The sequence below is a fragment of the Zingiber officinale genome, chromosome 1A (genome assembly GCF_018446385.1).
Source record: "Zingiber officinale cultivar Zhangliang chromosome 1A, Zo_v1.1, whole genome shotgun sequence".
NCBI classification, from domain to species: domain Eukaryota; kingdom Viridiplantae; phylum Streptophyta; class Magnoliopsida; order Zingiberales; family Zingiberaceae; genus Zingiber; species Zingiber officinale.
The window spans coordinates 175227959-175300047 of NC_055987.1; the positions used below are offsets into that span (position 1 = coordinate 175227959).

Here is a 72089-nt window from a genome sequence, read left to right on the forward strand (position 1 = left end):
GGGTGAATATTATCCGAGCCACAGGCTCGATGTCCAAGACCCCGTGTCGTTCGACCGAGTGAATATTATCCGAGCCACAGGCTCGATGTCCAAGACCCCGTGTCGTTCGGCCAGGTGAATATTATCCGAGCCACAGGCTCGATGTCGAAGACCTCGTGCCCGTTCGGCCGGGTGTATATTATCCGACCCACAGGCTCGATGTCGAAGACCCCGTGCCGTTCAGCCGGGCGTATATTATCCGAGCCACATGCTCGATGTCGAAGAGCCCGTGTCGTTCAGCCGGGCGTATATTATCCAAGCTATAAGCTCATTGTTGAAGACCGTCGAGCAGCGACGTTAAATCTTAGAGTCGGACTAGCGACTATAAACCCCCCGGCCTGAAGACCGTCGAGCAGCGACGTTAAATCTTAGAGTCAAACCGACAACTATAAACCCTCCGGTCTGAAGACCGTCGAGCAGCGACGTTAAATCTTAAAGTCAGACCGGCGACTATAAACCCCCCGGCCTGAAGGCCATCGAGCAGCGACGTTAAATCTTAGAGTTCGAACCGGCGACTATAAACCCTCCGGCCTGAAGACCGTCGAGCATCGATATTAAATCTTAGAGTCGGACCGGCAAATATAAACCCCCCGGTCTGAAGATCGTCGAGCAGCGACATTAAATCTTAAAGTCGGACCGGCGACTATAAACCTCCCGGCCTGAAGACCGTCGAGTAGCGACGTTAAATCTTAGAGTCGGACCGGCGACTATAAATCCCCCGGCCTGAAGACCGTCGAGCAGCGACATTAAATCTTAGAGTCGAACCGGCGACTATAAACCCTCGGCCTGAAGACCGTCGAGCAGTGACGTTAAATCTTAGAGTCGAACCGGCGACTATAAACCCTCGGCCCGAAGACAATCTTAGAGTCTAACCGGCGACTATAAACCCTCCGGCCTGAAGACTGTCGAACAGCGACGTTAAATCTTAGAGTCGGACCGGCGACTATAAACCCCCCGGCTTGAAGACCGTCGAGCAGCGACGTTAAATCTTAGAGTCGAACCGGCGACTATAAACCCTCCGACCTGAAGACCGTCGAGCAGCGACGTTAAATCTTAGAGTCGGACCGGCGACTATAAACCCCCCGGCTTGAAGACCGTCGAGCGGCGACGTTAAACTCTGGAGTTAGACCGGCGACTATAAACCCCTGGCTTGAAGACCGTCGAGCAGCGACGTTAAATCTTAGAGTCGAACCGGCGACTATAAACCCTCCGGCCTGAAGATCGTCGAGCAGCGACGAGTCAAACCGGGGACTATAAACCCTTCGGCCTGAAGAAGATATAAAAAGGTCGACCTGTGAGTCGAGAGGCCGATTGACCAAGTTACCAAAGGTACTTCGCGAACATCTAACGGGAATCCCATTTAAAGAAGTGGGTGTGTTCAGATGAGCGGTCTAGTTAACGAGAAGGAAAGGTGCAGGACGCGAACGACGGTAGGTCGCGCTCCGATCGGAAGACACAGGCATTGGCGATTTAACGTAAAAAAAGGAGTAAGCTAAGAAAAGGACGGCATATCTTCATTAAAATTCAGGCCATTAAAGCCGGTTGGAAGGATTACGAAAACCACTATTCAAGGAAATCATAAACGGTCTTCGGGATGGAAGAAAGGAGCACCGCGTAGTCTTCGGCCGGGATGGTAGCGGAGTTGGGAAGCTGACCCTTGGACTTCAGATAGTCCATCGTGGCGGCAATGGCCAGCTCAAAGGCAGTATACATCCGCTCGCAGACCTTCTCAGAAAATTCATTCGAGCGGATGCGCTACAGCTTCAGGGCTGCAACCCGACCGGGCTCGACCTCTTGATACTCCTTGAAGGTAGCTCGGGAAGCTTCAAGAGCCTCCTGCAAGGTCTTCAGTTCGTCCTTGTGTTTGGTCGCCTCCCCCGAGTGGCCCGCCTTCTCACCGTCCAGCTGCTCCATCAACTCTTTAACTCGTTGCTCCAGGCCCCGCGCCTCGACGTTTTTCTTCTCCAGATCGGCGATGGTCGTCTTCTTCCGATCGGTGGCAAGGCTTATTTTTCGGTCAAGACTTTTGACCTATTTTTTGAGTTCGGCAAGAGTATAGGCCTGGTCGGCCGTCTTCTTTTGCTCAGCCTCCAACAAATCTTTGGTCTTCTTGAGCTCTTTCTGCAGCTCGGCATATGAGGGGCCCTGGGAGGACGGGCCGCCCGAACTCTTTAGCCTCTTTAGCTCTTCATCCACCATGGCCAGTCGATTGGAGACAACGATCTCCTCCACCCATCTCTGACATAAACAGGAGTATTGATAGCCGATCGGAAAGAGGGCGTAAAGGACTCCGGAAGAAAACACACTTACCCCAGTGGCCTGCTGCATATGACTGTTGGTCCATTTGCCGAGCGGAATCATCGCAACACGAGCCCGAGCATCGACCCACATCTCGGCGAGGGGCCCCTTCATGGTGATCATATGCTCGGGCGCGGTCGGCCGATCAGACTCGGGCAAAAGCTCCTCGGTGGGAAGGTGCAGGGTGGCCCTGATAGTGTAGCTCTGGCCGGGAGACGTGTGAGCAGATGCAGAGGGAGCAGAGGGGGGGGGGGGGCAGAGAACTTGGACAAAATAGCCGAGCGCTAGACCCGACGGGGGGCAGGTGGAAGAGTGCTGACCGGCACAGCCTCAATAAGGTTGGTCGGCAGGTGTAGTTGAGACAGAGTCCGATCGGAGAATAATGCCTCCACCATTAGAGTTTTCCCATGAGAATCGGATCCCGCCCGCTCGGATACACGAACAGCAGAAGTAGCCGATCGCAACGGTGTCTCCGTCCGACGCCTTTTTTGTCTGAGCGGGCGCTCGTCTTCCCGATCGGAGCCTTCTTCTTGGACGATCGTTTCCCTTTTGGACGTAGCGCCTCCCGTCACCTCCATGGGGGAGGCCTGAGCGGCCGACTCTTCCGCGTTTGTCTCGCTCTCACCCTCGTGAGAGCCGACCGGGGTGATGCCCAGTTGCTCCATCTCCTTGGCGGCTGCCGCCTCAAGCGCCTCAGCTTTCCTCTTCAAAATCTCGAGCATCACGGACTCCATGACGATATTCGCTGCAAAGGAAAAAGAAGAAAATTAGTTAGCACTCAAAGTACATGCGCAAGTGAAATTCTTACCGAAGCTGCTTGGGAGCGGAGTACGGCTCGGACTCAGGCCGAATATATATAGCACGCCTTCAAGCAGAAGCTTGTTGATATCGAGCTTTAGACCGGCAAGCATGTTCGCAGCCTCGAGATAGTCCGGTCGGGTCTTAAATCTTTTTAGCTCGGGAGAAGTAGGTGGTCCGACCTGCCATTTGGTTTGGAAGGTAGCCCGCTCGGGGAGACGAAAATAAAAGTAATACTTCTTCCAGTGTTTATTGGAAGAGGGAAGTTTATCAAAGAAGACTAGACCGGGCCGAGCCTGGAATAGATAGGGACCCAGCTCGGACTGCTTGGGATAATAAAAATAATAAAAAAAATTTGGGCGGAGAGGAATGCGGTGTATCTTGAACAGTACCACCACTCCACACAAAAGGCGAAAAGTGTTGGGAATTAATTGGACGAGCGGAAGACCAAAGAAATTGCAAACGTCGGCGAAGAAGGGGTGGAGAGGAAACCGCAGACCGGCTGTGAATTTGTCGCGGAAAAAACAGATAGCTCCGCTCGACGGTTTGTGAGGCCGAGCGGATGGTGAGGGTAGAATGAGTTCAAAGTCGGACGGAATATCATACCCATCAAGCAAGGCCTCGGCGTAGCGCCGATCGAAGCGAGACTCCATGGTGGTATACCAGGGGCCTAAAGTGAGGTATGCAGGTCGAGAAGAACTGGCCATTGTCCGACCGGGAAAGAAAGCAAAAGGCAAGAAAAAGACACACAGCAAAAGGAAGAAGATGATGAAGGGGACAGCGACCATAAGACAAGAACTTGACAAAAAACACGAGGGAACACAAAGAGGAAAGTCGGAGGAAGCTTACAAAGAAGCTGGGGATCGAAGGAAGGCGGCGGGGAATCGTCGGAAAACGGAGAATCGGAGTCGCCGGAACGCTGAAGCACCGAAGAAGGTTGCGGGACACCCGAAGGCAAAGGTGCAGCGGAGGAAGAAGGTGACGGCTTTATAAGGTCGGGTCCGATCGGCCTCGACCGTCGGATGCAGGTCACAGGAACCAAGGCCCACATCGGGCTGTTCATTTCAAATCGTCGATGTCCCATCGGACGCATCGCCGAGCCGTACGATGACGCCAACGGAGGCGCCACGTGGCACCATGGCATAAGGGCGCATTTAATGAGCGCCATTACGAAGCGCAGCGCGCATGCTTGGTCTTAATAGAGAGGATTTACACGAATCCCTAGGAGATTCGAAGGGCGTCAGCGTTGACCGTCGACACGGTAGCAAAGGCAACTGCAGTAAGAGGTCGAGCGGCCGTGAGGAGGAACATTTTAGGAAGTGGTAGGGCGGTATCAATCAGGCCGACTGGCTATCCAGTCAGTCGGACTTAGCGTCTCCTTCGACTAGACTTGAGGGGGAGACATGTGATCCGGTGGTAAGGACGAGGGATCCTCGTTGGCGGAAGGTCAACGACACGTGGAGGTCAAAGGTCAAGAGATTCAACCCTGAGACCCGACCGACCGGACGAAGCAGGCCGACGACCGGACGAATCATGCCGACCGGCCGTGAATCCCCCGCCGAATGAAAGACAACCCGACTAGGGGTCGGGTTTCCGATGCTCAAGGTAAAAAGGCAGGAGCAATCGCATCCGAGCATACGACCGGGAATCCTCCCGGTCGGATCGATACCTACAACCGGGCAGAAGGGATATGCCTGCCGAGCAGCCGAACTGCTCGGCCCTGGATCAGACAGGAAGCACAAGAGGACAGGGGATAACATCATCCTCGAGACGTCTACAGCCAACAGGTAGCAGAGTTGGCGGCCGAGCCGTACACAGGATCATACGGCGGAAGCTTCCACCGTCACATCCGGGATATGCTCGGACGATTGTGGAATGACGTCAGAGCTACTTTTCTGACACGGGCTCGTTAAGGTATGTTTGGGAAAGCGTGCATGCATTGAGAAGCGTGCCCGCGCCTCCCGGGGTCCTATATAAGGACCCCCAGACGTCGATGAAGGTATGCGCGATCTCACTGTAGCCACAGTTACGCTGCCTCTCTCACTTCTCGTTGCCTGACTTGAGCGTCGGAGGGCCGTCGCCGGAAAACCCCTCCCGGCTCGGCTTCTTTGCAGGTTCACCAGAGATCTACGCCACCAGTCTGATCAGCAGCGGAGCGTGCCACGTCCCCAGCGGCCATCGACTCAGCGCTTGGACAGGATCACTAGTCATTCAAAATGCCCTTCTGAACAGAAGAAAGTTGCCCATTCTATAGAGACTGGATGCATTTTTACTTACCAGAATCCAGATTTCATGTCAAACTTGGAATACCATTCAAAATGTCCTTCTGATCCTTGTCTGAGATTTTATAATCATCTTCTTGACAGTTATCATTAAGTCATTTATAATTGAAAATCATTCAGGATTGTCCTCTCTTTTGTTCAGCTCCTTTGTTTACTACGAAAGTAGGACTCTCATGTCTAGAGGTAGAACGTTGAATATCTCCAAGTTTTAGTAGTTGTTGAATGTGAGTTTTACATTCCTGAGTTTCCTAGTTTGTATATTGCAAATCCTGTACTTTTATGGTTAAGTCTGGGTTTATTATTGATAAGTGACAGTATATTTTATCTCTATCCCAATATTTAGTGGGTTGTCTCCTATAATTTCTAGTTTTTCTAGTTTAGAAATTATATTATCTAGATTTTCTTGCTTTGAGATAAATTAGAGTAATGTTGTTGGTGCTAAAAAGTCTTTTGGTATTTCTAGAGAACTAAAGAGATCTTCATTTGTTCAATAAGTTATCAAAAAGGATATTTTCATGAAATTCTTAAAAAGCTAAGTTATTGAAAATGGACTGTCAATATATTAGGCAAGAGCCTTTACAAGTAGTTTGATCTTTGCAGTGGCAGTTTGTTTCCTGCGCTAGAGAAGGACTATGTATCTTGGGTAGTACTACTTTAGGTGGAGGTAATGCTGATGGGGCAAGAATATTTTAAGGGGCAACACCATGTTTTTGTACCGACGTTGAATAATCAGAGATAATAGGAGATACAATAGGAGTAGAGAGAAAAAGAACATAATCCTTAGTCAACAGAAGGGCATGGTCTGGTTGGACAAGAAAATTAAGTCTGGGTATTAAGTGAATATCTAAGTGTAGCAAAAGTTTTATCCAGAGTTTAGATAGTGATAGGGGTGGACTGAAACTGTCACAGTTATTATAAATATGAAGGTGTATGTTTGTAACAAACTTTGTACTGGTTAGGATTTGACCATCAAACTGAGTACTCACCATTGGATGAGTAGCAATTTTGATGAATGTAGGAGGTAAAATTGCTAGAAGGGTTTTTTCGTCTATTGTGGAGTTAGTAGCTCCACTATCCAAAAAGGCATGAAGGGTAAATTCATAATCATGGGTATTGGCTAGACAACAAACACGAATGTCCATGGTGCGCTCAGTATTACAAACACTAGGTGTTTTAATAAAAATCATGTCTAAGTTTTGTTGAGGTCCAGTGACGACTATTTCTTTACCTTTATCAACTTGGTGAGGCTTATGTGTCTAGGTCATTGGTTTCTTTACCTTCTAGGTTGTTAAGTCTAATTTCTAAAATTGTAATTCTTGCTTCAAGAAGTAGGTTTCTTGGGGGTCTTAAAATTATAGACATTGGTATGAAAATACCTAAATTTTGTTCTAGGCAAAGTGTACAACATTGTTGTCTGCATAAGATACACCTTCCTCTTTTGTCAATAGAAGGGTAGTAACCATAGATAAAACAAGACACATTAGTGGTTCCCAATTTTAAAGTCCACTAATGTGGGCATTCGGCGTATGTATCCAAGGTAGGTGATAACACTTGTCGGAGCATCATATCAATTGGTTGATAAATATCTTACCATTGTTCTTCTAAGTCATTTAAATCTTCTTGTAATATATCTGTAGGGAAATCATATTTATCAATTTGCCTTGGTGGCTGTAAAAAGGAGTTTATTAATGTATAGTCTAAGGAAGATGGGACTTCTTCTAGGTCAATGGATACTATTGCGTATATTGACAATGTGTATAAAATGTCCGGTTGGATTTCTATTAAACCATGTTTGTACTATTTATTAGTTGGGCTTCTCTTGTGTAAAGGTTTTCTTTTGTAGGACAGGCCGAAGAAAGATGTCCTAGCTCATGGCAAGCGAAACATGTAATGGTGTTTGCATACGTTTTCTTAGGTTTATATATATTTCCTTACATGTTTATATTTGTTTAAGTAGGACTTCCTTTCCTTACTTTTTTCAGACAAAATATGTTTTCTTTGGTTTTCCCCTTTATCATGGTTGTATAATAAGTCTATGAGATTGTCTTCCTTTTTTTGTATTGTTTATATGGATTGGCTCCATATTGTTGTGGAGTATAAATTTGACTACAAAAATCGTAATGTTGGTTTTTAAGTTATTTTTTTATTTATATGTACGTACATTTTTCTTCAGTACTGCTATAATGTGTTGTATTATTATTCCTATGTTATCATATTGTGGGGGTACTTTCATGTCTACCCATGCTTTATGAATTTCTTTTTCTAAATTACCTGGTAATTTACTAAACAATCTTTCTCTTAATTCAGGGTTGCAATAATTTCCAGAGATTGTTGTTAGGGCTAAAAAGTCATTAGAAAATAGTTTGATCCAATTCCAACTTAGAAGCTGCAATTGCTCTGAGTCTCGCATTGCCTCTCGTTGTCTTAGGTCTAAGTCTATGTTAGCATCTTTGGTTGCATAGGCGATGTATAGTATAACAAAAATTTTGGATATTATTTTTTGGGTTGCTATTCTAGCAATGTCTTCTGGGAACTTTTGTTTATATACTTCCCATGTTGTTCTAGCTACATCTCTTAAGTAATTTTCTCCTATTCACATCATAGCTTCTCCCGATTCACTGTTAAGTTCATATTTGGCTTGATAGTCCCTTTGGACTGAAACAATTCATTATTCTAAATATGTAGCATACATTTGCGGATCATCACATTCTGCTATGTTTAATAGTACAGAGTTTTTCCCAAAATAAATAATTTATGGTGGTTGTCTTTTTCCTATTGTTCTAAGTAATAGATTGTTATTAGTATATGGAGCAATTCCAGTTCTCGGGGGATGCCCTTGGCCATAGTCTCTTGTTCCCATGGAACTTTTAGGATAATGTGTGGCTATTGGATATATGTTTAAGGGTATTAGTTCAGATGGTCTAGATGTTCTTGTTGATTCTGCTGGATTCATAAAATTTATTTGTGCGAGTTGTTTTCTAGCAATTATGTTTTGATCATCATCAAAATATAGTTTTTAATCCCATTCTAGTCTATGTAATTTTTTTTTCCATTTTGTTCGAATTCCAATAGTTCTTCTGTATTTATATAGGATGTTATTTCTGCTGGGCCATACATATATTTGTCTAAGTCATCATAAAAAGCCTGAAATTCTTGGTTCTGGTTTTCTTTAGGTAGGCTTTCAATGTTCATTAAATTAAAGTTGTCTTCCTCTTCTTCTTTTTCATTCTGAGAAGTGGAGGGTTGATAGTCGTTAAACTTGACTATTATTTTTCAATGCCTATTTTTGTATATAATCGATTGTTTTGGTCTTGGTGTTCTTTGTTGTGTATTGAGGTCTAGATTTAGGCTGCAATCTAGTCCTGCTAGGCTTTCAGAAGAGAAATCTTTTGGTTCCAAAAAGGATATACCTTTTGATGTTAAGGCTTTTATGATAGAGTTTATTTGAACTTTGTAACTATTATTAATTTGTGTTGTTCTCTTTCCCAAAAAACTATATCAATTTGGATGCTCTTCTTTAGAAAATTTTTGGCTTGGACATTTATTTTGATATGTTTAATAAAATCTTCAATAGTCATATTAAAATTCGGATAGAAATATGTAATTCCAAGGTTGTTATTCATATCTACTTCGATAAATCCAATAATTGCCTATTCTATTTTTGGAAAACAAGAATCGTAGAGGACTAGGAATACTTTAGCTCCTATTCTTTTTCTTATTAGTCCTCTAAGTCCTATTACCAATAGTCCTAAATGGATATAGTGATGTCTTCTTTGTGAGAGTGCTCTTGCAGAGTCTGTGGTCATGAGGACCAAGTGTTCTTCTCTTCCATCTAGTAGGTGTAGTAGTTGTATCTTATGGTGCCTATAAAGTGCTATTGAGAAGTTTAGTAATCCTTGATTATATATTTGTCTAGGATTTAAAGTTGTTAATTGTCTGTTTGAGAAAGTAATCATATTACTTTCAACATCTTTTAAGTCCTCTAATTGATATGTACTTATTGAGGTACTATTTCTTCCATGTGTTATGGTATTATCTAACTAGGAATCAGTATTTGTTTCAATTTGTCTTCTTATTGTTTGTGAGAGACCAGAAAAATGACACCTTTTTCATTATTTCCCAATTCTAATCCTATTTCATAATAATTACGAAATACTAGTCATTGCGCACCCACGTTATGTGTATAATATAATACATAACACATATAATTTAGAAGGACAAATCTTTTAATCCACTTTTTGTAAACCAAGAGAGGACCATTTACATGCATTAGTGCGAAGTTATAGCCCCACCTATTTTACAAGTGAGGGTCATGACTTCCCACCAATATATACAAGTGGCTCCTTCTCTGGTCCGTAAAAAGCGGACCAGAGGATCTGGGCTGGTAACTTATGACCCCATATCTATAAATTGAAATTGGTAAAGGGGTCTGACCTATAAATTGAACTTGATAAGGGTGCGCTAGGTCCATACAATAGTGCAACATAAGGGCGAACTTTAGAACCCAACAGTAAATTATTGTAATAGACTTTTCCTTATAAAAAAATTAATTTAATTTTTATATCAAATATTAAATTGATAAAAATAAATATTACACTTGATCTTAACCAAAAGGTAGAGAAATATTTTCTTTCTAATGTCGTTGGGCAAAGGTATTTATATAAACGTCTCTACTTGCGGTGTTGTCCATTTTAAGATATGAAACTAAAAATAATCATGACAATGCATATTTTATATAAAAAATAATTAAAAAAGATTACTAATAAATTTTAAAATTATTTTTAGTGTGAAAAGAAAAAAAAGATATTAATGTAATTTTATTTTGAGTTTCACCAACATTAGTTAGTAAAAAATACAAATTCCTATAAAAAAATAATTAGAGAAAATTATTAATAAAAATTAAAATTATATTTGTGTGAAAAAGATATTAATATAATTTTATTTTAGAGTTAATCAAAATTAATTAGTAAAATGTTTAGATTCTTATGTGAAAAAAGATGATTCATTCGCTCAACGCTCCCGTCAATTCGCTCCTAATCAAGACGGAGAAGTTAAATTATGAATAATTACTAGTTATTAATGTAGATAATAAAAGATAAAGGGAAACATGCTTAAACATATTGAGTTTTGATTTAAAATTTTACGTGATAACATCTTATATCTTACTCATATCATTATGAGGAGAAAAAAAAAACTATGTTTAGATTTTTAATAAAATAGTCGGATATATTAGACCAACAAATTTAAATGGCGAACACATTTTTATTTCTTTGTGCACCAATTAAATAAATGGCGAACACATTTTTATTTCTTTGTGCACCAATTAAATTTTTTTTTTTCTGTGTGCACCAATTATTTTTAAACAGGTGAAAAGAAATTTGCCGCCTTTGGCTCACGTGCGCATGCCACGTGTCATGTCTCATCCAGTCCTCAATGTACCTTCCGTCACCAACACGTGCCACCTTGCTTCTTCTCCTTAACAGGGACTTCCTTGTTCACCCGTTGTCTCACCATCTTCGATAAACCCGTAAAATGGTTGGGTAGATGATATGGGCCCTGCTTTGGACTCCACATTTACTCGAATAAGATGCAGGGTAACGTGTGAGTGAAATGTGCGGTGCGCTCCCAGTCCGCCGGTTGCTTTCAGCCGGCTAAATCCAATTTGATTCTCTGTTTGGCGTCGTGGTTTTTTACAGCCGCTGGCTTCTAGCTCCTTATTTGGATCCGATCAACTCCGTTTGCTACTTTCTTCTCCGATCTGCGGCGCTGGTAGATGGATTCCCGCCCATTGATTCGTGGATTGTTGGATTCGCCAGGAGAGGCCGAAGCAGCTACTTCGGTGGCCTCTTCTGTGCTCGAAGTGGCCGCAATCGCGCTCAATAGAGCCTCCAGCTGGTGGAATGGTGCGGAAACCCCCGTCCTGTTGCAGGATTGGATCTTCCGTACCCTTGCAGTCCTCTATGGCATCGTTGCCGCCGTTGCCCTTGTAATTTTCCAACCTTCTTGCATCTCGCTTTCACGAAGTTCGGCAGGAGTAGAACTAGGTTATATTTGATGGCTCAATTATCAAAGAATATTTTTTGCATTTTAGTTTTTAGGGAAAGTGGTGTTTCGTATGGTTTATTGTATTATTGAGTGGATGCTTGTTGGTGCAAAAAATTGAACCGAAAGATCAATTTTTGCAGATTCAGCTGATCAGAATAGAATGTAGAGTTCCGGATTTTGGCTGGACGACGCAAAAGGTCTTCCATTTCTTGAACTTCTTGGTAAATGGTGGTATGTAAATTTCCCTTTGATTGTTTCCTGCGGATCTGGTGGTATTACTAGAACACATACCAATAGTCTCTCCCTTACGGTGGTACGGTTTGATTTATTACTTGATTGCAGTGAGGTCGGTTGTCTTTGTCTTGAGGAGGGACGTCCAACATATAAGGCCAGAGGTATTTACTAGACTTGTTTTTTCCCCCTTTCCTCTGGACTCTAGTATAGTATCGCTAGCAAATTGTCACGCTTGCTGTCTGTCAGGTCTTTCAACATGTTGTTCTTGATTTGCCCAGCCTGGCTTTTTTCACTACTTATGCACTTCTGGTGCTGTTCTGGGCTGAGATATATTATCAGGTTTATTTTGATGAAGTTTCCTCAGTTCCCATATCGTCCAATCAGTCCAACGCTCAATTGCTTGTTATTTTTGTATCTTTGCATTGAAATGTCACCAGGCACGTGCAGTTTCGACTGATAGACTAAGGCCAACTTTCTACACAATTAATGCAGTGCTTTACACCATACAGGTATTTGATTACTTGTAGATCTGGATGATAGAATCCTTGAATTTGCATCTTTTGTTCTTGAGATGAGTAGTTTATTTTTAACAGAGAAATATCAACAGAAGTTGGAAAGCATAAGGAAGTTGGCCAAAGTTTTCCATGTGGATATATATTTGGAATTTATACCAATGTTTTTGGCTGTATTGTCTACACATATTGCTTGAGGACTACTTATTTACTATATATAAAGCTGAAAGACAAAAAAATTCTCTTTCTTCTCCATAGTTATATCTGTCACGGTATTACTAGCTATTCCTACTACTCAAACCTTCTAAAATGTAGCATACTGTTACGAAATTTCTTTGATGTTGGTTAACTCTTAAGTCTTATTTGACTCATTAACTATCCACTAGAAGCTAAGTATCTCAAAACATAGAAAACCAGTGAACTAAAGTTAATTTTGTAAATGGATGTTGTGAAATTATTAAGAAAATGCCAGCCATTTTTGGTTTCCTTTAGAAATTATGTTCAATAGTATGATATACCAAATGTGCGAGGTGGAAGTTAATTTGGCAAATGGACATTTTGAAATTGCAACCATAAAAGTGTTAGATCGAGAGATGCTAGAGGGAGGGGATGAATAGCCTTTCGCTCCAAATCAATTTCATCTTTGCAAAGAGTTAGTGTAGTGGAAAAACACAATTTAAAGCAAAAATAAACAAACAAACTGACACAAATGATTTTACATGGTTCGGTGGCCTTTGGCTCCTACTCCACAGCCTATGAACTTGGTGAATCACCTCTTAACGTTCCATTAATTTTTTTTCTTTCTGGGCAAGATTCTGATGGTGGAGAAACCTCTTACACTTCTAGAAATCAAGTACAAGGAAAGAAGAAAGGAAATGAAAATACTTGGAGAATGAGTAATGAACTTTAGATCACAAATGAGAGCAATTTTAATAACTATTCTAAAGCCTCTTACCCCTTATTTATAGCCTTAAGCCCTCAACTTCAGTTTTGTATTGGTTTTGCTTTTCTAGATCATAATAAGTTAACTGAAGCCTTTCATCAATGGATTGATAACTTGACTTTGTCATTTCATTAGTCAATTCTTTAAACAATAGCTAGTAAGAATTTAAGTATTTAACTATTGCAAGCAATTATTGTTAGATCAATGACTTTTTCTAATACAAATCAGTTGATTGGTACAAATCAGTCGATTGCTCTGGTCAGCTTTGGTCATCTAGTTAATTGATCAATTGATTAGCTCTTGAATAGAAACATTATGTTCATTTCTATTTGATGCTGAGTTGACTATCCAAGGAATCACTCCATTGATGCCTAGTCAACTAATATACAAATAGAATACCTTGTTCTGTTCATGCTTTGAAATTTAGGGTTTGGTGAAACAATTGCTTTAAAGTGTTAATCAACTACCTAGTAGACTATTACGTGAACAGAAAGTTACCATTCATTTTTTGTTGGGCTTTGAGTTGACTAACTAGTCGACTGAAGGAATCTTTCAGTCGATTGTTCTCCTAACTTCAACTATTTCTAAGGTCAAATCAGCTCCTAAGTCTAGTCCCACTTGTACCCTAAAATACAAGTGCACTCGTCTCTTCTCATAAGGAGCTTACCTTTGTGCATAAACTTATTAGCTTCTAGGTTTTCCATGCCTAGAGACTCTGTTACCTCCGGTATTGCATCATTTTGCGTATTACAAGCTACCTTTGATAACTCCTTGGCAAATTTTATTTGATGGACATGGATTTCCTCCTTAGTGTATTTGATTTGAAGTCCCTAGAAGAAATTCAGTTCTCCTACTAGACCCATCTCAACCATACTCTCCATATGAGCGATAAATTCATTGCAAACATCTTTATTTGTTGACTTAAAAGTAATATTATCCATGTACGCTTGGGCAACAAATATATCATTTCCATTAGATTTAATAAACAAGGTGGGATCTATTTATCTTCTCTCAAAGTTTTTGGAAATAAGAAAGGTTGAGATCCTTTCATATCAAACCTAAGATGCTTGTTTCAACCCATATAAAACTTGCTTAAGTTTGTATACATGATTTGGGAATTCTAAATTTTCAAAACCAAGTGATTGCTCTATATAGTCTTTTCCTTAATAAAATATTTAGGAATACTGATTTCACATCTATTTGAAATAATCTTAATCCTGCATGAGTGGCATATGCTAAAAGCATCTAGATGGATCTTAGACGAACTATGGGTACATGAGTTTCATCATAATCTAACCCTTTAACTTAGGTGAAACCTTGGGCTATAAGTCTAGCCACTGTTCCCTTGTTTTCCAACTTATTTCTAAAGACCCATTTAATATCAATAATTGTACTTTCTTGAGTTCTTTGAACCAAGTCTAAACTCAGCCAAGTTGTCTTGCATGGCTAACACATAATTTAGGTCGAGCAATGCATCATCTATAGTCTTGGATTCTATTTGAGATATTAATGTATGTAAGAACTAGTCCTCACCCCTTGAGAAATATGCCCCACAATTTGTTCAATGGGGCGATTAGAATAGATCTTAGGTATCCTAGATGGTCAAAGTGTGCCCGCCACACTTTCAAAAATATTTATTCTTTCTTTTTTCTTCCATCATCCGAATTTCCACTAGCTCCCCTGTAAACATTGTCTTCTAAGTTTAATTTCTCAAGATTTTCATGTTTAAGTCATCATCGATATCCTTATCAATGGGATATTGCTTTAGGTACAAGTTTGTTGTTTCATCAAAGACAATGTTGGAGCATTCCTCAACTCTAAGTGACCTCTTGTTGTATATCCTATAGGCCCTACTTGATGATCTAACAAGGATACCATTATCCACCTTGGAGGAAAATTTCCCTAAATAATCCTTAGTATTAAATATATAGACCTTACAAGCAAACACCCTAAGATTCTTAATTGCATACATTTTTCCAAACCAAAGCTCATAAGGTGTCTTTCATATAAACCTATACAAATAAATCCTATTTTGGATATGACAAGTGGCATTAATTGCCTTAGTTCAAAGGTAACTAGGTAGTGAATATTCATATGGACCTAGTTGCCTCTTGTAAGGCACTATTTTTTCTCTCTACTACGGCATTTTGTTGAGGTGTTTTAGGACAAGAAAACTCATGTGCATATCTTTGTTCTTTGTAAAATTTATTAAAATTGAAGTTCTCAAATTCTCCTTCTTAAATTTTAAGATTCTTCTCATTATCTATTATTTTACAAAAATTAATTAAAATTCTAAGGTATCATCATCCTTATATTTCATGAAATAAATCCAAGTAAATCTAGTGTAATCATCCACTATCACAAAATAATATCTATTATTATTCAAAGAGATTATTCCATGACTATCAATAAGCCCAAATACAAAAGTTCAAGAGGCATGGAAGTATTAACTAAAGTAATACATCTATGGTGGTTGCGGCTTGCTTACTCTTTTAGCATTCATTACACAATTTGACTGTGGTACCGAATCTTTGGCAAACCTTTCACTAAATTCCTTTTTGGCTACATTTACTATTTGCCTCATGTTATTGTGTCAATCTTCTATGTCACAGCTAAGTTTCCTCTTCCTTAGTTATGAGACACTTGGTAGAGATGTTAGTAATATAAGAAAAATTAATAGTATGTATATTGTCATTCCTGAAGGGGAGCCTTCGTGCAACGGTAAAGTTGTTGTCATGTAACTTAGAGGTCACGAGTTTGAGTATCGGAAATAGCCTCTTACAAAGCAAGGTAAGACAACATACAATAGACCATTCCCCGAGACCCCGCATTGTCGGGAGCTTCATTAACTGGGCTACCCTTTAAATATATTGTCTTTCCTATGTCCTACTAACATAGTAGTATCTAGCTCATTGTTGTTTCACAAGGCACTTGGTTGAGTGGAACTTGACATTGTATCTAACATCACATAATTGGCTAACACTTAGTAAATTGAACTTCAAGCCTTTTACCAACAACACTTTCTCAATAATGAAATTGGAGGTTCAATTTGTCTCCAACTTAAAGGATACATCAGTCAGCTGATGTATCTCTTTAAAGTTCAATTTGTCTTCAACCTAAAGGATACATCAGCCAACAACATCAGTCAAGTGCCTCCTGAATGCTTCCTGATTCTGTATGTTCTTATTCGGCCATGAGTTGACTCCCTAGTCAATTCTGAGTCCGCAGCTAAGTCTATTTCATTCGTTCCCAGAGTATATATACATTCAAACTCTTCCTCGTAGAGTTTTACATGCATGCCAAGAGGTTCTCTATACCTCCAGGACTTCATTGGGCCAAGAAGCTTTCTCGTTCTTGCCTCTAGCACTTTATGTCCTTGTCTAGAATCCGGCCTCCCTAACCTGTTGGGGCTTCATCTTGCCAAATATTTGATCCTCAACCTATTTTGATTTCCCTTGTTGCACTTGCAACACATGTAGTTTTTTTGTAGGCATACATGACACACATGTGAGATCAACAATTATCTTACTAACTTAAATTTTGCCCAAATAGCATAACCACATGCTTAGGGCGCTGATTTTGGAGATTTGATTATCATTGTTGGTGTTGCTTGTGGTATCTGGGGTATTTTGTCATTGCATTCCCATCCTCTTTTTCATCACTATATTCTATCAATTCCAGTACACACTTTCTTCTTTCCGCTCCCAACCTTCTCTCCTTCCCCCTTCGCTTCCTTTCTTCATCTCCTCTCCCTCCAATTGCAATCCTCTCAATTAACATAGCTTAAAAATCACAAATCCATCTTGATCTTCCAAAGCTTTTTGAAGTTACTAACGAGGCATTAAGTGTGGGTAGGCAGATAAGGCACCTTAAATCAAGGAGGATATTCAATTCTAGCAAATAGTGAAAAGTTAGTGCAATCACAAAATTACTCAACTTACATTAGTGAGTAAACTATGCAAGGTTTAAAATTTCGACTCGTGCCGAAGTTTTGGCCTCAGATTGGAACGATACGGTTTCGGTATCGTATCATGCCGTGCCGATACAGTTTCGGTATTTTTTATTTATCTATAGTAATTATAAGATAAATATGTTTATTGTATATATAAAAATAAGTTGTATATTGATTTATTATAAATTCTCAATTATTGAATAATTTAATATTGTTAGAAAAAATAATTAAAAATAATTTTATTTAAATAGAATTGATATATCAATAATTCAAATTAAAATGGAAGTATCTATAATAATAATAATAATAATAATAATAATAATAATAATAAGTATATAAATTAATACAAGATATTACTTTATATTAATAATAATTATATAAATTAACTATTTATTCATTTAATTAATTATTAATTAAATAATTATATTTTAAATAGTAAAAACTATCAAGTAATTTTTTTAAAAAAAATATCAGAATATAAATATAATTTATTAGAATTTTTTAAAATTTTTTTAGATTTTTTTAAAAATTAAAATGAAATTTAAAATAATAAAAAATATATTAGAATATAAATAAGAATTATTATATATTTTTTAAAATTTTTAAATAAAATTTAAAATATTATTTTTTCAGAATATTAATTAAAAAAATTTATTTAATTAATTTTAATTTTAAATATATTTTATTAGGATAATTTAATTAGGCTTTATAAAAGCCTCTTTGAAATATCACACATCCTCCTTAGGAATTGTTTAAATTAATTAAATAAAATAAATAATTATTAAAAAAGAAAAAAAATCACGTACCTGCGCCCGCGATGATTGTGGGCGATCCCGCGGGGGGCGTCCGGCGGCGCCGGAAGGGTCGCCGGAAGCGTCTGGCGACCTTGTCGGACGCTTTCGGTGTCGCAAAAGGCGTCACGCATGACGCCTTCAGTGTCGAAGGCGTCGTGGGACGCCGCCGGAGGCATCCCGCGTCTCCTCCGTGCCGCCGAGACGGGGACGCCTCCCGTGCCGATTTCGGCCGCCCGGTGGAACGGTAAAAATCGTCTGTGCCGGGCGGCATAGAACGACATTTCAAACCCTGAAACTATGATTGAGATATTGGAAATTTTACTTACTATGTAAAAATAAATGTGTTAAACTGATCATAAGGTTGTGTGGGCTTTATCCAATCACAAATAAGTTGAATGCTAAACATGCTATATATGTAAAGTTAATCCGATAATACATTTTTGTCCTTAAGCATCAACTTGAGGAAATCAAATTCACCATGCACGTTGTGTTAGAAACCAAACAATCTGTTGCCGGAGATTTTAGGGAACTTAGTTCAATTTAAAACTTACACGGAATTTAAATTCAACTTACAATCGAAATGACCTGAGCGGATAATCTCAGGCTGCCGGCAGGGGCTGGTTTCCGTAACGTAGCAGAGCTGAGCGACACGGCAGGTCTGCAGAGCGGAAGAGCAGGTCTGCAGAGTGGCAGACTAGAGCGGAAGACCAAGTCTGCAGAGCAGAAGACCAGGTCTGCAGAGACCAGAGCAGTCGAGCAAGTCTGCAGAGCGACAGACCAGAGTGGCAGAGCAGGTTTGCACTACAGAGTAGAAGACCAAGTCTACAGAGCGGCAGACCAGAGCAGTCGAGCAGGTCATTTCGACTGTAAGTTGAATTTAAATTTCGTGTAAGTTTTAAATTCAACTAAGTTCCCTAAAATCTCCGGCCACAGATTATTTGGTTTCTAACAATCTTGAAACGCTATCACGGGCGCTCTGCTGAGCAGGAATTGCGTGACAGAGGAGGGGAATAAGGTGGAGAGTCTTTGCTATGCTGTGTGTGTAACCCTTTTGCCTGTAGTCACAGTCTCCTTTTATAGAAGTTCAAATGAACGGCAAAATTAATGATCGATTAATGATCATTACTCACCAAGCAACGAAACGTCCTGCATTAATCTCGAATTTAATGCATCCGTTTCACAACAGCAAAAAGATCAACGTGGCAAAATGTTGGTTGTTCTACTTGGGCAAATTTTTGCCCCGACCGGTCCGGCATTCGTGTGCGCAGGTCGCGCTCGCACACGAGTCAACTTGTTTCAGTGCAAATCCGGACCCTGGATTTGCACCCCCCTTGCGCACCCACGCGTGAGAGAGAGCCTCTCCCCATGCATTTGTTCACAACCTCAATGTATGTGAATCAATATAAACCAACAAAAGTGCCTTGAAACTCCCAATGTGGGACTAAAGTCCCATTTACAATGGAGCTTCTTCTCTTCCACTTCTTTCTCCATTCACACTTATTCAACAATCCCCCACATGAATGGAGATAGGGTAAGTGATAACATTCAGCAGTTGAGTCAAGTATAGGATAGGTAGGTTTTATCCTTTGAACCTTCCCTTGTGAAGATTTGGTTGCTTACTGGCTGATAGTAGACACGATGTCCTTGAACTATACTGCCGTCTGTAAGCATGTGAAAATCTCACCCAAGACTCTCCCTGATACTAGTTCTCATGAGTGTGTTCGTTCTTAGCCATGAACACGTCTAGTGCCATGAACACATTGTGCCTCCAATTCTCTTCAAAGCGGCCCCACTTCTTTCTCACATAGGTGATCCCTCAAGAGTTGCCATCTACTCTTCTTGATCATTAAAAGCCCATCGGCTTACCCTAGTCTAGTTACTGTTTCATTGAGCTATCCCCCTACAGTGTGTCTAGTCAGTGCAGATTAGTTGTCCCTTTGAATCTAGTTCTTGGGATCTCCAGTCAGCATAGGTTGGGTATCCTCTGCACTGATCGCTGACAACGACATCAAGTCCATTCCTCTTGATGAGCTTGCAACTAACTCTCGATTTAACCCCTTGGTCAGCGGATCCGCTAGGTTATCTTTTGACTTCACATAGTAAACATTGATAACTCCCGTTGAGAGTAGTTGTCTAATGGTATTATGTCTGCGACGTATATGTCTAGACTTACCATTATACAGATGACTTTGTGCCCGACCGATTGCTGATTGACTATCGCAATGTATGCAAATCGTCGACACAGGTTTCGACCATCGTGGAATATCTTCTAAGAATTGTCGTAGTCATTCAGCCTCGTCACCACATTTGTCAAGAGCTACAAACTCATATTCCATCGTGGATCTGGTTATTACGGCCTGCTTAGAAGATTTCCAGGAAATGGCTGCACCTGCTGGAGTGAAGACATATCCACTCGTAGACTTAAAGTCTTTTATATCAGATATCCAACTCGCATCGCTGTATCCTTCGATCACAGCAGGATATCTTGTATAGTGCAGTCCATATTCACGAGTATACCTCAAGTTCCTCAGTACTCTTGTTATCCCTTTCCTGTGCTCAACACCGGGATTACTCGTGTATCTACTCAGTTTGCTTACTGCATAGGCCAAGTCTGGTCGTGTACAACTCATCAAGTATATCAGACTTCCAATTACTCGAGAGTACTCTATCTGAGAGATATTTTCACCTCGATTTTTCGATAGATGTTGACTCGTATCTATCCGCGTTCGTGCCAACGCAGTATCACCTTTGGTGAATTTCTCAAGAATCTTGTCCACATAATGAGACTGACTAAAACAAGTCCTTCTGTCGTTCTAAGAATTTTGATTCCTAGAATCACATTAGCTAGACCCATGTCTTTCATGTCAAATCTTGAATTTAACATATCTTTAGTGGATTTGATTATCTTATCATTACTCCCAATGATAAGTATGTCATTTACATATAGGCACAAGATGACGTATTCATTCTCTGTGACTTTCATGTAGACACATTTATCACATTCATTGATCTTGAATTCACATTCCTTCATGGCATTATCAAATTTCTCATGCCGCTGTTTTGGTGCTTGTTTCAAGCCATATAATGACTTCACTAGTCTACAAACCTTGTCATAGTTGTCAATAGCCCCAATAGCCCTTGCTATAGCGAATAGCGAGGCGAGGCGACGGCCTGGGGCGATGAGTGGCTACGCGCAACGATCTTGACGATAGCGATTGCTATTGGCGCTATCCTCGCTATAGTGAGGATGGCAATAGCGCCCGTAGCAGGGCTATTGCAAAATGTAGCAGATATTTAGTTTTTTAGCCCATTTGCCTAATTTTTTAGGCTTATTTTTTAAAGGCCCATTTTTTAAAAAACCTGGATCTGCTCTCAAACCCTCCTAAGAAACCCTACCAATTTTTATTTTTTTAAAATTGGATCGCTGAATCTGCGCAAGGGCCGGACGGCTGCTTCTCCTGATCTTGCTGCTCTCCTAAGAAACCTGCGCTTCTCCTCTGGTCTGCGCAAGGGACAACTGCTTCTCCTGATCTCGCTGCTCTCCTGCGCTTCTCCTCTGGTCTGCGCAAGGGATGTCTGCTTCTCCTGATCTCGTTGCTCTCCTGCGCTTCTCCTCTGGTCTGCGCAAGGGACGACTGCTTCTCTTGATCTCGTTGCTCTCCTAAGAAACCTGCGCTTCTCCTCTGGTCTGCGCAAGGGATGGCTACTTCTGCTGATCTCGCTGCTCTCCTAAGAAACCTACGCTTCTCCTCTGGTTTGCGCAAGGGACGGCTGCTTCTCCCGATCTCGTTGCTCTCCTAAGAAACCTACGCAAGGGACGACTGCTTCTCCTCTGGTCTCTGCCTCGCCTCGTCTTGCTCTCCTGCTTCTTCCACTCTACACAACCTTCTCCTCCTACTGGTTGTGTGCTTCGTTTCTGAATATTACAAGGTAATAAACACATCCAATTCCTCTCTATCTGCTCCTGTTTGATGAATGAGTGTGCACATCTTGAAATAAATGTTTCTGGATTCTAGAAACATTGATTAAAGTTTTGTTTTTTCTTTATTTTTCAGAGTTTAAAAGATGGAAAACTTACAAGAAGATATAAAAAAAAAGATATTGAATGGAATTATGGGAGGATGGTCAACCCAGACGAGGTTGTTGATGGAATAATATGCAACTTTTGCCAAAAAGTTACCAAGGGTGGGATAACAAGGCTCAAACAACATCTTGTTGGAGGATTTAAAAATACAAAACTTTGTCCAAAAGTCCCAGCAATAGTTAAGCAAGAAATGAAAGATCACTTCGAAGAAAAGTTAGCCCAAAAAACTGTCATGGATTCCATACCTCACTTTGATGATGTTTTTGACATACAAGAAGAGCAAGGAGATGATATTGACTCACATAGGGATCCCTCTAGTAGAAAGAGGTCGACATCTATTTCTTCCTCGGCCAACTCGTCAATATTACACAGCTCAAAAAACCTCGGCAATTGGGACCTATAAATGCTTTCTTTAAGCTGGAAGCCAAGAATCAAGGTGGCAAAGGACCCCAATTTAATGAAGTTAAAAAAAAACTCAGGTTAGATGCAGCTCAAAAATTTGCAAGGTGGATGTATGATGCTGGAATCGCATTCAATGCGGTCAAATATGATAGTTTCAAGCCAATGATTGAAGCAATTGGACAATATGGTCCTGGGATGAAACCACCTAGTTATCATGAGGTGAGAGAACCTCTTTTGAAAGAAGATATCAACCATACAATGTTGATTTTGAAACATAATGAAGAAGAGATGGCGAAGAATGGTTGTACTTTAATGGCTGATGGGTGGAGAGATAGAAAGGGGAGATCACTTATCAATTTCTTAGTGAATACCCCAAAAGGCAGCATGTTTATTGAATCAGTTGATGCATCTAGCTACTCTCATACAGGTGAGAAGATGTTTGAGTTGCTTGACAAGTTTGTGCAAAAAGTCGGGGTGCATAATATTATTCAAGTGGTCACCGACAGTGCATCGAATAATGTTTTTGCTGGTGAGAAAATCTAATATACTAACTTACATCATCTTTTCAATTTCATAAATTAGTTTGATTAACTAATCTATTATGCTCTTGTTCTTTACATGAAAGAAGTTGATGGATAAATATCCAAACTTGTATTGAACCCCGTGTGCAGCACATTGTTTGGATTTGATGTTTGAAGACATATTCAAAATGCCGGATTTGAAGAGGGCGCTTGAGCGGGCAATCATTGTTAACGGATATATTTACAATCGAACTATGTTGTTGAACATGATAAGAGAGTTCACCGGCCAAAGAGACCTTATAAGGCCAGCTAAAACTCGTTTTGCCATTGCTTTCTTGACTATGAGAAGCTTTCAGCAGCATAAGCAAAATTTGAGAAAGATGTTTACTTCAGAAAATTGGAGTAAAAGCAAATTCGCGAAGGAACAAACTGGTAAGCAAGCGCAGAAAATTATATTGATGCCTTCATTTTGGAATTCCATCATTTATGCTATGAAAGTTGGTGGGCCATTATTGGAGGTACTTCGGTTGGTGGATGGGGAGAAGAAGCCTGCCATGGGTTATATATATGAGGCAATGGATAGGGCTAAGGAGAAAATAGCAAAAGCCTTTGGTAATAATGAGGATAGGTACAAAGATGTTTTTGAGATAATTGACCATAGGTGGCAGTTGCAGCTCCATCAAGATTTGCATGCAGCAGGTTATTTCTTGAACCCCGAGTTCTTTTACTCAAATTCTGAGATAGAACAAGATGAAGAAGTAGTTATGGGGTTGTACAATTCAATCAGTAGGTTGACTGATGATCCCGAGTCAGAGGGAACAATACATACAGAGTTGTTAAAATACAAACAAGCTGAAGGTCTTTTTGGAAAGCAAATTGCAATCCAAATGAGAAAGGTTGTATCACCAGGTATGAAAATATATTTACTCCTTTTTTTTTTTGAAATAAATTCAATGAGAAATACTAATATAAGTATATAACTATTGTTATTAACTAGCTGCATGGTGGAACTCGTATGGAGCTTCGACACCAAAGTTGCAAAGACTTGCCCAGAAGATACTCAGTCTCACTTGTAGCTCTTCTGGTTGTGAGCGCAATTGGAGTGTGTTTGAACATGTAAGCCTTTATAATATTACACTTTTTATTTTTTATTACTGTGAAATTTTAAGAATTCGTCCGCATGTCTCGTGCGCAGCTTCATTCCAAAAAAGGAAATAGATTGGAGCAAAAACGCCTGAATGATTTGGTATTCATTAAGTACAACAGAGCTCTGAGGCGTAGATACGATAGTCGTGATGCCATCGACCCTATCATATTGAGTTAAGTAGATGATGGAAATGAATGGTTGGTAGGGAGACTGGAGGATGAAGAGCTTGACTTTGTTCATGATGGTGATGATTTGACTTGGCTAGATGTTGCAGATGCTGTTGGAGTAAATGAAGCTCCTTATACATTGAGAAAATCCAAAGGGGCCTCGAAAGCGACCCCTACATCTACGCGAGCCTCAAAGATGACCACATCTACACCTACAGGAAGTTCAAAGGCGTCCACATCTAAGTCTAGAGGGAAAAGGCCGATAGGAACATCTACTACACTTGATCTTGTAGATGAAGAGGATGAATTCGATTTTGATGAAGAAAGTGAAGAGGAGAATGATGCCGAACGTTCCAAATGAAGAAGATGGTCTCGATCTTGATGAAGAAGTTGAAGATGAAGATGAATTTTAGATTATGTTTTTTTTTTATTTTTAGAATTGAGGTTTTATATGCCTTGAACAGTTGAACCTATATATTTGTTATTTAAGTATGAACTATTGAATTGATGTTACTATATACTATATATTATATATTTATATACTTGTGGCGCTACACTTTCAAATAACCCTCGCTGCGCTATTCGCTATAGCCATGTGCGCCCTTTGCACTACAGGGCGCTACGCGCGATTGACAACTATGAACCTTGTTTTCCTGTCCTGGCACAAAAAACCCCTTAGTTTGGTCCATGTAGATTTTCTCTTTTAAATCACTTTTTAGAAAGGCTGTCTTTACATCCATTTGATGTATTTCGAGATTCCATAGAGCGGTAATAGTCAACAATACTCTAATGGAAGTTATTCTCGACACCGGAAAGTATGTATCGAAGTAATTAAGGCATTCTCGTTGTCGGTATCCTTTGATTACCAATTTGGCCTTGTATTTATCGATTGTGCCATCTGATTTCATTTTCTTCTTGAAGATCCACTTGTAACCTAGTGGGTTACTTCCCGGAGGAAGATTCACGAGTTCCCAAGTGTGATTTTGCAAGATTGATTCTATCTCAGATGCAATTGTCTCTCTCCAGTGAGGTCCATCAGACAAGCTTACTGCTTCTAAGTAACTCCGGGGCTCACTTTCCAGCATGAAAGTGATAAAATCCGATCCGTAGGATTTTTCTACTCGAGCTCTTTTACTCCGTCTAAGCTCAACCTCAACTGGTTCATCATCTTCTTCTTCGCCTTGTGTTTCATATGCCTGTTTTGAGGAGCTAGCATCCTCTCGGGTCTTATACGGAAACACATGCTCAAAGAATGAGTCATTTCTCGATTTGATTATCGAGTTCTTGTGTATCTCCGGTATGTGTGACTCATACACACAAAATCTATACGCAGTGCTGTTTTATGTATATCCAATAAATATGCAATCAACAGTCTTTGGTCCTATCTTAATCCTTTTCGGATCAGACACCAACACTTTGGCAAGACACCCCCACATTCGTAAATATTTGTAGGACGGTTGTCTTCCATTCCATAACTCATAAGGGCTCTTATCTATTTTCTTCCGGGGCACTTTATTTAAAAGGTAATTAACTATTAACAGAACTCAATAGAAAAGCATTTATCATCTCCTTAAGAGTTCGATTCTTTTGCTCAAGAACTCTTTTCTTGAGGAGTATAAGGAGTTGTTGTTTCGTGTCCGATCCCATAGCGAACGGTGACACATATTCACCGTCTCGGTCACTTGAATCTTTTAAGCTGGTTTTCAACCTCATTCTTATAGAGAGAATTTCTCTATAGCTTCATCCTTACTTTTGAGAAGATACACAAAATCTTGTGTTATCATCTACAAAAGTGATGAAGTATTCCCACCATGTGTTGGTGTACCTTTAAGGTCGCACATGTGTGGATTAGGTCAAGTGGTTCGTTACTTCTTTCAATATGTTGAAAGGATGACCTTGTCATTTCGCTTTAACACAAATCTCACACTTGTGTTTGGGTCAAGATGGAATGTAGATATGCTTTGCAGATGTTTATTATCTACGAATACATCATAGTTAACATGTCCTAGTCTACCACGCCACAAACACGAAGACTCAAGCATATAAGTGGAAGAGCTTTGGTTTATTTATCTTAGTCTAATCCATTACATTGAGCTTAAACGACCCATCGGACATGCCCTTCCTAAACATTCCATTCTTGGGCGACAAGACAAGACTCGAAAGACACACGAAAGTCATTTGATCCGGATACTAGATTCTTTGAATCTGAACATACAACACATTGTTGAGTGAGATCTTTGCGAGGTCATCTTCAAGACTACCTTCCTCGCCCGATGTCCAGGTCACGAGTTCCCCCAGTCGTCGGTGACTTCTTCAAAGTTGTGGGCGGCTCCTTATCGCAGCATGCGGTGGCTCGATCGATCCACCATCTCGATCGCCTGCTCGCTCTGCCTAGTCTTACGCTGTAGTGCACCCGCCACTGTGCGCCGCCTGCACCTACTCGACTTGGTCTTCCTGACCTCTCCAGCCCTTTCGGGCTTAGTCGCCCCCAAGCTTACGTGGTCCGTTAAAAATATTAGAGGCAGCTTAATCGCTTTATTCATGGGTTTGTCTCTGCCGGAGGATGTTGATACAACGGTCGACCGTGAACTTCACCAAGCACTGGTGGTCACGGCGAATTGAGTGGTACCCGAACGCTATCACGGGCGCTTTGCCGAGCAGAAATTGCGCGACAGAGGAGGGGAATAAGGTGGAGAGCCTTTGCTATGCTGTGTATGTAACCCTTTTGCCTGTAGTCACATTCTCCTTTTATAGAAGCTCAAATGAACGACAAAATTAATGATCGATTAATGATCATTACTCACCAAGCAACGAAACGTCCTACATTAATCTCGATCCGTTTCACAATAGCAAAAAGATCAACGTGGCAAAATGTTGGTTGTTCTACTTGGGCAAATTTTTGCTCCGACCGGTCCGACATTCGTGTGCGCAGGTCGCGCTCGCACACGAGTCAACTTGGCTCAGTGCAAATCCGGGCCCTGGATTTGCACCCCCCACGCGAGAGAGAGAGCCTCTCCCCATGTATTTGTTCACAACCTCAATGTATGTGAATCAATATAAACCAACAAAAGTGCCTTGAAACTCTCAATGTGGTCTAAAGTTTCATTCACAATGGAGCTTCTTCTCTTCTACTTCTTTCTCCATTCACACTTATTCAACACTTTGTAAGGCTGTTTACGGTTTACATAGAATGGACACTGCTAATAGGTTTTGATTACCTAAATGGTTTACTTCATTGCTTTTCATTAGTTTGGAATGATTTTTCTGGAGACACAAGATGTGTTCCATCATACATTCATACCTGGATACACTGTGCTCCATAATGATTGCCTATTTAAGGCCACATATTTTGGAATCACATGCAGATGATCTTGAGAGTCATTTTAGACAAAACATAGGAGAGTGTCATTTAGAAAAAGATAAGACTATAACACCACAACAACAACTAAGCCTTTTCTCACTAGGTGGGGTCGGCTGTATGAATCCTTTTACATTATTGAACCCTATCTCCTATTATATCATCATCTATATTTAAATAAATTTTATCTTGTTTTATTGTTGCTAACCAAGTCTTTTTTGGTCGTCCTCTTCCTCGTTTGATATGCATGTTTATCATAATTTCACATCGCCTAACTGGAGTATTTATTGGTTGTCTAAGTGCATGTCCGTACCATCTTAAACGTGTCTCTCGGAGTTTGTCCTCAATAGATGCAACTTCGACTTTCTCTCTAATGCTCTCATTCCTTATTTTGTCCATCTTCGAATGTCCACACATCCACCTTAACATCCTCATCTCTGCAACTCTCATCTTCTAACCACTCATTCAACTCTATATAACATAAGACCATCAGCTGGTTTTATAGAACTTACCTTTAGATAGCTTTAAGACATAAAACTCTCTAGTTCCAATGTCATGCGGCATCTCTACGATCACACCCCCACGACCTCGTGTAGATCTCTGTCGAAGACCTCCGCAACTCGTGAAGATCCACATTGACCTCCATGGGCACATTTTTTCTTTTTAATTTTTTTTTATATTTAGGTTGAAATTTTATCATAAGTTTTTTTTTTAAATCAATGAATACCATATGTAGATCTTATTTTTTCTCCCGATATTTTTCAATTAATTGTCTAAGAAGATGTATAACTTTTATTGTCAACCTTCCAGGTATAAACCCAAATTGATTTTCGATCATAGTGGCCTTCGTATGAAGTCTTTACTCTAGCCATTACATCCTCGTACATATCCTTAATTAGTTCAATATATGTTACGCTAATACCTCTCTTTTCTAGATTTCTCCATATAATTTCTTTAGGACTCTATTATAAGTTTTTTCTAAGTCAATAAATATCATGTATAGATTTTATTTTTGCTCCCGATATTTTTCAATTAATTGTCAAGAGCATTGACCAAAATTGATTTTCTGTCACTGTGGTCTCCTTAATCTTTTTTCTATTACTTTTTTCCAAAGTTTCATAGTATGACTCATTAGTTTAATACCCTTATAGTTTGCACAATTTTGTATGTCTCCCTTATTCTTATATAAGGGAACTAGAGTGCTTATCCTCCATTGATCAGACATTTTTTTCGTTTTTAATATCATGTTAAATAATTTTGTAAGTCATTCAATACCTTGTTTCCCTAAGCACTTCCATACCCCTAAGCACTTCCATACCCCTATCGGAATATCATCTGGTCCAACGACTTTTCCATTGTGCATCTCATTTAAAGTTTGTTTTACTTCTGAAGTTTGAATTCTACGATAAAAATTAAAATTTCTATGCTCATTTGACCTAATTAAATTACCTAAGTTAAGTTGGTCACCTAAACCTTCATTAAAAAGTTGATGAAAATACCTCTTCCACCGCTCTTTTATTTCTTCATCATTTACTAATACCCTATTATATTCATCTTTAATACATTTTATTTGGCTAAGATCTCTTGTTTTCCTTTCTCTCACTTTAGCTATTCTATAAATGTCTCTTTCCCTTTCTTTTGTATCCAATTTTTGATATAAGCGTTTAAACGTTTCATTTTTTTTTTCACTCACTACTTTCTTAGCTTCTTTCTTGGCTATTGTATATTTTTTTTAAGTTTTCCTCGTTCTTACAAATATATAATTCCTTATAAGCTATTCGTTTTTCCTTCATTTTCTCTTGTACTTTCTCATTCCACCACCAAGATTCTTTACTTAGTGGTGATATCATCTTATCCCATGTTGTATTAGAGTCATCGTATATTTCACCTAATGCTTGTACTTCTACCTTCTCCTTAAATATATTTTGTTTCCCATCCTTTAACTTCCACCACTTAATTCTAGGAATTGTATATATTTTCTTTCTATTGATACTATGTTTGAGACGTATATCCAACACTACTACCCTATGTTGGGTAGTTAAGCTTTCTTCAGGGATGACTTTGCAATCTTTACAAATCTTTCTATCCTTCTTCCTAACCATAAGAAAGTCAATTTGCGATTTATTATTCCCACTTTTGAATGTGACTAAGTGTTCTTCTCTTTTCTTAAAAAACGTATTAGCTAATATAAGGTCATATGCTATCGCAAAATCTAATATAGTTTTTTCTTCCTCATTTCATAACTCTCATGTACTCTCTCATATTCCTCATTTTTCACTCCGACATGCCCATTTAGATCACCTCCTATTAAAATCATTTCATTTGGTGGAATATTTTGTAATATTTCATCTAAGTCCTCCCAAAACCTTGATTTGGTAGTTTCATCTAATCATACTTGTGGTGCATATACGTTAATTATATTCATAGTTTCTTTCGCCACTATTATCTTAAGGGCTATAATTCTATCCCCTTTTCTAACTACTCCTAAACTTCATTCTTTAACAAACTATCTACAATGATACCCACTCCATTTCTTGCTTTACTCTTTTCAGTGTACCATAACTTAAAACCCGAATTCTCTATCATCTTTGCCTTCTCGCCTATCCATTTTGTCTCTTGTACACACAAAATACTAATTTTTCTCCTAATCATCATATCTACTACCTCTATTGATTTACCAGTGAGAGTTCCTATATTCCATGTTCCAAATCTTAAATTATTAGTTTTCCTATCATATTTGTTCTTATCTAACCTATGGTGTGAGAACTTTTGCCTATTTAACACTACACCCAAGTTCTCATGGAGATGTAGCGGTCCTTGCTGAGACGTTACAGTCGGACCTGTAACGTGAACTCTTGCATATTTATCACTACACCCGAGTTCTGGAGATGTAGCAGTCCTTGCCGAGATGTTACAGTCGGACCCTGCAACGCGTTCCTTCCGGGGAACAACCTAGTATTAGCACAATAGTTTAATGGATTCATTCATTGAATATTTGTCATAGTTTAACGCTGGTTGGCAACCTAACGCAACTCTCCTCCTTTATCCGGGCTTAGGACCGGCCATGACCGATCATCATGGGCGGAGTTAAATTCTATAACACCAATGGAAGATAAATTCTTTATCCATCCTTAAGGAGAGATGTTACGAAAAATGTGTTTCAATGTCTCACACATTAGATGACCATAGCCACCAAACAAAACGGCATGCTTTACAAACAATTACCTTTTCCTCCGAGGCTTAGAATACTTATCTGTGATTGTCCCTCCAAAATTGCCTAAGACTAAAGTGGCGATTTCATTCTAGTGTTCATGGATAGATTTTCCAAAAATGGCATACTTTCTTCCCTGTAGCAAAATCAATGGTACATCATCCATAGCGAAGATTGATTTTTAAAGGTATTATTAGGTTGCACATGTTATTTACATGTATTATGTCAGATATGGAGGTCAAGTTTGTAAACAGAAAATTCTATATATAATGTCCAGGATCTAGCTCAAGTTCTCATATGCACATCATTTACAAATTGATTGTTGAACTAAGGTTGTCAAACATTACTTAGCAAACTTGCATAGATGCCTAGTTGGTGTAAAAACTAGGTTTTAGGACACTGTCTCACTACTATTGTATCAACAAATATAATGATAAATTTTCAACTGACGATTTTATGGTTACCCAAGCCATCAACCTATTGATATGATTTCTTTGTCTATTTCTCCTCTCTATTTGAGTATTTATGAGTTTACTGAATGTGTGATAGAGATATTTTGATGTAGAAAAGAATTGCACTAGTAATAGCAATTATGCAGTAAATGTTGACGCACAGTGTAGGATAAAGTTGTACAGCTTAGGAGTTATTAATCTTATATGCATATGCTCAAGTTCTTTCCTAAGAACTCCAAGAGATTTCATGCCATGTTCCATAATATGCGAAAACTAGTTTTAATGCACATTGACCTACTAACCCATTTGAACATTAGTCAGTTTGATTTTCAACATAGAGGAGTTGCTAGCTCACTGAAGAACATTTAAGCCTCCATATTCATTTATCAATTTTCCCATGAGTTGTACTTCTTCAATTTCGGTAGCCTTGCTTCCCTCTATAAAACTTGATACACAAGTACTTGTCTCTTTCTGTAGAAGCTTATAGCAAACACAGGTCCACTCGAGAGGACTCTTAGATATGGATGAGTATCTAGAGATCTAGATTGTTGAAGACGTGCATGACATCAAACAAATTCTTTGAAGTTCAAAAATAAGTGCCGGAAGTGAATTCCCTGAGAACTTGAATGAGGCACAAACCCAATGAGATTACTGGCTGAATGCCACATATAAATCCCTGGTTACATTAACTCAATTACTAGTTAAAAAATATCCTTTCTTATAAATTTTACATTGTTCCTCTCACAGCAGGAAGACAGATCTTGTCAATCATTAGATAGTAGTTCCTTGAAATGATGCAATCTTCTCTTTAATTTTGGAAGGACTGGTGGAAAAAAAATATGGTGTTCTATCAACCATTTGGAATCCCGGTCATGTACAAAATATGTGATTTCCTTTGTCTGAATTGAGTTTTCTGTCTGAACTTCTTTTCCAATACATTTTTTTCCTTTAAACTAAGAAGTTTATACACAGGTGAGCTTACATCCACAATTCTGTTTAAACTCTTCAATTATTATCCTTTTCCAGTTTTTGTGGTCAGAGGACCATGCCTTACTGTTCATTTTCTTTCTTGTATGTATTTTGTATTCCTGTTGGTTGCAAATTTTGGATAAACCCTGGATAATTCTTATAAGCAAAAGCAGAGGGTTTTTTCCCCCCTTTTTGCGTTGAATTCAAAAACCTGAGTAGTTCAATTAACTCTAAATGTGGTTTGATGTTTTTATATAATCCTCCAGTCATTTGGAAAACTACTATAGTAGAACTGAGATATAGTTCTTTAAGCTAACTTGAAGTTTTTACAGATAGCCTTCTGGCTGGTTTTTTGGTGGAAGCCCATTCGACCTGTGATTATCTTATCAAAGCTGTTTCTTGCAGGTGGAGTTTAATATTGCTATAATAAATAAATTAATGCATCTTTTATTGAATAATTAACTAATCCAATTTGTATCAACAGGTGTCTCATTATTTGCAGCCCTTGGATTTCTTCTTTATGGAGGAAGGTAAAAGATTCTAATTATATTGTTATCTGACACATGATGCAGTCAATCTTTTAAAGTACATGACATCTGTAACCTTTCAATGTCAATTATAACACCTCGGGATACAAATTAGAGTACATAGTAAATAAAATCCAGTGAACCTCTAACCTAGTGTTTGCTTACATGTACCGTGCATAGAATTCAATGGAGATATTGATCCGTGTACTTGACCTAAAAATTCAAGACAGAACAAATGGCTTACTGGATTGTTGATGTTGACAGGTGTCTCTTCTGATTGTTATCAGAAATAAAAAAGGCAATTTCTAGTTTATAGAGGATCCTCAATGTCTCACGGTTAATTGTATGCTTTGGAATTCTTTGCCAACGGTGACTAGAGATTAGCAGTATGAACTCACACTGCTGTTAACTTGCCTCCACGTTGAATGCCTATGGGAACTCTGCAATCCAATTAACTTGGAAGTGAGGTTCCTAGCCAAAATGTTGGGCTTGATATAAAGTCCATAATCTTCACATTTGATCTTATGCTTATGTGCGTTCATAATAAATTTAATAATTGTGGCTAACAGGATTTAGTTGAGCATACAATAAAAATACATATAATGAATTACTTTATGCATGGCAGATTTATGCTTCCATGACTCGAGTTAATTTTAAGACAATGTTAGAATAAGCTATATTTATCAATGCATACTAGGTTTTTCCCTTGTTCCTTTTCCTTCATCTATTTTAATTCTCTCTTCTCCTCTGCTCTTTTTCTCTTCCCTTATCTTTCTTTTTAATCTTCTATTTGAATTCTTATTAACTAGATGGTGTAGAATAATTGATTTCAATTGTATATAAGAATTCTTGATGCTATCATAAATGCAAAACAATGTTTTTGCACTATAGGTGGTTGCACAATGATTTTTGGAGGAAGGTCGGTTTGTCGAGGTGACTGATCTTGCTATAATGTTTTCCTGCCTATGATATCGCTCTAGAAACCAAAGTTAAACATGCATATGATGATCTTCATGCATGAAGGGGTGTGGGGAAAGAAAGGGAAGTAGATGATAATGCAAAAGGGGAAAGGGTGTCATGTCTTGACAAGTAGGCTGAATGAATGTGCAAAAGGTGCCATAGAAGAGTATAAAATTAGACAACTAAATGCGGTTTGAGGTGCAGAGGAACTGGAGATAAATAGTTCAATAGATGGTGATAGGAAATCTAAAAAATAGTAATATATTTCACCTTCTTCCTTGGCCCTCTTCTTTTTATAATCCTACTTGTATTTGCTCATGATGGATTGCTTGACTCAACCTACTTTCGGATACGGGTGAGCAAAAGTTTGGTTAAATCGAACAAACCGACCAAATTTAAAAATTTGGTTCGATTATTTCAGAATTTTGTTTTTTTTTTTAAAAAAACATAGGTTCTATCGGTTAATTCGGTTCAAGTTTGGTTTTAAAACCCCTTATTCAGTTAAACTGAAAAAAAAATGAACCGAAAAAAATTCATCATAAATAACGGCGGTGTTGGATTTTAAAAACTAGCCCTACTATGGTGTTGGATATCAAAATCCAATACCACTGTGATTGTGATGAATTTTTAGATCATAATTAGAAAATTTTAGTTAATTCAGTTTTCGGCTGGAATAATTGATATTTTATCGGTTTGATTTGTTAATTTTTTATTAGAAATTTTAGTCGGTTCGATTAGTTCAAAAAAAATTTGGTTTGTTCGATTTCTGTTAATTTGGTTCGGTTCGATTTTAATTGAATACTCGACCTTGCTTTCAGAGCTTCTTGGAATTATTAATTTTTTTCAGATTTATGATTCACAACTTGACTAGGATTCTAGTTTTCTATTACTATAACATCAGTTGTAATAGAACTCATTTTAAAATAGATAAATTGTAAGGCAGCATATTAAGAAATGCAAGTAATGTATCACAAGTACAGACTTCCTACATGAATCTTATACCTTGTTGAATTTCTATATCTTATTAGCAATATTGATATTTGAATTATGTTTAATGAAACTTATTTTTTTTTATCTCCCTATACCCACTTTCAACTTTATTCAATTCGATTATTTTTTTCTTTACCATTTTAAATGTTCATACCATCTTATCCTATTTCTCTCAATTTTATTTTTTTAAAATACTTTTTAGTAGTCTCACACATTTTCATAAGTGGTCAAGGGAGATAACATTACTAGGGATTCTATCAGCTATGTTGGTTAGACAGGTGGGATAGTGGTTAATGGTAGGAAGGATATGGGGAGAAAGAGAGGTTTAGGACTTGACAACATGAAATGTAATGTTTTTATAGGATTTGGCACAAGATATTGGTTTGACAAAGTCTCCTTTCATTAAGGGGTGACAAAAGTGATAGACTTGAATTTTGATTGTAATAGGGGTGATAATAGATGGAAAAGCCAAGCAAATCTAGCATAAGGAAATGTTGATGTATTGTTCCAAAATGAGATCAATCGAAGAGGAAATAAGATGGTGTTAATTAGATATATATATAAAAGAGAGGCATAAGGGTGGAGGGGACACAAATGTCGACCTGTGCCTCCCGAAATAGGCGATTTTTATCTATTTGATATAGGTACAACACCTATAACCATTCGGCGCTGACGCCAGCGGCCGAAACGGCCTCATGGAGGTCTCAGTGAGGTCACAAGGTCGTTGCAACCTCGCCTAGTGGCCTTGCGTGGCCATGGCTATTCTTTTATAATTTTCTTTCGGATTTAGTTTGTTTGTTTTATAAGATATTTATAGGGTTTAGAGTTTAGGATTTAGAGTAGTTGATTTTTTTTTCCCTCTTTTGACGTTTTTATTTTTTTCAATTAATTTATTTTCCTCTAGTAATATATTTTTGTTTCTTTTCCTCCCTCTGTTTAAAAAATAATTAACTAAGACTAAAGATTGCTACAGAGACTAAGGGAAAAAAATCTCTTTAAGAATGAAGGTAGAGATTAGGCTGTAAATGAACTAAACATTTGTGAACAAGTTTGGTGTTTGACTTGATAAGAACTTGTTTATGTTTGTTCAATATACACAAGATCAATTAGATAAATAAGTTTGAACAACTCGTTAAACTAAACAGATAAACTTGAACACATATGTGTTCAGCTAATTAATATTCGTGAACAATGTTTACGAACTATATTCATTAATAAAACTCTTATCAATATACTAAATAAATAATAAAATAAATTTGAATTATCAAATTTAATAACCAAAACAAGTAAAACTTTTAAACAATCAAACAAGTTTGAATTGAGAGCTCGATAGCATCTAAATGAACCATTCTCAAGTTCATAAAAAATAAACCAAGTCAAACCTGAACAATCATTTCAAAGGCTTGGTTCATTTTAAGTTCGGCTTGGCTTGATTAATCTTATCAAACAAGCTTGAATATCCTAAAGCTCGGCTCGGCTCGACTTGTTTATAGCCCTAGTGGAGATGAGTTTTTAGAAAAATATCTATAGCAATCAAATACTAATAATTTTTTTAATTAATATATTTTATACTTTAAAAAACATTGAAACTGTATTAGCACCACGTGATACAATACTCATTCTGGTCATAAAACCCAAACTCTGACACAACTCAAAATTATAAACCTTGATCATAACATCTATTGACTAGTGTCTATGATGTATATACTCTAATATGTTTCCTAGTTGTTAATTGGTTGTCATATCATATTATAAACTTTTAAAATATTCCTTTTAGCATCACAGACACATGGAATCATCTAAGCTCTAGAAGTTTTCCAATTTAACAATTCGATCATTTTCCTAATAGTCATATCTTCGTCAACATCTCATTGAATTTTTCAAACTAAAGATATCTAAAACTCGTGTTTGAATTTTTTTTCTGCTTAATATAACTATTTATTAATTTTTTCTTATTATTAGAACAGTATATTATATAATTTGGTGTTAATTTTTTACTTAACTTAGAGTTTGTGTTATTTATTATATCCTCAATTAGCACAATATCTTCTGTGAATATGACTAATATGTTCATCTCATACTAATGCATAAACATAGAATCTTAGAGATGATCCCTAATATAAACTTATAGTTTTAGGAAAATCATCCATTTTACTCCAAATAGTCATCACCCTAGTAATTATATTGTTGTACATATCTTTAGCACATTGACTTTATTACTCAATTCTTTTCTCCTTTAAACTTGTAACAATAATTGTTTGGGGGCTCCATCCTCAGTTTCTTTGAAATTAGTAAGAAACATGTACATGTAGTTGATCTTCCATTAATAAAATCAAATTGATTTTCAGTCCTCTATACTTATAACAATAACTGTCTAGAGACTCTATCCTCAGTTTCTTTGAAACTGGTGAAAAAGCATGTAGGAGGATATGTAGTTGATCTTCCAATAACAAAATCAAATTGATTTTCAAAAATATCTATTTTATTTCTTACTTTTGTCTTAACATCTTTTCTCAAGATTTATTGTAATTTAGTGCTAAAATAATTTCCTCTACTAATTTGGCATTTAATAAAAAAAATCAAAATTTTGTTGAATTATACTCTAATCTTATACTCTTCCAAACTTCAATGAGAAGATCCGATGTAACATTCTTATGTAGCTTCATTTCATTTTTACCTCATTTGATCTAAAGTTATGAACAAGATTTTAATTCTAATTGAATAAAATTCATGTAACTTTTTGGTCTAGCATCTAGCTTATTTTTACTGGGATGATAGTTGAAAAGACAAATATTTGTGGCTAATACACTGGTTTGTCATAACTGACAAAGCAGCATGATTTCAATAGGTTTTGTATTTACTTTCTTTGATAATTAGATTTTCTGTGGACCTGTGCAAATGCTTTTTCCACATCAGAGCTTTAACTAGTGTTATTTAATTGACAATTAGGCTTTTCCTGATGTTACAACACTTCCCTGTTGAATCAAGAGGAAGGAGGAAGAAATTACAGGAGGTATATCTATGATTGCTTATATTTGAGCTTTTTTTTTTTTTATCATGTTAATGATCTATTGCTTTCATAGGTTGGCTATGTGGCAACTATATGTTTCCTTTGTTTTCTGGTGAGATGCATAATGGTAAGTATGATATTGCAGTTCAATGCTTTTGTATTTGATTTCTTTTCGAGTGACAACTATTAAGTAAATTGTTTTGTGATTTGCAGATGTGCTTGAATGCATATGACAAAGATGCGGACCTTGATGTTCTTGATCATCCTATTCTGAACCTTACATATTACCTGGTATATACTTGCCTTCTTCACTTAGAATTAGTTTACTTGCTGGTATAGTAAATCACAAGGACATTAGTTTACTTGCCTTCTAATTGTTTGCATACGCTTTTTATGCAAACAATACTAATTCTAAGTAACTGCATAATCACAGTGGGCCATTTCAGTTTATCATGTTGATGAAATTGACTTTAGTTGATGCTTTTGGCATATTTGGATATTCCAGTTTTATGATTTCAACAATTGTAGGTTTTGTAAGTTCTTGTTTAATTGAGGTTAGGATCAAAGAGTTTTTAAAATTCTGGAAATTTTAGATAGAAACCATGTCTGAAAAATTCTAGCCTGGTGGTTAAAATTCCAAGATAGTGAAATCCTAAACCATTGTTCATTGGGAAGTAAAGGACTAATTGAAAACTTTATTCACAGTGGAATCATTCACTGCTACTTAATTGCTTCTTGAACTAGTTAAGCACGACACTTAACTGAAGGATCCATTTAACATTTATTTCACGTGTCTTGGTTAGAAAGAGGCTAAGAAACAACGAATGAAGTTAAAAATGAAACTTTTGAATGTTTATATCGCAAATTAAATACAAAAGAAAAGGGAAAAGACATTTATAGAGTAATTAAAGTGATAGAAAGGAAGATATGAGATCGTATCCAAATAAGATGTACTAAAGATAGTACTAGTAAATGATGAGAAAATAAAAGAGCCGTAGAAGAGCTATTTTTATCAACTTTTTAATGAAGGTTTAGGTGATTAATTTAACTTAGGTAATTTAAGTAGGTTAAATGAGTAGAAATTTAAATTTTTATCGTAGAATTTAAATTTAAGAAGTAGAACAAGTTTTAAATATGATGCAAAATAGAAAAGTTATTGACCAGATGATATTCCAATAGAGGTATGAAAGTACCTAGGAAGACAAGGTATTGAATAACTTATAAAGTTATTTAACCTGATATTGAAAATAAAAAAAAAGTCTGATCAATGGATGATAATTACCCTAGTCCCCTTATATAAGAACAAAGGAGATGTACAAAATTGTGTAAATTATAGTGGTATTAAACTAAGGATTCATACTATGAAACTTTAAAAATAATAATAAAAAAAAATTAAGAAAAGAGACTATAGTGATTGAAAAATTAATTTGGATTCATGCGGCCAATAATATAAGCTATATATCTTCTCAGGCCACTAATTGAAAACTATTCAAAACAAAAACAAATCTACACATGATATTTGTTAATCTAGAAACAACTTATGATAGAGTTCTAAAAAAAATTATATAGAAAATTCTAAAAAAGAGATGTTAGCATAACATATATTGAACCATAAGGATGTAACTACAAGAGTGAAGATTTCAGGTGGATTAACTGAAGTGTTTTCCATAAAGATAGGGTTATATTAATGATCAGCTTTAAGTCCTTATTTTTTTACACTAATCATGGACAAACTTGCTGAACACATTCAAGACACAGTATTGTGGTGTATGTTGTTTGTAGATGATATTGTTTTGTTAGATGAGACGTGAAGGAGTACACGCTAAATTCGAATCTTGGCGGAAACACTAGAAGTGAAAGATTTTTGACTTAATAGAGTAAAGATAAAATATATGAAATTTAAATTTAGTAATATTTGACGTAATAAGATAATTGTTAAGATTAGAAATGACAAACTGAAAGCTTTAAGTATTTAGGATTATTTTTGCAAAAAGATGGAGGGATTGAGATACATGGTTTACATAAAATACACACAGGATAATTGAAATTAAAAGACGGGTGTTCCATGTGATCGTAGCACCTTTAAAACTTAAAGGAAAATTCTATAAAATGGCGAATAGACCTATTATGTTACATGAAGTTGAATGTTGGACTATGACTTGAGTACATGAGCAGAAGATAAGAGTTGTAGAGATGAGGATGTCAAGATGTATGTGTGGACATATGAGGTTGGACATAATAAAAAATGAGAACATTAGATAGAGTCAGAGTTATATCTATTGAGGGAAAACTCAAAGAGACATGTTTAAGTTAGTATGGACATGTACTTAGATGACAAATAAATGTTCCAGTTAGATAATGTGAAACTATGACAAATATGCACATCAAACAAGGAAGATCAAAAAAGATTTGGTTAGCAATAATAAAACAGGATAATATTTATTTAAATATAGACGATATAGCATGGGATATAATCCAATGATGTAGAAGGATCCATATAGCTAATCTCATCTAGTGGGATAAGGTTTGGTTGTGGGATAATGATTAGTTGTCGTTGTATTTTATGTGTCTTGGTTGAATCGACTTTTATACAAGTGGGATTCCAACTTATAATTCAGAAAGGTGCAGGTTTAAGTGAAATTATGGCTTCTTCTCATTGTTTTGGCCATATTATATATTAATCGGCTTCATTTCACGACCTTAATAGATTCCAAAGGGTTGGTTGTCATGCAGCTTGTAAACTTCTAGGAAAAATTCTCACCATCTTATTACTCATGTTCATGCTCTGAGACCCTCAAAGGATGAGCCACCGGTGAGCTAGAGAGGATGTTGACGATGAATGACAGGAAGAAGAAAGTCCACCGAGAAGGAAGCTAATCCTGAGGAGAAAAATGGAGAGAACTGGGTTAAAATAGCTGCCATGGTGCCCCGACATTGTCACTCCAACGCTCAATTAAGTTTTGGCGGAGAATATGGAGAATAACGAAGAAGATGAACAGTAGTATGAATAAAGATGCCAGCGTACCTCCGTCCGCAAGTGCGGATGCCTTTTATAATACTGTCGCCGAATATCTCTTTCCTCTGTATTAATTGTGTATTAATTATCGATGGGACATATAGGGAATGCCCGATTGTATCTGCTAGTATCATGCGGATCAAGATACGGGATGATCCCCACATGCTCTCTATGTCACATAGTGCAGGTGTCGTCCTCCATAATGGAGCCCATAAGGCCTTTGGGTCCACGAGATAATTGGGCCGAGTCGGAGGTTGAGAGCCTGCTAAGTGGACGAGCATCGGACCACCAGTGTTAAGTGGAGATGAGCAAAACGGGCTCAATCGATAGGAGTGACGTGCCCTCGATCGGTTGGGCCGATCAAGGAATAACGAGGCATGTTCAGTCGATAGGACTGACTCGGGAGAGGTGTGGAGCATCCAGTAGGGGTTCAAGGAGTACCCAAGTAGATATTGTTGGTCCTGGCCGACTAGAGGGGGGTGAATAGTTCTGCAATTAAGACGAATCTACCTTCCTCTTTCTTTCGACGTTAACTACTACAATAAAAAATAAATACAATAATTAAAAGAAATGTGAGGCAAAAAGGTTACTTGGTTTGCAACCGAGGAGGTTGCTAATCCAAGACAAATGAAACTCTTTAAGTCAACTCCTTCAAAACAAGTCGAAGGCAGAGAAACCTGATATAAAACGTTGACAACTCACGAACAATAAAGAACAGAAAAGTATTCGAGTACAATTTGAGTGTTCTTTAAATGAAGAGATCAGGACTCTATTTATAGCCTACTGATAGAAAATAGTCGTTTGTTGATGTCGCGACTCCAGGCGCCTGAACCCGCTTCTTGTGCCCCTATGCCTTATCTGCTTGCAACGGCTACGTAACGATATGATGATAAAACTTTATACTGTCCGAGCGCCTGGACCAAGTTCGGGTGCCTGGAGTGTTGTTGTCGTGGCCCCGAAAGTGATCTGCAGCAACGGCTTGCGACGGGGCGCCTGTTCGGCACCAAGGCGGTCCGGGCGCCTAGACTTGGTCCGAGCGCCTGAACTTGGTCCAGGTGCTCGTCTGAGTCAGCTTCGTGCTGACTTATCCAGCTTCTTCTTCGGCCGAACGGATGATCCTCCAACCATCTAGAGTTGAGCTCATCCGAACTCAACTTCTCCTCAAGCAATCTTTTGCTCCAGTTTCTCGTCCCTCGGAAGCGTCGCACGAGTTCTTCTCGCTCCACCGGTGTACTCTTCTACAATTTCTCATTCCTCGGATGCACCGAGCCAGACGACTCGATTCCCATCTCATCCTTCTTATCCGCTGCGTCTTCTGCTCGACTTCTTGTGTTTCTAAGTCCCTGCATACTTAGATGCAAGGCATTAAATACACAGAGCCTAACTTAACTTGGTTGACCATATCAAAATCAACACGGGGTACTTATAGATATGCCTCCATTAGAGCCAGCCGGGGAGATGTGTAGAGAATCTGGTCGGAGTTTAAGGAATTACTCGAGTGGATATGCCTCCGTTAGACTTGTCTTGACTTTGACCTCCATCTGAGCACACCGCTTGATCCTTGGGGACATGTGGAGGCTTCCCATATTCATCATATCACAGGGACCGACCAGGCATAAGAGGCGTCGTTGACCCGATCGGAGTTCAGGAGGGCTACCTGAGTGGATCTGTCCCTCATTGACTTATCTTTATTTTGACCTCCACTTGGGCACAATGTTCAAGGGGCATATGGAGGTTTTCCATATTCACCGTATCAATTCAGATTTCAGAATATACCTATTTATATACATTGATCATTCACAAAATAAGCATGTAAATATACCATACAATGGTCATTCGCTTACGAGGAACAATATTTCCAAATATAAGGTAATGATATTAATATGGATAAAAAAATAATCGAAGATAAACTGGAAAGGAATAGATGCAAAGCCGCACAAATCTCTTTCCTTCAACACAACTTTATTTCAAGGCAAGCTATAACCTCGAAATTTAGGTCTAAAGCAGGTTGGCCATTGGAGAGTCCAAATCATCTAACATCCACAAACTTTATTTAATGTAGGATGTGCGGAAGAAGTTATTGTAGCCTATGGTAGACTAGCACCTCATTTTAGTTTTTAACCACAGAATAGTGACATGAAGTTGCAATAAGTTACAGATGAGAGTAAGTTTATTCCTAATAACTAAGAAAATCACCATTTGGTCAAATTAGATCGTCAAACTGATCATTCAAGAGCTTGAAAGAATCTTTCTAGCAATTTGTTATCTTAATATTGGTGATTTTTTCCCTACCATGTTAGTTATTTTGTCTCCTTTTGGCTCTACCTCATTCACTAATGCTGTTGAGTTTAGCTACAATTTAATTTCTATATTTAATATATTGGATTCGCAGCTTGTGGAAATTGTACCCTCGTCCCTTGTCTTATTCATCCTAAGGAAGCTACCTCCCAAACGTGCTACTCAGCATCATCCCATTCATTAGCCAGTGTTAGTTCTGTTGAAGAATTCAGTTCATCTCTAGTATCACAAAAAGACTTCCAACGAAGAGGGAGAAAAAAAAAACCTAAAAAAGGGTTCAATGTGGGATGGACCTTGCAGACTGAATGCTTTATAAGTGTATCGCACTTGTGCGATGGAGCCAGTAGATATGTAGTGCTTCTGTACAACACTCGTCGGTTTGTGAAATTTAATGAATAGGTTGGGACTTTCGTGTTCAATGTAGATCAGCCATATTTGGATGCATTTACTCGAGTTTTCAGAGAAATAATTCTTTAATTTTCTGCACGAAGAGCGACTGAAGCACAAAAGGATTCAGCGTGTGTAATAAGATAATTTCTGCGCTAAAAGCTGCATACCTGCGAGAAGTTGTGAGAAGGGAGATTTCTTCTGGGAATGACGATGAGAAGGGAAAGAATATGCTTGTGACCTGCAATTATTTGGACCTTGCGGTTCTTTTGAACTCTCTGTGGTTCCTAACCAACCAGTCAATTGCAAGAATGTTAGGTGCTCTTTTTTGTTTATAATTCCCATGAAAGTAACACTGACAAGGCAGGTATAACTTGTTAAACTATTCATCTTGCTGCTCTCGCCCTAGGAGGATTTGGGACAACTGCACAAGGAGTTTGGATGTCTTTTTGGCGAACAGAATTCATATACTTTATAGTATGATACATATGAATGTTAATGAATATAAATATATAGAATTTTATTATCCTATATATTCATCCGTAGCACCCTGTTAGTATTTAGTGTTATTTTTAAAATTTTTATTTTATTTAACCAATATTATATTCTAAATTTTAAATAAATAAATAAAAATTAACATTAGGTGTTGGATATATATATATATATATAATTTTGATATTCTATTCTTTAAAAAATTGATTTAAAATTTTTTTTATATTTAATATTATAATTCAGCTCCTAAACTCTAATTTCATTGGTACAATCCGAACTTAAAGAAATAAACAAAAATAAAATAAAAAATAAAAATTTGATCGACGTGCCTTTGATTATTTGAGGCACCTTAGGGTTGTGTATTATGAGAGTAAATTTTTTTATTCAGAATTTCTTATTCTTTTTTATTCCCTTTGCATACGTCAAATCGTAATCGAAATTCGATCAAAATTAACTATGATCTTCTTTGGGTTCATATTCCTATTTAAATTATAGCTTGGGTCAAGTCAGTTGGTCGGAGGCCTTTGATGGTTGGGTGGATTGTATGACACCAACGAGTGGACGACTCGCTCATCGCTAGTAGCTTCCAGTTTGTCTGACTTGACTTAAATTATAATTTAGGTGGGAAGATGAACTCAGGAAAGATTACAGTTAATTTTAGTCGGATTTTGATCCGATGTGTAAATAACCAAAGGGATTATGAGAAGATTAGAGATTGCATATCAAAGGATTGAACTCGTGGTCTGTGTATATCTACTGTTTTGTGGTGTTAGATTTATTGGATTCAACTCGACCCATGTCCGGATCCAACATGGGAGGCGTGTAGCACAGACTGAGCACATGAACGTGCACTGGGTGCTTTGGAGCGCACTTTGATCAAGATTGCTGAGAGGACATAATTGTAATCATTTAGATGGAATGCGATCTAAATTGTTAGATTTAATATGGTATGATCGAGATCGTCCAGATGAGGACACAATTGTGATCCTCCGGATGGGATGGAATTTGGATCGTTGATTCAAGATAAATATATCAAATTTGACGGAAGCAAGAGGCCCCTCAACTCTTCACAAAGTATAAATAGGCCCCGCCAATTTACAGGATCATTCGTTTAATTCAGAGTAAAGTATTTCATACTTACATTTTGAAGAGTTTGAGAAGTGTCGTCATTTAAAACTCTTGTGATTTGCAGTGATGATATCATAAGACAGAAGTCCTAGTTTGAGAGACTTATTACATTTCGTAATTAAGTACCATATGCGGGATAAATTCATCTTAAAGAGTAGAGTAGAGTTCAATTTTAATCTCAACTTTTCGCAAACTATGTTATACTATCATACTATGTACGGAATAAACTTATCTTAAAAGATAAAATTCAATTTTATTCTCGACTTTTCCTAAACTATGTTATGCTATCATTCTGTTTGCGCTTAAATTGTATCATCATAATCAACTCCAATAGTTATCTCCTCATCAATCACAAAGCTTTATGGTTATAATCCTCGTGATTATGGTTTACCATTGGAAATCTTCCACTTGTCTATTATGTTTTGGCATTTTGTGTAGAACTCCATGTATGACACATCTATATTTTACAAATAATTTTGAATTTCATCTATCTAAAATCAACAGTCCGCAATTTTGAATTTCAGAGTGCATCAACTTTATGTTATCCTCCTCTTGCGCGCGCTCTCTTATTCTCCCTCTCTCTTTGAATTTTATTGATTTATGTTGTCCTCCTTTGAGATATGCTCCTTGTGACCATGTTGTTATTTAAGATTCTAAACCTTCTCCAATCAACCATGTCGTCTTCTTCGGTCTACTACTCCCCTAAAATTTGGTTTACCACAAGTTGGGAGTCACAAAATAGTTTACCACCAATTTGATTGGTCGACCGGCATATCTAATGCCAACACCATTAATTAATATAAAATTCAATATCGAGCTAAAAGAAGGGATGAATAGAGGCAATAGAAAAAAAAATTAAATTCATAACAATAATTGATCAAAATGGCAGTGGAAAAGGTAAATGTGCAGTAAGAAAAATAATAAAAATTTCAACTTTTTATGTCGTTTAGAACCTCTGATCCCTAATCCATGGTATGTTGACTTGTAAACTGACTTAACCCTCAAAAGCTACTAATTTCTAGCTTTCTTCCTCACGAAATCTTTTAAAGGCAAAAAGAAAACTTTATACAAAACTTTTACAGGAGAGATGAAATGAGAGTAGTAAAAAAATTGCAAAAATATTGAGCTTGAAGGTGCTAAAGACCTCAAGCCCAAAAGAAAGCAAACTAAGAAGAAACAAAAAGACATTTTGGTAAAGAGAGAAAAAAAAAAAGGTGAAAGCTTTTCAAAGAATTATTGTATTTGTTTCAGCTCTCCTTTACCTCCTTTTATAGCCCTCCAAACAGCCATAGATAAGTTGTCTTAGCTATTTTATATTAATGTTAGTTGACTGGAGCTTGATCCACTCAAAACTTGTCTTATCAACTACTATCTTTAGTTAATTCAAATTGACTATTTTCCACACCAATCAATTCTAGCTCTTCAAGCTCTTTTAAAACTTTTGTTAATGTTTAGAGATTGTTAAACAAGTAGATTATTATTATTTTTTCTAGTGAAAAAAGTTAATATCCAATTATAAGTTGAATTATGGAGTAAACTACAATCATTTTTAGTTTGGTCTTGATTGGTTTATGATTAGGATGAGACCACACAAATATGCTAATATTAACATAAGTAAGCATAATTGATAATTTATATAGAATTATTTTAAAGGTAAAATAAAATTACACAATTAGATCCAAGCAAATTAAACTAATCTAATGGACTACTACCAATTTAATTAGGCCAAAGGAAACCCAATGAGGAAAGCCTTCTAACACCAATAGAGTGGATACCAAGGAACCCAAATAATTAACTCAATCTTGGTCAGTGGAAGGTTTGCCCAACTTATGGGTTGGCAATGTCTCAACATCTTTGGATTTTTGTCGATCGAATAGGCATTATAAGGTGCTTGTTGACCACTGATCATATGAATAGTAATCCTAGTAAAAGGGAGGTCGAACAATAACCATATATAGGCAGCTAGGTCGACTACTCCAAAAGGGCAATCAAAAACTCATGACTCAAGTTGTAGTAAACCACCAACAAGTTAATTAACAAGAAGTTCATCTGGGAGTGCCTTGTTCGGGTCCAAATGGGAGATAGCGACGTGACATGGAGCATGAAGCGGGTCGTCACATGCACGGTCGTCGATCGATGTTGACCAAGCAGGAACCCAGCCCTTGTCCTCTTCACAACCTCCCCTTCTAAGCTTATCTTCTTCCCAGTCCTATTCATTTCTGGTCTCCCACTTTGGATTATTTATGGAATCTCGCTAGGATCATCTCAATATTTTGTGATATTAACGTAATTTTAAATATCATTCAAGTAATTTAACCGATCACTAATTGTGCTTTGTCTCTCTCATACTACATGATGAATGGGACACACAGTTATTAATTACATAGTTGTGAGTTTTAAAATGAAATGGACATCTTACCCATCTTAATTAGAGTTCAAATGGATATTTTTTTTGAAAAAAATGAATTAAGATAATAATAAGATTGATGATCATTTAGTTTGTCTGAATCCTATTTTTGTATGTATGTGCTTTTGTCATCGGCTTAAATTGTAAATTGTTTGAAGTCATATTAAAGATGTTGGCATGGGCAGTATTACTACTCCTATATGTTTTTTTTTTTTTTTGGTAATTTAGATATTCAATTCTTGAAACTGTTTCATAGACCATCAGGATAAATAAAAAAATGCTCATGATACGACCTCTAATAGCTAGCGTTCTTAGATTTATCATCCCATTAGAAGAACATCACTCTTACAATGTATCATAATTAAAAATCAAACCTTAAATATCTTATCGCTATACCATAATGCTAAGGCTAATACTCCTACTGGCCAAGTTGTGTTGTCATTATCGCACCAACTAAGAGTTTAATGTTTGGCACAATCTTTTGAATGCATTAATGGGTGTGCAAAACAAGAAGTTCATTTTAATTTATTTTTTTCACAATAAATCATTTAACAAGTGAGAAATCTAGTTGATTTTTGAAATAAGGGCCAAGCATTTAACCCCCGGAATATTGCAAACTATGGAAATGGAATATTTATGAGTTTCCATGATCACTAATTTTTTAATATAAAAAAATTAAATTAACATTAATTATTTAATTTATTCTTGATTGTTCTGATTAGTATGGTTAAACCACAAGGTCTAACCATATTAACATGTCCTTTGGATTTTTTTTAGTTGGTTGAATTATAAATGAGATATTTTTTTAGTGTAAACAACTTTCCTACTTTATACTTACCATCTTTCTTCTCCCCATAGTTGACTAGAATGAGTTATTCCATGTTGATGTTGCCATGAAAACATAAATGCATAACATCCAAGGGCGGAGCCATGCTTTAGGCTACCTGGGCTATAGCCCGGGTAGTCGATGGCAGTCAAGAAAAAAATTTAAAATTTACGTTGAGAAAAAAAAAACACCATAGCAGAAGAGAGCAGCCCGGACGACGACATCGGCATAGCCCACAGCCCGGGTAGATTACCCGGGTTAACTTTGCCAGTGATAACATCACATCTAAGAAGATTCATACTAGTAGTCTAGAGGCAAATGATAATGCAAAAGATATATTAAATGAATATTCAAAATAGATTCAACTTCAATAGATGAGATTAATTATGTCAGACAATCTTGGTCGGAGATACATGAGATGTTCTGAATTGAAAATTATAATAAATTTAATTTTAGATATATTTGTTAGATAATCTGAGCTGATAATCTCAAGCTACTGACGGAAAGAAGAAGTTGTTGGATTGTTGAGCTTGAAAGGGGTGTCGTTGACTAACTGTTGAATGCATCCCGAGCCTGAATAGGAAGTCGAGTCCGAGTCGTGATGTCACCTGACTACCAAAGCCAAGTGAATCGAGCTTCAAGTCGGGATGCTGAAGTGCCCAAATAGGTTGTCGAGCTGAGACACCAAGTGTCCGACTGCCGAATGTCGAATACCGAAGTGGGCGAGAGTCTGAATGGGTTGTCAAGTGCCCGGGAACAGAATCACAATATTAGGAGGATGTATGCTCAATCAAGAATTGATGTGTACTCAGGAAATAATCCCGAGTCCGAGTGGATTTCTAGTTCTGATCCTCTGTCTTGAAATGCACGTGTCCCCGCGTCCCCTTGCCGATTGGATGGATCAGATCACATCTCAAAGATGTCGTGCATATCACGAGGATACCGCACACATCTCGAGGATATCATGACCGTCTGATTGACATGGGGATGCGGGGACACGGAATGTTCGAGATAGAGGATTCGAACTGGTGGATTTCCTTGTGCTTGAAAATAGAGAAGTCTGTGTTTAATGTAGTTTCTTTAAAATAAATTCATCGCCGCTAGGCGATGCTTCGAAATTAAGTAAAACATCTGTTTCACAGGATACAACGGTAGAACCATAATTGTAACCTAAAGCTAATTGTTTATGGCGAACTGAGTAAAACTCGAGTACTATCTTAAGAAGTCTATCAAGAGACAATTGCACAACAGAGAGAAGATGAACAGAATGAAGGTGGAAGAGGCATCTGCGTGTCTCTTACCTATGCTTTTGACTATGACCTTATTTTATAGGAGTATCTACCCATGACAATATTCAATGGCTAAATAAAGATCAATTACTATCATTATCCACGGTCTATGGTTGAGCAATCGATTTAATCGAAACTGAATAAATCAATTTTTTTTAAACTATTAAATTTTTCAATAAAAATCAAACAAACTGAATCGATAAAATATTGGTTAATTAAATTTTTAATCGAACTTTTCAACAATAATATATTTCTATTTGATTTGAATTTTCTATCGGTTAATTAGGAATTAAGGACTTAGGGTTTCCTCATGTTTAAGGTCTGATTTATTTGGTTTAATCGAATTAGGAGTTTTAAAACCAAAACCGAATCAAATTAACCGAAATAAAGAATAAATTTCCAAAATAACTTAACCGAACTTTTAAATCCACTTAGATTGATCGATTAATTTGATTTAACCGAACTTTTACTACCCCTACTACTATCATTAATCAATAATCGGTCGTTTCATCCTGCCAGTTACAGATATACAAGTGTAAATAGGCAATGTAGGAGTCTCTTCCATCTAATCCCTCTTTTCCATTTATATTTTTTCCAACAAATTATTTTATATCTCCCATAGGCAACAAATTACTTGTACACAATTTAAATTTCATCGCGGATCAATAAATCCCTCGTAAACACACAAAATACAGTAGTACTGATCCCCTAAGAAGAATTCTTTACTCCTAGTGTAAAACTAAGGCAATTAAGTAGGGCTGTTGATTTGGAAATATGATTAGCCGATAATTCAATTGGGAATTATAATAATAATAATTTTGTATTTTTACTCGCAATTGTTGACCCAATTGATATTCTCAAGTTGAGTTATTGGCTGTTGAAATATGCTATTGATTAGGGATATGCTTCAATATAATTTATCTTAATGGATAATTTGGATTAATTGTTAATTTGTGCCACAATTATAGTAAATTAGTAGTTTGATTTTGCTAACCGTTTAGTTACATCATTGTGTTGTGGTCGACATTTTGAAAGTTGCCTAAAAAAGCAAGAGTCTCATGCTATCTTAGTAAAAAAAAAAAATAGATGTGTTACCTTATCGATCTCTTAGTGTCGATCCCACAGATATAGAGGAAGGTATATACAGGTACACAGGTTATTAGTACATGGTGGGATAAATTTCAGATCGTTAATTCATAAGAATCGACCCCTTACTATTATATTAGAAATATTATACGTTCATCGTCTACACTATAATTATTTAGAGGTAATTATTAAACATACAGAGCATCATGAATTGATCATTGAGAAAAAAACACAGAAAGAAGAACTTTATACTAAGTGTAGCAAGTGGGTTTATTTGTCTTCTAGTGTTGGATTTCTTGGGCACATGGTGTCTAGTGAGGATATTTTGATGGATTTATAAAAGAAACAACCTAAGTGTATGCATGAGATATATAGTTTCTATATGCCAACATCGTAGAGAATCTTTACTTGCAAATATCAAAGCCTCATAGAATTTGAAAATAATGTTCAAGTCGAAATCATGAATCTTTACTTCTTATAAATAATAATTAAATTTGAATAAACATTTATTCCTATCACTTCATAGAGATGACAGGATAGTGCACCTAGTGCCGACTCATGGGCCCTCAATGTTTTAAGATATGACCACTTTTGAATTTATACAAAGAACATTTTAGAGGTATATGCTTCCTTTGTAGTCAATTATTTCTTTAGCTAGTTGGTTATGAATCTATTAGCATGTTCTCAATCATTGATCTTGATCTTGGTAGATTGCATTAATGATGAGTTATGAAAATTGCAATTTTAATCCAACATATCTTGCAATTAGTTTTCAATGGCAAGAATTCATTGAATAAATGAAGTACTATAGGCCATTATCTCAAATGAAGCATAAAAAAGTGAAGGGAATCCCTAAAAACACAAGGATATTTTGGAGGAAAGGAATGGGTTGATATGTTTAAGTAAATTGAGACTTTTTAATTTTTACCCCTATTAACTATAGATATGAAAAGGTAAATTTCTCAAACTTAAATCATGCACCTCTCTGTACATTTTTCGTCCTCATAGGATGTTCAATTGATCAGATGATGATAGATTTACTATAATATGGCATGATCAATTTTTGAGGTATGTTCTCAGGAAAAAAATTTCTCCTACCTTCTAACTACTTGACAATCGGTTATAAGTTGATCTTGTGATTTACATTCCTTTATATAATATGAGTTATATGAGGATGAACTGTGAGGACATCTGAAATGAACATAATTATCTTTTATATATAATTAAAATACCTTTTTGCTGGTAGATTAAAAGATAGATTTACAACCAGATATAATTAAATTTTACTTTTTGCCAAAAGCAAGCCTTGTAACCTACTCATTCTCATTGCTTACTCAACAAGTTCATCTCCCACGGCTAAAAGCTTCATCATTAGCATCTAACCAGGAAGCTAGTGTCTCGTCATCAACATCTAGCAAGGAAGTCGTTTCTCGATGCAACAAACTTGTACGATCATAGATATATTTCTAGGATTTTTATTTTAAATCATATCATTTTGATTATAAAATTATACTAAATAGTTGTTTGAAAGTTAGATTTTTGTGTGTTTTAGTTAAAATGAGATTTTTTTTTTTACTATAAAACTCTTCAAATAGAGTTGAGTATTCAATTAAAATTTAATTGACTGAACTCTTCGATATCAAATTAACTAAACTTTTTTTAAAACAATCAAAATGACCGAATTTTATCCTTAAAATTGAATAAATTTTATTAAGAATCTGCAGTATTTACTAACTAATTTTGGTGAAGTCCAAAATTAAATTACATTAATGTATTTTTTTCACACTGAAAATAAATTTAATGTTGGTGTAATTATCCTTGGATCAAAGTTGACCAGTTTGACTCAAGTTTGAGTTTTGATGTTTGATAATATATGAATATTGTAAGTGCAATTGTCCATTTGAGAGATTGTTGGTATAATTCTTCATTGGTCATCAAAGGTTAACCAGTTTGATATGAGATAGTAGTCAAGTAGGTCAAAATTGACTGAATACTTGATCGGGAAAGTCCTAACTAGAAGTTAGACAAGGACAAAACCAACAGAATGGTTGACAGAAGAAGAAAAACCAAGTGGGTCAATGTTGACTAGACACTTGGTGTGAGAAGTCCCGATGAGTGAAGTCGGGCAATGAGGAAAGTCAATGGAAAGTCCTAGTGAGTGAAGTCAGATAGATGGAAAGTCCTACTGAATGAAGCTGGACAATGAGGAACTCTTAGTGAGTGAAGTCAAACATTGAAAAATCTAGGTGAATCAAAGGAGGACTAGATACTTGGTGCTTGGAAATCCAAATTGATCATGGATGACCGAACACTTGGCATGAGAAAAGAAGTCCAAGTAGATCATGGAGAACCGGATACTTGGCACGAGGAGAAAAGTCCAAGTGAGTCAAAAGATTGATCGGACACTTAGTGGAGAAGTTTCAACAGGTCATGGTTGATCTAATGTTGGGCAAGAGAACTCTACACTTGGATTAAGGAAGTTAGGGTTGAGCAATCAATTGGGCAATCGATAGGTTCTAAGCTAACCGATTAGGAGGTTCTTACGAGAATACAGAAATGGCTTGAATTGATTAGTCAATCGATTGGACTGAGTCTAATCGATTGACCAATCAATTAGGCTGAGCCTAATCGATTGACCAATCGATTAGGGTCAGGAGATTTGTGAAGAGGAATTCACGAAAAATAGGGTTGAATTGATTGACCCATCGATTCAGCCACTTCTAATCGATTAGGAAGTACTTTATCGCGAGAAGAGGGAATTGATTGAGGAAATCGATTAAGAAGGTTTAATCGATTAAGGCCTTCTTCTGAGTGAACAAAGAGTTGCAGAATCGATTAGGTAATAGATTAAAGCTCTCTTAATTGATTGGGATGGCTAATCAATCGATTAGAGTTAAAAAAAAAAAAAAGTCATTCTGCAGGTGTTGAACGGTCATATGATGTGGCAGTTGATTAGGAGTGAGCCTAATGGGTGGCATATGAGAACATTGTAAACGGGTTTTTGTGTACTTTTTCAGAAGAGCTTTTGATGTCAGTTCTTGAGTTTGGGGAAGACAAATGGTGTTGCATTTCCCACCTTCAAGAGGAATTCTAAGGCAAGAAAAACTCAAGCAAATCAAGATTCAAAGTGCTAAGTCGTGTTTCGATTTGTATTTTCTTTTATTTCTTATTTCGAGTTGTATTCTTGTTCTTGAGCTTGTACAAGGCTTCTCCACCTCCGGATTATTTTCAAGGAACTCTTTTATAGTGTGTGTGTGTGTGACAGAGGGTTGAATTCTTGGATTAATCACCTCGAGGAGGTAGATACCAAGTAAATTCTTGTGTTAGCATTGGAGAATTTTTTGCTTCAAGTATTTCGCTGTAATTTATCTTCGTCGAAGAGAGAGAAGTTATTCACCCTCTAGCTCTCCTTGGTTTCAAAATTTAAGTCTTACTAGTAATTTTCTCTTGTTGTCTTTTATATAAAAAATATGTACTATCATATTCTCTTTAGTCCCATATCTTAGGATTGACAACACAACGAGTGAAGAAGTTTCTATAAGTACTTTGAGCTGACAACGTTAGAAAACATACATTTCTTGACCTTTTGGTTAAGATCAAGTATAATATATGTTCTTATCAATTTAATATCTGATATAAAAAGTTAAATTAATTTTTTATGAGGGAAAGTCTGCTACAGTAGCTTGCTGCTAGGGTTCTCCAGTGTTGTCTTTGTGTTTCACTGCTGCTTGGGCCTGGCACACCCTTACCAAGTCCAATTTATGGGCCTAGAGTATTAATTTATGTTGGATCGTAAAGACGCTAGAGGAGGGTGAATAGCGTTCTTCACCTTTTCAAATATCATGAGTTAAGATAAACGCGGCGAAAAAGAACAGAGAAGAAAAGTGAATGCTTACACAGGTGGTTTTACTTGGTTCGGAGCCTTTGATGAATCCTACTCTAAGGCGAGCACTCGTTGAGTGCTTTCGTTGGGCAATCACTATAATCACAAAGCAATTACAGAACTTAATTATAATTGCAGGAATTAAATTATACAGACAATATAACTTTAAAAACTTGAGCACAGGTTGTCGATGTAGCTTTTAGGTATCTTGGAGACCTTTTCATAGCAACGTGCGAGTACGAAGATTATAGCAATTAATGTTCTAAAATGCTGGTCGAAGCCTCCATTTATAGACTCGTCCGGGCGCCTGGAGCCCCTCCCGAGCGCTTGGACTGTGCTGACGTGGCGAGCTCTTATCGAAACTTCATTCCCGAAGTTTATCCACCTTGGGCTCCTGGACCTCCTCTGGGCGATTGGATAGTTGACGTGGGTCGGTCAGTCATCGCGCTCCAACTCAGCTTCTGGATGAACTTTGTTGGTCCGGGTGCCTAGAGCAACTCCGGGCCTCCGAACCGCCCGGGTGCCTAGTCAAACACCCGGTCAGCTTCATCGAAGTTAGTCTAGGCGTCCGGATCAACTCCAGGCACCCGAATCCCTTCCTAGCGCCCATACCACTCTTTTTCACCTATGTCTTTCCTGCAAAAAAAAGAGTTAGTTTAAACAAGCATAATATGTTTAACCTGTAAAACAAAGTTAGCACAATAATAATATGATCAATTTATGACTTAGATCTTGTCTTCCGAAGACCAGAATCTAGTCATGGTCTCAGCTTAAACTTTCCAAATGACTCTAAACTACATCACGCCTATAGTCCCATCGGGACTCATCCTCACTGGATCTCTTTCCTCCAGTGATTTGCCTCACTTCTCATTTACAAACTTCCTTGATGTAAGGTCCCTTGACCCACCAGGACTTCCTGCCATATTTCAACCAACCTGGACTTCAGCCAATTGTCAACCCAATTAGACTTCATTATGCTAGATCTCAACTAATCTGAACTTCCTTCTATTAGATCTCAACCAATCTAGACTTTATACTAACTATCAATCTAGATGGACTTCAGCCTGGTGTTTAGGTCCTCTAGACTCATCAAGTCTTGTACACTTGATTAAAGATTAGACAAATAACACATCTAACTTTAACCTATTTATCATACAAATCTGATTATTAGTATAATATGTAGTAATAATTTACTTATATTTATATATTATGTTACACGTACCATGCGTATACGCGGGGGCTAATTTAAAGAATTAATCTCAATGCATTCACGAAATTAATCAAATAAAATACCTCAAAATAAATACAATGATTTATATTCTTGTATTTCACGAAATTAAATACCTCAAAATAAATATAATAATTTACCTTCCTTAGGAAGAGATGATTAGACATTTCAATCTACATGCCACGGACTTAATGTCCCCCGGATACTTACACAACTTATCTCAAGTTCTCAATTTCACCATGAGCACTATAGCTACAATGTGAAACTGGATTAGCAGATCTTTTTGAAAAAAAAATGAAATACATCTCCTTGCATATCACAAAATTAAATACATCAACAAATTTCAGTTTGTCAAAACAAAGCAATAGTATCATAGAAGATATATATCAATTACACAACCATTAATGATATTTCTAACAACTCAGGAAGTACTACAAGTTCTTGGTCATCAAAAGATTCAAAACTAAAATCCACAAGTTTTGTCAATCAAGAGATGATTAACCGGTTTTCATGAAAAAAATTCCACAGGTATATGTTGAAGATCACATTGTGTGGTGTGGGGGTTTTACTTTGCCTTTGTGCCTAATGACCAAGAAGCGAGAACTCGTTATTTACCACTTGAACAAGAAGATTAACAAGTAAATGCGCTTCTTGTTAGTACAATCGATCTCGGATTAAGGTTGATCAAACTCGAATTGACTTGGGCTTAATTTTCGATATTTGACAATATGTGAGAGAAGTTAAGTAGGTTAAGGAGGACCATATACTTGACATGAGAAGTTCAATGGAAAGTTAGTAAGAGAAAGTCCAAGTGGGTCAAAAATTGATTGGACACTTGTGATCGAAAATCTAACAAGAAATTAGCAAAAGAAAAGTCTAAGTGGGTCAAAAGTTGACTGGACACTTAGTGATAGAAAGTCTAACTGGAAAGTTGGAAAGAAGAAAATCTAAGTGGGTCAAAGGTTAACCAGACACTCGGTGATCCAAAGTCCAAAGGGAAGGTTAGCAAGAGGAAATCCAAGTGGGTCAAGGAGGATCAGACACTTGGTGAAACAACCCTGACAAGTCAAGATTGACCAGATACTAGGTAATGAAAAATCCTAACAGGTCACAAATTACTAGATGTTAGGCAAAGGAAGTTTTGGTAAGTTAAGGTCAACCAAATACCAAGCAAGACATGAATTCAACCTTGAAAAGGTTGAATTTAGGGTTACCAATAGATTGGTGAGAGGGAGCAATCGATTGGTAAACTCTAAACTTGGATTCCTAGTTTAGATGTGGGCAATCGATTAAAGTAATCAATTAAGAGCTTTTTTCGGGAGAACAATAAGGTCCGGAATCAATTGAAGTAATTGATTGGGCTTAAGGCAATCAATTGGTAGAAGTTTCATGAGGAAATAGAAGTTTGTCAAATCAATTGGTCTAATCGATTTAGTCTTGTTAATCGATTGAGTTAATCAATTGGCAGTGATTTCTCGAGAGAACAGAAGTCTTCGGAATCGATTAGAAGCCAACAATCGATTGATCAAGCGAAAAAGAGTCATTCTGCATGTTTAAACTATTGGAAATATAATTAAAGTGCCACATTAGAAAGACACAGAAAAGATCATGAGTTTAAAATAAAAATAAAAATATCTCTATTAGTATAAGACTTTTTGGGTATAACCCAAAAATAAAACTATACGAGCTTAGATCAAAAGTGGACAATATCATATCATTATAAAAAAAAATGTGAATTCTTTTGGCCCCAACAAGTTGTATCAAAGTCATGATCTAGACTGGATGTCATATAGGGTGGCCTTGAACGAAGTTTAGGGGAGACTCGGAGTGTGTCAAGAGTGACCGAATGCTTGCGGAGAGGCCCAGAGCATGTCAAGAGTGACCGGATGCTTGCAAGGAGGCCGAACCATGAGAGTAACGATGGTCCTTCATTTGAGGGGAGGATTGCTAGGAATACAATCAAAGTCCCACATTGGAAAGATATAGAAAAGATTATGTGTTTAAAAAATGAAGATATCTCCATTGATATGAGGTCTTTTGGATAAGTATAAAAATAAAATCATGAAAGCTTAGGCCCAAAGTAGATAATATCATATCATTGTGGAGATATAAGAATTCTTTTAGTCTCAACATGAACGGTCGGATATGATGTGATAATCGATTGGGGGTAAGGTCAATCGATTAAGAAACGTTTTCCAATCCAAAACAACCCTAGAAAAGGGGATTTCATAGAGATTTGAAGCCGTCAATTCTTGGAGATTATGAGAATTCATAGTGGAAAAAGATTGTTGGTGTGGACCCTTAAATTAGTCACATCAAGGAGGTGGATACAAAATAAACCAATGTATTGTGCATGTGGAGCCGAGTTTAAAGCAAGGTTTCCATTGTGCATTTAATGACTAGTACAAAGCAACGATGAGAAGTGATTGAAGCTATTCACCCCTTATCTAGCTAGCATGGATACTTACACTTCTAAATGAGATAAAATAATTAAAATATATCATTGAGTATTATGTAATTCATCCATGCATTGATGTTATTGAAGATTGGGGGTAAGGTCAATCGATTAAGAAACGTTTTCCAACCCAAAACAACCCTAGAAAAGGGGATTTCATAGAGATTTGAAGCCGTCAATTCTTGGAGATTATGAGAATTCATAGTGGAAAAAGATCGTGTGGACCCTTAAATTAGTCACATCAAGGAGGTGGATACAAAGTAAACCAATGTATTGTGCATGTGGAGCCGAGTTTAAAGCAAGGTTTCCATTGTGCATTTAATGACTAGTACAAAGCAACGATGAGAAGTGATTGAAGCTATTCACCCCTTATCTAGCTAGCATGGATACTTACACTTCTAAATGAGATAAAATAATTAAAATATATCATTGAGTATTATGTAATTCATCCATGCATTGATGTTATTGAAGAAGATGAGTTCAATATAATTTCTAAGTATTCTGAAAAAGAAATGATGACATTACCGTCAAATAAATTAATGTTTTATAATTATAAAGAAAAAATATAATTATATTTTTCTATAAAAGAAAAAAAAAGACGTAATACTTTCAAATTTTTTCACATCCTTCAAAATTTCTTCAACTCCAAATATAAACGAAGTCACTTGAATACAAATAAGACTTTCTATGATCCTAGGAGTCAATGAACTCCTAAAATATTCAAGTACCTGACCACCAATATTAAAGTTGATTTTAAAGCAATTGTTGATATTGGAATGATTAACACATCATGAGTAATTTAAGCAAGTATAGAAAATCTATAACAATTTTAAAGCAATTGTTGATATTGGAATGATTAACACATCATGAGTAATTTAAGCAAGTATAGAAAATCTATAACAATTTTGCTTCCACCATCCTAAATGTTAAAAGTATCACAACACTACTCAACTATTTCATTAAAATACTTGTCTAGTTTCAACATATTACCATCACCAAAAATTTATGTCTTTTACTTCTTATATTTTGCAAGGATTGATTGTCTTTTTAAATCCATTTTACTCATATTTTTTAGCTAAATGCATTATTCACTTGATTCTAGAAAGATGGCAATCTTGAGGTATTACCTTAAGGCTCCATTTTCTCCTTATAATTCTTGTACAAAGTAAGCAAAGTCTCCTTTATTATCTTTCCTACGTTTGCACCTTTTTCATCTTCATACAATTCAATTAACGTAAATTCCACAAAATTCAATGTATGTCATAGATCAAGAACCACCCTAACATAAAGCAAGTTAATCATTTTCTCAATATCTCATCAATATTTGTCAAATTTCTTTATCATTCTAATCCCCATTGAATACACATCAAGATCATTACTTTCTTACAACTCCTTCAATATAGTATGAATAGAACTAATCTCATATGCTAAAATATTAAAAGTAGCATAGAAGGAACTTGAAACCTTTAATATTAGCTCATAAAAGACATGCAATAGAGATGTGAAAAGACCAACGTTATTCCAATATGCACTTATTATTGGCTTTCCATCAAAAATCTTCATTTCTCTTTTAGGTTTACCATCTAATCTAAGTATCATCTCACCATTATCATTCACAACAACATGTTGATCTTTATATTAAAGATCTAATTTAAAACATGGATCTTGTTCATCTTGCCTATCAAAAGCTCTTTTAAATTTTTGAGCTACATTCAACATCAAGAAAGTTGAATTCCTTCTAGTTGATACATCTAAACATAAAGAATTCTCGCTTTCAATTTTTCAATCTCTGCACATTCCTTGAACTTGCTAAATTTGGAGGGGAATTGCTTAGTTTATTTAATCACATTTCTAACCATCATCATAGATTCATTTATATCTTTTTAGCTATCAACAACAATAAGATTGATTAAATAAATTACATGCCTTGTATGAATGAATTCTCTCTTCAAAATAATAGAATCCCAATTAGCCATATTTTTCTGAAATTATTAAAAGCAATATCATTGGAACTTGCATTATTAATAGTGAAAATTATGTTAATTTCCCAACCTTTTAAGTAATTTTCAATGACTAAACTAGTTGTCTCGACTTTATGACTTGTAATTGAATAAAAATTGAGAATTTTTTTTATAACTTTCCATTTTTATCAATCGAATTGTTAGACACGTATAGTTGATTTTTTTGAATCGAGGCCCATGTATAAGTGGTCAAACAAATTGTTTGTGATGAGTTATCCAAAAAACTCTTCAATTTTTCTCTTTCAACTATATATAATTAAATACAATCATGTGCAACCATTCATCTTGAAAGAATTTGAAACTTTGGATATACCGTGGCCATAAATACTTTAAACTCATCTCCTTCTACAAATTTAAAAGAAAATTCATCTGTTATAATTTTTCTAGCTAAGACTTTTCTACATGCATTTGATCAAATTTTCAAGTAGGCACACCTCACCCTCCCTTGCATTTGGTTGTAAACTTAGTTGCACTTAAGTTGTTTCAACAACATGAGGGTATTTTTTACATGAAGTCACATGAAATCTCAAGCTTGTAATTCCATTATTGTATAGATAAAAAAAAAATCATGTCACAATATTTATATTTGGTTTTAATCTCCTTACCGTTATTAGTAAATTTTATGAAATGATCTATAGTTTTTCACCGAACCACGTAGGAAACTTTCTAAAATACCTAAATCATGCACCCTACTTTTAAAATTACCAAATCACATATCCAATACCCATTTTACCCCTTTACATTTATCCGAATCAATTGCTATAGTGTAGCACTCAATTCGGGTTATTTTTATTATTTTTTTAAAATATGTAGATTTTTTTTTAAAAAGATCAATTTATGTTTAAAAAATCATTACTCTCGATATATTATGTCAAATTGATGTTTGAGGATATATATAATCAGAAGAACTAGATGAATACATAAAACTTAGTTTCTTGTTATTCCAAGTTGTATAGGTCCATCAGTTAGTTTGGTCAAAATCGACTATCAATTTCGCACGATATATTAAGGGCTATCATTTTCTAAACATGAATCAAATTTTTAATCATTTTTTTAAAAAAGTTTTAATTAATTATTATAGTATAGTAATCAATTAAAGTTATTATTCATTAATATAAAAACAACTTTAATCAATTGGTAAATTGTAGCAATCAATTAAAACTTTTTTAACAATTAAAAAAAAATGTACTAAAAAAATCACTGCTAATAATATATTGTGTCAAATTGATATTTGAGAGTTTAGGATTTAGAGTTTGAGGGCATATTTATAATCAGGAGAACTAGACGACACATAAAACTTGATTTCATGTCATTCTGAGTTCTCTAGGCCCATCAATAAATTTTGGCTACGTTTGATTAGGTGTAATGTAATCTAGCTTGTAATGTAATTTAATTTGTAATGTATTGTAATCTTGATTATATTACTACGTTTAGTAATGTAATGTGTGTAATTTTTTATTACTAGGGTGATTACATTCTTTTGTTTGATGTCTAATATTTTTTATAAAAATGTAATTCATATTATTATAAAATAACAAAAATATCCTGCGTCCTCTGTCGGAGGCGACGACCGATGGTGGCATCTAGTGGCGATGGTCGGTGGTCGGCGATAGTGGGCAACGATGCCCGAAGGTGGCAGCCTGGAGGCGGCGGTCAGTGGTGATGACCGACGGTGCCCGGAGGTGGCGATCGATGGCGGTGGCTGATGGCGACTCCCAAAGGCGGTGGCCGGCGGTAGCGTCAAGCAGCAGCTAGTGGTCAGCGGCCAAAGGCACCTGAAGGCAGCGGCAGCCGACGACAGCGGGCAGCGCTGATGGTAGGCGGCGGGCGACCGCTGATGGCTGGCGGCGGGCGACCGCTGATGGTAGGTGGCGGGCGACCGCTGATGGCCGGCGGCGGGGGGCTAGCGGCGCCCAAAGGCAAAAGTGACGTCAATGACCAGTTGATACCGAAAATGAACTAGGGATTTATTTGGTATTTAAATTTTAGTTAAATGGTGACCTCGTAATGTAATCGGATTACATGGTGTTGGCCTTTTAATCTAGATTATAAAACTTGGTTACCTTTTATAATCCAGATTATATTACATTAAAGTTTTAAAACTATAACAAGCAAAGTAATCAATATTGTAATATAATCTTGATAACATTATAAGGCAGATTACATCCTACCAAACGTAGCCTAATCGATTGTATATTGTAGTAATCGATTAAAACTTTTTAACATTTAAACAAATAATTTATGTTAAAAAAATCACTGCTAATAATATATTATGTCAAATTGATATTTAAGGATTTAGGATTTAGGGTTTGAGGGCATATATATATAATTAGGAGAACTAGATAACACATAAAACTTGATTTCATATCATTCCTATCTCTCTAGGTCCATCAATCGATTTTGGTCAAAATTGGTTGATGGACTTAGATAACTCAGAATGACATGAAATCAAGTTTTATGTATTCGTCTAGTTCTCCTAATTATATATATATCTTCAAGCATCAATTTGGCATAATATTGAGAACAATAATTTTTTTAACACGAATGTGTCTAAAAAATCTAATTCATATTTAAAAAGATCATTGCATTCAATATATTAGGTTAAATTGATATTTGAGAGCATGAATATAATTAAGAAAACTAGAGGAACACATAGAATTTGATTTTATGTCATTTCGATCTCTCTAGATCTATTTACCAATTTTGCTCAAAATTGACTTATAGACCTAGAGAGCTCAGAATGATATGGATCTAGGTCTTATACATTCATCTAGTTCTCCTAATTATATCTTACCCTCAAACATCAATTAAATCAATATATTGAGTGCAGTGATCTTTTTTTAATATGAATGTGTCTAAAAAATCTAATTTATATTTAAAAAAATTAGTATACTAAATATATTGAGCTAAATTGATGTTTAAGGACATGTTATAATCAACAAATTAGACAAACACATAAGACCTAGTTCCATATCATTCCAAACTCTCTAGACTCATCAACTAATTTTGATCGATTTCAAGCAAAATCATTAGATAGATATAGAGAGCTCGGAATAACATGAAATCATGTTTTATATGTTCTTCTAGTTCTCCTGATTATATCCACGTTCTCAAATATCAATTTGATCTAATATATTGAGTGCAATAATTTTTTTGGCATGAATTAGATTTTTTAAATATATTTATGTTAAAAAAATCACTGCACTCAATATATTGTGCTAAATTGATATTTGAGAACATGGATATAATTAGGAGAACTAGAGAGTATATAGAACCTGGTTCCATGTCATTCTGAGCTCTCTGGGTCTATTAGCTGGTTTTGGCCGAAAATGGCTAATTGACCTAAAGAGCTCGGATTAACATGAAATCAAGTTATAGGTGTTCATCTAGTTCTCTTGATTATATACAAACCCTCAAATATCAATTTGACAAAATATATTGAGTAATGATGTTTTCAACATAAATTGATCCTTTAAAAAAACTATTTATTTAAAAAAAAAACTGAATTGATTGCTATGTTGGTGAAATTGTCCTCGAGTCAAGGTTGACCAACTGGACTAAGCTTGGATTGACTCGAGTTTGAGTTTTAATGTTTGACAATATGTGAGAGAGAAGTTAAGTAGGTCAAGGGAGGACCGGATACATAATTGGAAAAGTCCTAATTGAGATTAGGCAAGGGAAAACCCTAATTGGAGGCTAGGTAATGAAAAATCCTAACTCGATGTTAGGCAATGGAAAGTCCTAACTAAAGGTTAGGTAATAAAAAGTTCTAACTGGAAGTTAGGCAACAGGAAGTCCTAACTGAGGTTAGGCAAGGGTGAGAATTCTACCGAGTAACTAGTCCTAACTGGAGGTTAGGCAAGGAAAAATCCTAACTAGAGATTAGGCAAGGGTGAGAAGTATACTGAGTGACTAGTTCTAATTGGAGGTTAGGCAAGAAAAGTCTAACAGAAAGGTTGGCAAGAGAAAATTCAAGTAGGTCAAAAAGGATCAAATACTTGGTGAGAAAGTCCAATTAGGTTAAAGGTTGACCAAACACTTGGTAATCATAAATCTAACGAAAAGTTGGCAAGGAAAAATCTAAGTGGGTTAAAGAGTACCAGACACTTGGTGAAGAAACTATGGCAGGTCAAGATTAACCGGATGCTAGACAACTAGAAGTCCCAATAGGTCAGGATGATTGGATGATGGGCAACGAAAGTCCTGGTAGGTTGAGGTCAACCGGATATCAGGTAAGACATGATTTTAATCTTGAAAAGGCTAAAATTAGGATTAGCAATTGATTGGCAAATCCTAAACCCTAAAGTTTGGGTTTGCTACTCTAATCAATTGGCAAGGATCGACAATTGATTGGATGAAGATTTTTGTGAAAAATTGGATCTAACATCCCTAATTGATTAGGATAATCTATTAGCTTATTTTTTTTCACGAAGCATAGTAGGCTTCTGAATCGATTAGCCTAATTGATTCAGAGGTGTCAATTGATTAAGGCAATCAATTGGATGGTTTTTCATGTGAGCAAAAAAGGTAATATAATTGATTAGGGCAATCGATTTATACCTCATCAGTCGATTGGGGTAATCGATTAGAGGTTCTTTGTGAAGAGCAGAAAGCTTCAGAATAGATTGAGTTAATTGATTAAAAGTTAGTAATTGATTGATATAGCTCGGCAATGATTTGATGAGCAAAAAAGAATCATTCTATAGGTTTTGAACGGTCGATCTGACATGATAATCGATTATGGATAAGGATAATCGATTGGGAGGTGCTTTTTTAGCGTGGGAGAAATCCTAGAAAAGGAGGTTTTGTGAATAGAAAGCCAATGCCAATTCTTGGGAGTTTTGGAGCAAAGTAGTGTTGCATTTCCATCTACCAAGAGACAATCCAAAGCAAAAAAAGAGCAAGCAATGTAAGACTCCTCATTATAAACCCTAAATTCGTTCTTGATTGTATCTTGTATTTACGTTCTTATTTTCTTATTGTATTTCTCATTTTTTAAGATTTTACGAGGCTTGCCTGCCTCAGGGAAGGAGGTTTTCATAGTGAGCTTTGAGTGGGGAGTGAGCTATTGGATTAGTCACCTCAAGAAAGTGGATACTAAGTAAAATCCAAGCATTAGCATTCTGAAGATTCTTTGCTTTGAGTTTCCTCTGCAAATCAAGCTCAAATAAGCAAAGCGAGCTATTCATCCCCCTCTAGCTCAAACGTGTCTTAACAAGTGGTATTAAAGTGAGGCAGCTCTTCATTGGATTAATCATCGGAAGGAGTAAAGAGCTAGAGAAAGAAGAAGAAGTTGAAATTGAAACCCTAAAAATCAACAACTCAAAAGACTCATCAATTGAGAGAGTCTAAGTTCAAAATGAATCCAAGAGATGGATTTGGATACTCTTGGTGCAATTTGCACTAATAATCTAACTCAGGTTTTGATGAATGAAAAGTGGATTAAAGTTAGAGTATTTTGTGACTTAATTGCTTTACCAAGTGAATAGGAGTTGAAGGGTCTGAAGGACCTGACACCAAGCTGAAATCCAGCTAAGTCTGTGGGACCTGATAGCTATGAGGAGTCCAGATAGGTTCGCGGGGCCTGATATCTAGCAGGAAGTCCAGTTGGGTCTGCAGGACCTGACAACCGGTCGAAGCCCAGTTGGGTCCGCGGGACCTGACAATTAGCAAGAAGACCTAGTGGGTCAAAGGTGTTGTTCCCCGTGGTTGTTTTGGTGTGATCAACCAAGTTAAAGTTTGGTCCTGTTTTATTTTGATCCCTATATCTAAGTGTACAGGAACTTAGAAGCACAGGAAGTTGAGCGAAAAACGCAGCTAGCGAGAAGGATGACACCAGTAGAGAGCTGATGCGCTTGGTGCATCCGAGGGACAAAGTACTGCGGAAGAGTACACCAGTGGACGAGAAGAACGTAGACGATGTTCGAGGGACGAGAAGCTAGAGTGGAAGCCTGTTCGAGGAAAAGGCCGAAAATTGGGTTCGGGTAAGCTTTATTTCGGTTGGCCGCAATCACCCAGGCGATCGAAGCAGCAAAAGAGTGAAAGAAGCTGATGAAGACTGCTGGAGGCACCCTCAATAAGGGTTGAAGGCGCCTCCGAGGCACGCCGGCACCTCCGAGGCACACCAGCGCCTCCGCCACCTTCAGGCGAAAGGCGCCCTCTATAAGCGTGGAGAACGCCCTCCATAAGCATGGAAGGCGCCCTCCATGAGTATGGAAGGCGCCTTTAGCCAATTAAAGTAGTCATTCGCGGTGGATAAGATTTATCCACTACGCCTCACTAGAGGCGCCCTCTAAGCCCTTTGGAGCTTACCCTCAAGTTACGGATAAGTTTTTCCAGAGGCTATAAAAAGACTCCTGGACCTAGGAAATATGTATCAACTCTAGTCTTAATTTCCTAGCACATTCCTGAGCTTTTGAAAAGTGTAATAGGCTTCTCCGCCTACACGAAGGAGATCTTTTAGCGCTTTCCTTTGCCTTGGATTAACAACTAACTAGGTTGTAACCAAGTAATTCCTTTGTGTCTTTCTTTATTTATTAGTTGCTTAACTTCGTTTATATAAGGGTGCTACTCATCTGAGTTGAAGATCGAGGAAGGGTTTTATGTTTCTATTTCAGGCAATTCACCCCCCTCTTGTCGGCCCTGCTACGCAAATAAGTGGTATCAGAGCCCAACCACCTCAGAAGGACTGACTGCCGATTGAAGCATCAAGATTAAAACGATGGTCTGACGAATGATCTATCCACCAAAATTCAAAGGAGAATTTTTGTCATGGAAGAAACGCATGGAGGTATTCTTCAAAACTGACTTCGAAATTTTACTAATAATTAAATACAATTTTGTAGCTCCAAAAACCTCCCAAGGCGAAGAAAAAGAAGAATATCAGTGGACCAAAAAGGAGCAAGCAGACTTCGTAGCAAACGGGCGAGCCGAGTTCCACCTACTCAACGTACTTCCACCCTAGGAAGTAAATTGAATCGGAGATTACAACTCAGCAAAGGAACATTGGGAGAAATTCCTGGAACTTCACGAAGGAACTTCCGAAACAATGCTTGCGAGATAGGGCGTGCTCTGGAATCAACTAATGAACATCCGGATGGAAGAAGGAGAGTCAATAGCATAACTACATAGAAGACTCAAGGAGCTAATTGTTGGAACCCCAAGGTTGTTTTGGTGTGATCAACAAATTAAGTTAGATCTTGTGTGTTTTTAACCTTGTGTCTAAGTGTGCAGGAGCTTAGGAGCACAGGTAGTCGAGCGAAAAATGCAGCTAGCGAGAAGGACGGCACGCGGTGCGTCCGAGGGACAAGGCGCTGTGGAAGAGTACACCGGCGGACAAAAAGGAAGTGTACGGTGGTTCCGAGGGACAAGAAGTCGGAGCAGAAGCCTACTAGAGAAGACCGAAAGTTGGGTTCGGGTGAGCCCTATTCCGGATGGCAGAGATCACCCAAGCGAGCGGAAGACTCGGTCTGAGGCGAACGGAGCTGGAGCAAAGACCTAGGCTGAAAAAAGTCAACAGGGTTGACTTTTCCAACCGGGGTGCCCGGAACCCCTCCGGGCCGCCCGGAACCCTTCCGGGCGCCCGGAGTTGACTTTTTAACCGGATCACGTCAATCGCGATCTGAACATTGGGGGATAAAGTGTTATCCCCCCATGGCGCCCAGAACCCCTTCGGGGTGCCCCGACCAAGGCTATAAATACAGCCTTGGTCTAGAAGCTTTTCAACAACTCAAGTAATTCATTCTTTCTACACTTGTACGCTTTCTCTGTAGTTAAGGTTCTGTTTTCTGCGCTTCATCTTTGTAAGAGACTTCTCCGCCTGAAGGAGTTTTTAGTACGATCATTTTCCTTGGATTAACAACCTTTCCGGTTGTAACTAAGTCAAATCTGGTGCCTTATCTTTTCTGATTTACTTTTTTTTTAGCTAATTTATGCAAGTGTTAATTTAAGAGTTTGAGAAGGGTTTGTTTCTTATTTTCAAGCTATTCAACCCTCCTTCTAGTCGACCATTGCGATCCAACACTAATTACTGGATTATCAAATCTCGGAGAAACGGTAATGAATCGGAAAGCACAAAGGTATGTATTAAATGTGTTCCCAAGAATACCGGAATGGGCATCTATAGTAGACTCCTACTATATCTCAAAGGATCTCGAGGTAAGTACACTAGACAATCTCTTTTCCATTTTTGAATTACATGAATCTCGGTGTATAGGACAAAAGAGACCAAGCCAGAACATTACCCTAAAGGCAAGAACTAACGATTCCGACTTCGAAAAATCAATTGATGAAGACGAAGTTGCCATAATGGTAAGAAAGTTCAATAAGTTTATTCAATCTAATAAATTTAAATCGTAGATGAATAAGGATTATCAAAGCAAAAGGAAAGTCCACTATTACAACTGCAATGAAGAAGGCACATCAAGGATGAATGCCCTAAACTAAAGAAGAAGGAAAAGGAAAAGTACAAAAGACGAACATCCTCCAAACACAAGAAACTGAAGGCCACATGGGATAAATCATCATCCTCCGATTCCGAGGTTGAAGCTTTCTCCGGACTAGCTTTACTGGCCAACCACCAAGTAGAAGATGAAACCAGCTCAGAGATGAGCATCGATGAAGGGGGAGGATCAGAAGAAGAAAGCTACGATGAAGGAGGAGTATCAGAACATGAGATAAGTGAGGTACGTGCTCTATCTCCCAAGCAGTCCTTTCAGTTTATTAAGATTCTTTCTAAAGATTTAGTCAAATTAGAAAAAGAAAATGTCAAGTTAAAATTAAACTTAGTAAAGACATGTCCCTTAGACTTGTTTAACAATTTAAAAATAGAAAATAATAAATTGAAAAGTCAAATTGAAAGTTTAAAAGAACATGCATGCTCGAAATTAAACAACTTTCAAAAACCAAAATTTAGAAATTATGGTAAAATCAAATGGTACATTAGGAAACATCAGGGACAAATTAGAAAATTTTCAAAAAATTATGTACCCCCCAAATTTTTTATTAACCCAGTAGAAAGGAACCTGTATTGGATTTCAGAATCATGTTTGAACTAAATTTTACTTTGGGCTTTCAGAAAAGGAAATTAAATGTTTAATTCTTTAAGAGGCTTTGTCTAGAAAGTGTTGATGATCCAATAACCAAGAAGGTCTAATGCCTCACCACAGCTTGGAAGCTAATTACTGAATTGAATATTTAATTGATAAACTGATAAACATGTCATATTTATGACTTCAATATTTGTCAATTGTTTGAACAGTTCAATTAATTTAGCAAAATTATAAATGTTTAACTTGTTTTCTTAAACTCAAACTTATTGTTGCCCTTACTAAAATTTTTTAAGAACCCTAGTTTTTTTTATGAGATCAAAGGGGGAGGAATATGTACAAGTTCAAGGAGGGTTAAGAGGTTAAGATTTTTTTTTTTCAAAATTTGAATTCTGCTAACTCTATCAGTTTGAATTTGTATTGTGTTTTTTTTTTCAATTTCTTTGTTTCCAAACTTATGCTTAAAATATTTGTTTTGCAATTTCTTTTATTGCAACTTGTTCATTTTTAACCCTAACTTAAACTTAGGTTGATGAACATCAAAAAGGGGGAGATTGTTGGTCCCCGTGGTTATTTTAGTGTGATCAACCAAGTTAAAGTTAGGTCCTATTTTGTTTTGATCCCTATGTCTAAGTGTGCAGAAGCTTAGGAGCACAGGAAGTCGAGCAAAAGATGCAGCTAGCGATAAGGATGGCACGGGTAGAGAGTCGACAGGCTAGGTGCATTCAAGGGACAAAGTGCTGCAGAAGAGTACACCGGTGGACGAGAAGAATGTACACGATATTCGAGGGATGAGAAGTCGAAACGGAAGCCTGCTCGAGGAGAATGCCAGAAATTAAGTTCGGGTGAGTCCTATTTCGGTTGGCCACAATCACTCAGGCGATCGAAGCAGCAGAAGAGCGAAAGAAGCTGATGGAGACTCCTCAACAAGGGTTGAAGGCATCTCCTAGGCGCGCCAGTGCCTCCGCCACCTTCAGGTAGAAGGCGCCCTCCATAAGCATGGAGGGGGCCCTCCATGAGCATGGAAGGCGCCCTCCATAAGTATGGAAGGCGTCCTCCATAAGTATGGAAGGCGCCTTCGGCCAGTTAAAGTAGTCGTTTGTAGTGGATAAAGCTTTATCCACTGCGCCTCGCTAGAGGCGCCCTCAAGCTACGGATAAGTTTTTCCAAAGGCTATAAAAAGACCCCTGGACCTAGGAAATATGTATCAACTCTAGTCTTAATTTCCTAGCACATTCCTGAGCTTTTGAAAAGTGTAATAGGTTTCTCTGCCTACACGAAGGAGATCTTTTAGCACTTTACTTTGTCTTAGATTAACAATCAACTAGGTTGTAACCAAGTAATTCCTTTGTGTCTTTCTTTATTTATTAGTTGCTTAACTTTGTTTATATAAGTGTGTTGCTAATCTGAGTTGAAGATCGAGGAAGGGTTTTATTTTTCTATTTTAGGCAATTCACCCTCCTCTTGTCGGTCCCGCTGCGCCAACAAAAGGCAAGTCAAGCGACTATAAGTAGTAAGTGAAGGTAAGCAACTGGAGGAGAGATCCAGTGAGGACGCACTTCCGGTTGAAATTATAGGCGTCGATCCAACTTATGTCCATTTGGAAAACCTAAGTTAAAACCTTGACTAGATCCTGCTCTTGGGGAGACATAATCTAATTACTACTCTTATTCTATTAATGTTGTGCTAACTCTATTTTACAGGATAAATATATTTTTATCTGCCTAGACTAACTCCTTTTTATAGGAATTCAAAGGCTGAAAAAAGGGAGTTTGGGCGCCCGGACCAGTGTCACCCGAGCGTGTGCCATAGACATCCAGGCGGTCTGGGCACCCGGAGTTGGCCTAGAGCCTGGACCAAAAAAGTTATCCTGAAGCTGAGTTAGAGCGCGACAACTGGTTGAACCCACGTCAACGGTTCAGGTGCCCGGAAGGGGTCTAGGCGCCCGGAAGTGGATAAACTTCATGGATGAAGTTTTGACGAGAGATCGCCATGTAAGCAACAGTCCAGGGGCCCGGAGGGGTTCCAAGCACCCGGAATGGGCTTATATAAGGGCCTTTAACTAGCAACTTCAGAAGATCATCTGCTATGACTTTTATTCTTGCGCAGTGCTTCAGAAAAGCTTCTACAATGCTGTAAAGCTCCTCCGACAACTAGTCATCAAGATCTATTTATTTTCTCTGTTGTTGGTAGCATTTTCTTATAGTTGTTGTACTTAAATTTTGTAATCATTTGAACTATTAGTGGATTGTCCAACGAAAACACTCGACGAGTACGAGCCTTAGAGTAGGAGTCGTCGAAAGCTCGGAACCAAGTAAAAAATTACTTGTGTTAATGCTTGGTTTTTATTTCTCTATATTCTTTATTCCGCTGTGTAACTTATTTTAAATTGAGATTTTCGAAGATCACTATTAATCCCCTAGCGACTTTACGATCCTATAGATACAATGTTCGAGCACCTCCACCATTTATATTGGGAAGTTTAAATATTTAAAAATCAAGGGTTTAAAATTTCTTTATGATGAAAATAGAACAATGGTTTGCTCTAATGGAGGGATATAGAAGTCCTAATAGATAGCAAAGGAAAGCTCCTCAAGAAGAAGTGGATCGAGGAGCAACTCTAAAAATCTGAAATAAACGACAAGATAACCAATTTTTTTGTTAGTTTGATTCCTAATGGTTTATTGTGAAAAATAGGAAATTACAAAGATGTTAAGGAACTATGGAGCAAATTTTCCAAGTTTCATGAAGATTCACCCTCAATGCAATGTAATAAAAAAGGCAAAGAGAGAAACTCTTTGTTTCAAGTACATGAAGATTCGGAGGTTAAG

The 72089-nt window shown here is 37.1% G+C and overlaps 1 protein-coding gene and 2 pseudogenes across 1 annotated transcript; 2 read left to right on the top strand and 1 right to left on the bottom strand.

Moving 5' to 3' along the window:
- Nucleotides 1-9869: 9869 nt before the first annotated feature.
- LOC122039212 lies at nucleotides 9870-10041 on the bottom strand (annotated as a pseudogene).
- A 1068-nt stretch (nucleotides 10042-11109) lies between these two features.
- Nucleotides 11110-43428, top strand: LOC122038470 (tobamovirus multiplication protein 3-like). Its single transcript, XM_042598242.1, has 11 exons — nucleotides 11110-11403; nucleotides 11603-11693; nucleotides 11805-11857; nucleotides 11943-12035; nucleotides 12134-12205; nucleotides 32541-32613; nucleotides 32693-32738; nucleotides 37635-37698; nucleotides 37769-37822; nucleotides 37909-37986; nucleotides 43104-43428. The coding sequence occupies exons 1-11, from the start codon at nucleotides 11191-11193 to the stop codon at nucleotides 43191-43193; spliced, it is 927 nt and encodes a 308-aa protein (XP_042454176.1). The 5' UTR covers nucleotides 11110-11190; the 3' UTR covers nucleotides 43194-43428.
- A 10765-nt stretch (nucleotides 43429-54193) lies between these two features.
- LOC122039140 lies at nucleotides 54194-54372 on the top strand (annotated as a pseudogene).
- The last annotated feature ends 17717 nt before the right edge of the window (nucleotides 54373-72089 follow it).

What these genes read in the sequence shown, in the direction of transcription:
- LOC122038470 (XM_042598242.1), top strand. Translation starts at nt 11,191, where the DNA reads ATGGATTCCCGCCCATTGATTCGTGGATTGTTGGATTCGCCAGGAGAG. An exon ending in TCGTTGCCGCCGTTGCCCTT is followed by an intron (nt 11,404 to 11,602) that starts GTAATTTTCCAA and finishes CAATTTTTGCAG; the next exon opens with ATTCAGCTGATCAGAATAGA. An exon ending in GAACTTCTTGGTAAATGGTG is followed by an intron (nt 11,694 to 11,804) that starts GTATGTAAATTT and finishes ACTTGATTGCAG; the next exon opens with TGAGGTCGGTTGTCTTTGTC.